At 45.6% G+C, this 72089-nt stretch overlaps 2 protein-coding genes across 2 annotated transcripts in view; both read right to left on the reverse strand.

Moving 5' to 3' along the window:
• Positions 1-347: 347 nt before the first annotated feature.
• On the reverse strand, positions 348-19042 carry LOC139201670 (EMILIN-1-A-like; the record flags this gene model as incomplete). The annotated part of the gene is made up of 10 exons (XM_070831062.1): positions 18830-19042; positions 13789-13914; positions 10301-10551; positions 6005-6255; positions 5188-5361; positions 3467-4402; positions 2492-2825; positions 1344-1571; positions 1005-1253; positions 348-539 (listed from the first exon to the last, which is right to left on the reverse strand). Coding segments are annotated over exons 1-10 (2875 nt in total), but the record flags the coding sequence as incomplete, so codon positions are not given.
• A 24583-nt stretch (positions 19043-43625) lies between these two features.
• The window catches only part of vps13c (vacuolar protein sorting 13 homolog C), an 80156-nt gene continuing 51692 nt past the window's right edge, over positions 43626-72089 (reverse strand). The window contains exons 56-84 of the mRNA XM_070835974.1: positions 71550-71814; positions 71017-71177; positions 70799-70920; positions 70054-70351; positions 67548-67937; positions 67041-67145; positions 66611-66766; positions 65960-66085; positions 65737-65870; positions 63543-63669; positions 63041-63276; positions 61204-61348; positions 60485-60625; positions 60328-60409; positions 58901-58970; positions 55789-55900; positions 55591-55704; positions 55279-55409; positions 54942-55023; positions 54375-54488; positions 53873-53948; positions 52840-53003; positions 52715-52760; positions 52494-52617; positions 50138-50252; positions 46018-46109; positions 45751-45874; positions 45229-45306; positions 43626-44545 (exon numbers count right to left, since the gene is read on the reverse strand). Of these exons, the coding sequence (XP_070692075.1) occupies positions 44447-44545; positions 45229-45306; positions 45751-45874; positions 46018-46109; positions 50138-50252; positions 52494-52617; positions 52715-52760; positions 52840-53003; positions 53873-53948; positions 54375-54488; positions 54942-55023; positions 55279-55409; positions 55591-55704; positions 55789-55900; positions 58901-58970; positions 60328-60409; positions 60485-60625; positions 61204-61348; positions 63041-63276; positions 63543-63669; positions 65737-65870; positions 65960-66085; positions 66611-66766; positions 67041-67145; positions 67548-67937; positions 70054-70351; positions 70799-70920; positions 71017-71177; positions 71550-71814 (4029 nt within the window). The 3' untranslated portion in view covers positions 43626-44446. The remainder of the gene's footprint in view (positions 44546-45228; positions 45307-45750; positions 45875-46017; positions 46110-50137; positions 50253-52493; positions 52618-52714; positions 52761-52839; positions 53004-53872; positions 53949-54374; positions 54489-54941; positions 55024-55278; positions 55410-55590; positions 55705-55788; positions 55901-58900; positions 58971-60327; positions 60410-60484; positions 60626-61203; positions 61349-63040; positions 63277-63542; positions 63670-65736; positions 65871-65959; positions 66086-66610; positions 66767-67040; positions 67146-67547; positions 67938-70053; positions 70352-70798; positions 70921-71016; positions 71178-71549; positions 71815-72089) is intronic.

Here is a 72089-nt window from a genome sequence, read left to right on the forward strand (position 1 = left end):
TACTCAATATTTCTAATTAGGACTCAAAGACAATAAACATAATAAAATCAAACATCCTCTACAGGTGACCAGACATGGGTACTTTCTCTCGTCCCTGACTAATAAGGACCACATCAACAAGTCAAACAACAAGAAATTAAAACACTGAGAATAGAGCAAAAGCAACTGAGAAAAAAATTTCAATTAAGTCAAGTAAGGAGAAGAAAATCACAGATTTGACTGGGGTTTAACCTCAGAAAAAACTATTTCTCTATATATTGCCTCTCTCTAGACAGCTGGGTTGAATCATCATAGTGAGGCTGAACAATAGAAAAGAATAGAATAAAACAGAACTGAGTCCAGCTCACCGGTTAGGTCATGCTCAGAGAAACTCTGCAGGTCTTTGAGGACCTGGTTCAGGCTCATGTTCAGGTTCTTCATCCTACTGTACACATCGTCCTGGTTCTTCTGAATGACATCCATGATCCCTCCGTGATGCACAACCGAGTCGTTCAAACCAGATACACACGTCCACAAACTTGATACATGTCGGTTCAGTCCTGAACATGTGACACATCACATCAAGGTACACATTACAACACGGTACATATCATTTGTGCTCATGTTTTCATAGATGATCAGCTGACGCTCACTCTTTATTTGAGTAGAGAAATTTACTGAGTCCCACAGAGCAATTTCTGTCGGGACTTCCCTATCAGAGAGCTTCAGACCATGGTGTCATGTGGATAATGAAGTCGTAAAGATCTTCGGATCTCAGGATAAAGTCAAGCCTCTGAATTAGTTTACTTTCAGATTTTGGACCTGTCTAGCTGCTGTGGTGCAGAGCTTACTTCCTGACCTCAATGCACTGAGCTGGTATCTTTTGTAGTTGGACAGCGTTGCTGAAATGTTAAATGCTTTTCCACTCAGATACTGTTGAGGTGCCCATGAGCCAAGGTAAAAGGTACGTTTGGGTAATATTTAAGGGAAATAAATACAGAAAGCACCATCAAAGTGAGCCCTACCTTCCTTGATCTTGAGGATGGAGTCAGAGACACCGTCCAGCCTTCCACAGATTCCCTCCAGCTTGGACAGCCTCTTCTCCAGCCCATCTCCAGACCTCTTACAGTCTCCCATCTCCACCAGCAGCGTGTTCTCAAACCGCCGGACATCACGGTCCATCCTGTCCAGTCGGTCACGGCTGTCCTCGATATGCTCCGACACTTCCTGCTGGATTTTGTCAAGCTCAGAAATGATCTTATCCTTGGTGTTTCCTGTCAGGGGTCACAGGATAAATGAGTGAATGTTAGCCAGGAAAGGTGCAGTAATGAATGCATGAGTTTGTGTTACTGAACAAGGCTCACCAAGGTCAGTGATGACGCTGCCGTGTTTCTGCACCGTGTGTTCGAGCCCCTTCAGGGTGTCGTTGATGGAGCTGAACGTGAGGATCACCTCAGACAGTTCGCCCTGCAGCGTTTTCAGCTGGTTGTTGTTGATTGAGCCTCCAATCACACTATGGCCATCTAAAGGCCTATCAGCATCCAACCCAGGTCCACGTCCGCTGGTAGCACCACTGCTACCAGAACCACCGTCTAGTGGGGTTTTAGTTTGCATAAAACTTTAAAATTGTGCTCACAAAAAAAGAATGTAAACTAACTTAACTAGCTAACTAACATTTACCAGCTAGTCCATCCCTTCAGGAGGTGTCTTTGATTAGTGGGGACCAAAGTCACAGAGTATACAACCTTTCCAGAATACTTTTCCAGAAAATGTTTTTATTACACAGTATGTTTGTTGCCTATCGAGTCAGCGCCAATGTCCATGACTTTCATTTGTTCCAGTAAATTGTGTCTTCCAAATTGCTGTATTTTTAAATGTCAACTGCCAATATTCCTTCAATAACTGAAAAATTCAGACAAAGGTAAGAAAAGTAGGTCGTGGCTGACTGGCTGATGGAGGGCTTAAACAGGAGGAGACCACAAACACAATGAGAGAAGACTGCCTGACAAGACCAGCTGAAGAAAACCCAAAGGCCCATAGACATGAACAAAGTGGGATGTCTGATTTGATTTGGCTTGCTTTGATTAGATTTAGGGCCAACAAAGTTTTGGTGGAAAAGGGCCACTGAATTGTTTTTGGTGGAATCTGTCTGTGATTGCAAGAGCCCTAATACCGGGATAGAGTTACTACAGAAAAGAATTAGAATAAAACCAAGACTAAAAAGCCTGTTAAACTGGATGAAAGTGTAAAGCACTTTTCACATTTCTAGATGAATCTGAAGTGCTCACAGATACTGCAAACACCTTAGGTCTAAAAACGTATTTTTTATCCCACAAGAAATAGATGCGAAAACAAGTTATCTGTTATCTGATAAATTATCAGTTATCTTATTCTATTATCAGTTAAGACTTTTGACAGACAGACAGTCTGTCTGTCTGTCAAAAGTATACTAACCCTAACCCTGTCAATGGGGGTGGGGTTTAGTGTACAACTTCTTGAGTGGTTAACTGACCTGTGGGCGTGTCCAGGCGGGTCTTACATTGGCTGGTGCACCTGCTGACATCGTCTCGTAGCAGGCGGACATCATCCTCCAGGTGTGAACAGATTTGGAAGCAGCCTTCTCTCCCTGAGTTCAGTCTAATCTGGAGTCTGTTGATGTGGTTCTGCATGTGTTCAAGTGCATCATTGGACTGATTCTTCAGCCTCTGCAGTTCATTCTCCACCTTCCCACATAACTCGCAGTCCTGCCCCAGCAGCTCCACCTCTGTCACAATTCGGTTAAAGTGCTCGCCGTGATCTCCAGTAAGCGCCTTGATCTTACGGACGTCATGGCTCAGGTCCACAACCTCGGCAATTATTAACATGTTAATATTCATGACAACCATATGCAACAGTGATAACATAGTTATTGTTTTTATGTAAAATAAGATAATAACTAAATAGTTATATTACCCAAGAGTAATATAACAACCATTTCATTCACATTCAAAGTTCAATCCAGGTTTCTTTTAGAGACCTGAGGTTGGTTTTATTTTAATGTCATTATAATCCCATTAAAGTCAGGTCAGCCAGTATGAGTGTTTCTATGTCATGCTTCAATATATCCTAATAAAAATATCAACTATGAAGATGAAATGCCAAATAAATCTATAGAGAGATGCCTTCCAAATGAGACTACTTGTCTAACAATAATATTAAATGCAGCTACTTGAGAACATCGACATGCTGGTTTTAATGCGTTCAAATGATCAGGTTGTTTTCAGCTTTGAGAAAAACTGATTTAGACAATAAGAGTATATATCTGTCATAGCAACATTCTCATCTAGACTTTTTCAAGTCTGTTTTAACAATGAAATATTTTTATATATTTCATTATTCTATTCTATTTTTTTATTTGTATACTTTATTTTATCTATTGTTTGCATTTCTTCAATTTTCCCTGTAACATCATGTGATTAGTTAGCATTTTAAGAAAAATGTATCTCACCTTGTCATAAAGAGAGTCTCCAGACACCGAAAAGTGTTTGAGTCGAGTGTTAAAGTGTCGAATCTGATCCTCGTTCGCGAACACTCTCCACTCCAGTGATTTCTCTGTTGTATTTTCTCTTTCTCCTCCCGTCCCAGATAATCCACCCCTTGTACCTCCTCCTGTAGAGCCACCACCATGTCCAACTGCTCCCTCATCACCTCCTCCTCCTGCTCCCCACTTTCCTCCTCCACCTCCCCGGTCGCCACCTCCCCTTCCTCCTCCTCCTTCAGACCCTCCACAGCTGCACTCCTCCAGCCTCTGATTGACAAGGGTCGTATTGTTTTCTTGCTTCAACAGCCTCTTGTCATGGTCACTCACCCTATCCTTTACAAGCCCCACGTCCAGTTCCACATCTGCGATCCTGAAGGCCTGGTCATCGAACCGGTCCAGAAACACTGTCCTCAGGTCCCCCAGTTCTCTGTGGAAGTAGTCCTTCAGGACGTTCTCTAGGTATGAGCAGCTCTGCTCGGTACACTGCACGGTGTTGTTGATCCGCCGCTCCAGGTCCTTCAACCGATTGTCTAGTCTTTCCTCTGTCAACATAACATCCCTCCTTCCACCTCCACCGTTTCCACTGCCACCACCAAACCCTCCTCCTCTGAAGCCTCCATTGTCATTGTTGCTGCTGCCACCTCCTCCGCTGAGCTCCTTGTCAAGGCGGTTCTGCAGAACGTCAAAGTTCTCTGAGGCTGAGCTGATCTTGCGCTCAGCATCAGTGATGCGGTTTTGGAGGTCATTGATGGTGTCGCAGCATCCTTGTGAACGCACCACCTCCCGTCGCAGCCCATCCAGGCCCTGCTGATTCCGAACATTCATGGCATTTAGCTGCTTCTCTAGAGCTCGAATCCTCTCTCTGTCCTCCTGCTGCTGTCTGCGCAAATCCTCCACACCGGCCTAGAAAACACACAACAGTGAATTTAATGTTACTGAGCAACACATCTTACCTCAGCTGCACTGTGGTTAGCAGTCATAACAGCAAGCAGCTGATATTGTTTCCATCTTATGAGTTGCGTGCGTGTGTCATCGTGACAAAACGTTGTCCTGGACAACTGAACTACTACAGTGGTTTGGAGTACTTTGCCAGGAGTTTAAATGTCACCACAACAGCACCAGAACCGTGCAAGATGCAGGCATGAAACTTTAAGTACTGTAGTTGAAATTACGATGATGGCCGAATTCGTAGATGTGTGTGATCCGAGCAAGGACGCCCGAAGTAAGGAAGTAGGCTTGGGGTTATTGCCCCCCATTCCCCTCCCCTATTTTACACCCCTGGCCCACATTTGTTTTAAGTGGCAGATCACCGTTTCATCCCAGTTTCTATCGATTATTCCTGCCCTATTAACCAGCACAATCTAGGTGACATTCAGCCAGAACAACTAACAACAGCAAGTATAACATGATCCGTCTACCAGATGCACAGTATCTAACTAACATGACTGATCTCACACAGTCTACAAATAACAACACATTTAACGTGAGTTGATAACAACCAATACATCCTTAATAAATCAGCCTCTACCTGGATGTCCCTATCCACGCCAGGATTTCACATTTCACATTTCTCATGTCATGTGTTTCATTAAATCAAACGCAGCAATGTGGTGTCACAGCTGGTGTGATTCCTTCACAAAATGGTCTCTATGGTCTTTATTTCTACCATCCAGAGAACAGTCTAATACCTGACAGGAGGAGCAGGACAGTGACACCCTCCTCTCCAACTCCCTCAGGATTTCCTCCTTGAGCGAGTTCAGCCTCCCGCCACTTAACCCTCCTCCAGACAGACCTCCATCCAGGTCGTTCCCTTTGCCATTCACCAGGTGGTTGTTGATGCTGACCAGAGTTTTGTCATGAGCCTGTTGAGGGAAAGACAGTTCAGCCACAGTCATCAATAAAACATTAAAACTATGTGTTCATACCTGTCTGTGTCACACCTCTTACAGTGTTCACATCTCTTACTGTGTCACACCTGTTTACAGTGTTCACACCTGCTACAGTGTCCACTGTAATGGAATGTGTAAGATACGGCAACAAAGGGATGTAAAAGTGCCATTTGGTCCACGGGATGTGTCCTGGCCAGTTTAAACCAGTTCTGCAGGTAACCCCCCACTGTCCTACAACAATAAAGGGCAACACCTGGTGAGGTTCTGGGAGCTTCTCTAACAGACTGCAGGACCACTCTGTTACAGTTTGCTCCTCTTTGCAAAGAATAAACCATACTTTACAGGTTTGGTGACTCTGTTCATTCCAAAATAGTTTTTCCAGCACACCACGCCTCTGACAGTGTCAACACCTGTTACGGTGTCACACCTATTACTGTGTCCAAACCTGCCCAAAGTAACTGCACCAAGGGGAAAAACGCAAAGTGAGCTAGAAAGTATTGGTTTAAAACATCTTACAGGACAGAACACTGTTGTGTCCATGTATGAGTCTTTGGATGGTATTGGGCCACAGGTACTCAGGTCGAATACTTACAGGTAAAGGAGGACACTGACTCACCTGTGTGCGGTTGTCCAGCTGGTCCAGTTTGGTCTGAATGCTGTGAATTGTCTCTTTAATCTCTGGCTGAGCTGCATCAGCAGGGTTTCTTCCTCCTGAAGATGTACCTCTTCCTCCTCCTCCACCTCCTCCTCCTCCACTGAAGGCTGGTTTGTTCATGGTGTTCATGGTGGACTGAAGGTCCTCAAGGTTCCTGGTCAAACTCTGGATCTTCTCCTCCAGCTGCCTCATCCTCTCAATGTCAACATGTTCTGGAAAAAAAGGAAGAAGAAGCAACTTCATAGCTCCAATCACAGTCACATGGAGGTCAAGGAAAAGCCGCACACCTGACACCTGAGGGCAAAAACAAGAGGAATTCATGCTGGTCACCAGCAGATGTCAGCACAGATCAAGAGTTGCTTCCTGTTTCTTTCATGGAGCTAGAGAAGGCCCTGTGTATTTGACACTAAAGTCTGAGACCATTTAGACAAACTCCAGGATGGTTCTGTGATCAGTGTGACTGATTTACCGTTTCAGGTTTGTACAACACCTGGTCTGCTCTCTCAATGATGATGTGTGGTTTTTTACTAACAAGCTACGTACCACAGTCCTTAAAATAGCAGTAACTAAACTTCTTCTAAAGAACCCCACTCTTGATTCAGGTGTATTAGCCAACTATAGACCTTCATCCAACCTTCCCCTTCTCTCCAAGATCCTCTAGAATGCAGCAGCCAGTCAGCTGTGTAATTTTCTAAATTCCAATGGTCTATTTGAGGATTTTCAGTCAGGTTTTAGAGTGAACCATAGCACAGAGACACTGGTGAAGGTTACAGACCTCCTTATGGCATCAGACAGAGGACTGCTCTCTGTCCTGGTCTGGTTAGACCTGAGTGCTGCTTTTGACACCATTGACCATCACATCCTGTTACAGAGACTGGAACAGTTCACTGGTATAAAAGGAACTGAATAAGCTGGTTTAAGTCCTATTGATCAGATCGATTTTAGTTTGTACACATTAACAATGAGTCCTCTGTCCACACTAAGGTTAGACATGGAGTTCCACAAGGTTCAGTGCTTGGACCAATACTCTTTATCTTATATATGCTTCCTCTGGGTAATATTATCAGGAAACACTCCATTAATTTCCACTGTTATGCAGATGATACACAATTATATTTATCAATAAAGCCTGATGAATCCAATCAGTTGAGTAAACTTCAAGTCTGCCTTAAGGACATAAAGTCCTAGATGAGCAGCAACTTTCTGCTGCTAAACTCAGATAAAACTGAAGTTATTCTGCTTGGCCCCAGACACCTTAGAGACAACTTTTCTAACAACATATATACCCTGGATGGCATCACTGTGGCCTCCAGCTCCACTGGGAGGAATCTGGGAGTCTTATTTGATCAGGATTTGTCCTTTAACTCCCACATTAAACAGATTTCTAGAACTGCCTTTTTCCATCTACTAATGTTGCTAAAACCAGGTCCATCCTGTCTGTAGAGGATGCAGAAACACTAGTCCACACATTAGTCACTTCCAGGTTGGATTATTTCTGTTCCTTATTATCAGGCTGCCCCAATAAGTCCTTAAAGACTCTCCAGCTGGTCCAGAACGCTGCTGCTCCTGTTCTGACGAGAACTAAAAGAAGAGACCACATTTCTCCTGTACTGGCTTCTCTTCACTGGCTTCCAGTAAAATCTAGAATAGAGTTTAAAATCCTTCTCCTCACCTGCAAGGCTCTTAATGGTCAGGGTCCATCATACCTTAAAGAACTCATAGTACCCTACTACCCCACTAGAGCACTGTGCTCCCAGACTGCAGGCCTACTGGTGGTTCCCAAAGTCTCCAAAAGTAGTGCAGGAGGCAGAGCCTTCAGCTATCAGGCTCCTCTCCTGTGGAACCTCCTTCCAGTTTGGGTTCAGGGGGCAGACACCCTCTCTACATTTAAGAGTAGACTAAAAACCTTCCTCTTTGACAAGGCATATAGTTAAGGGCTGGATCAGGCCTTGGACCAGCCCCTAGTTATGCTGCTATAGGCTTAGACTGCTGGGGGACTCCTATGGTGCACTGGGCTCCTCTCTGTTCTCTATCCTCCTCTTCCTCTCCATCATTATGTCTCATGTCCGCTTAATGTCTCCCACTAACTTGCTATCTTCCCCAGAGCCTTTCTGTGCTTTTCTCATCTCTCAGGTTCCTGTGGATCATGGTCCTGGTCCTGCTGATGTGGTTATCTGCTTCATGAATCACTGCTGCTAATCGTCGGCCACTCATCATGTTTTTCAATAATATCATACTGCTAATCTTTTAGTCACACTCCTATTGTTAGTGCTATAGTCACTGTTAGTACATTGGTTGCTGTTTGTGTTCTCTCTCTCTCCACCCAACGCGGACCCCTACAGAAGCCGCCCACATTGATCCTGGGTCTGTTCGAGGTTTCTTCCTGTTAAAGGGGAGTTCTTACTCCACTGTTGCTCAGTATAATATCTGATGCTTGCTCATGTGGGTATTCTTGAATCCTTAATTTTGAATTCCTGAATCATTGGTCTCTCTCTCTCTTAATTAAAAGAGTTTGGTCTAGACCTGCTCTTTATGTAAAGCATCTTGAGATAACGCTGTTGTGAATTGGCGCTATATAAATAAAGATTGATTGATTGAGATGATACCCAATTATCCTTATCAATAAAGCCAGATGAATCCAATCAGTTGACTAAACTCCAAGTCTGCCTCAAGGACATGAAGTCCTGGATGAGCAGCAGAAAGCTGCTCGTGTACTGACGAGAACTAAGAGAAGAGACCATCTTTCTCCTTTACTGGCTTCTCTTCACTGGCTTCCAGTAAAATCTAGAATAGAGTTTAAAATCCTTCTCCTCACCTACAAGGCTCTTAAGGGTCAGGCTCCATCATGTCTTAAAGCGCTCATAGTACTGTACTATCCCACTAGAGCACTGTGCTCCCAGAATGCAGGCCTACTGTCAATCAATCAATCAATTAATCAATCAATCTTTATTTATATAGCACCAATTCACAACAGCGTTATCTCAAGACGCTTTACATAAAGAGCAGGTCTAGACCAAACTCTTTAATTACAGAGAGAGACCCAACGATTCAGGAATTCAACATTAAGGATTCAAGAATTCCCACATGAGCAGCATCAGAGATTAGATTGAGCAACAGTGGAGGAAAAACTCCCCTTTAACAGGAAGAAACCTCGAACAGACCCAGGATCAATGTGGGCGGCTTCTGTAGGGGTCCATATTGGGTGGAGGTTGGACAGAGAGAGAGAGAGAGAGAGAGAGAGAGAGAACACAAACAGCAACCAATGTACTAACAGTGACTATAGCACTAACAATAGGAGTGTGACTAAAAGATTAGCAGTGTGATATTATTGAAAAACATGACAAGTGGCCGACGAGCCGCAGCAGTGATTCATGAAGCAGAGAACCACATCAGCAGGACCAGGACCAGGATCTACAGGAACCTGAGAGATGAGAAAGCACAGAAAGGCTCCGGGGAAGATAGCAAGTTAGTGGCAGTCTCTCTGGTTCCTGTGGATCCTGGTCCTGGTTCTCCTGCTGTGGTCCTCTGGTTCCTGTGGATCCTGTTCCTGGTTCTCCTGCTGTGGTTCTCAGATTCCTGTGGATCCTGGTCCTGGTTCTCCTGCCGCGGATCGTCGGCCACCGACACTTTTTACTGATATTATAATATACTGATATTGTATATTAACTATTGTCATGTTTATCAATGTTACCATATTGATCCGTATCAGTCAGATTCCTACTGTCAGTCTTTGTCTCTCTCTCTCTCTCTCTCTCCAACCCCCACCCAACACGGACCCCGAAAGAAAGCCGCCCCCCTCTGAACCTGGTTCTGTTCGAGGTTTCTTCCTGTTAAAGGGGAGTTCTCCCCGTTAAAGGGGAGTTCTTCCTCCACTGCATCCTAATCTAATATGATGCTGCTCTGTGGGGATTCTTGAATCCTTAATGTTGAATTCTTGAATCGTTGTGTTTCTTAATTAAAGAGTTTGGTCTGAGCTGCTCTTTATGGAAAGAGTCTGAGATAATGCTGTTATGAACTGGCACTATATGAATAAAGATTGATTGAGTTGGACCCCAAATAAATAAAAAAGATCAGCACTGTGCTGGTCTAACTAGGAAAGCTAAATAAAATCAAGCACCAGTTTCTGTTGGACATTCGGCCTAATGTGCTCAGTTGAGTTCACCCCACCTGTACAGTAACATTCACAGTGTTTCCCCTTTCAGGCTCAGCTATGAAGAAATAAATATAAATGAGAAATATAAATGAGAATCCACTCACCGCTGTGTCCTCCATTATGTCCAGATGCAGAACTGCCTCCTCGATAACCTCCTCCTCCCGGCCCATAGCTCGTCCCTCCTCCCTGTCCTGGTCTGGGCTGAGGCCTGGTGGTGGAAATCTGGGTCCCCGCACCTCCAACAGGACCTCCATCATTGCAGTCCTCACCACTGTAACCCTGGCAACACCTCCACTCCATCTCTGTCACCATTTTGTAGGCCACTTTGTACCGCGGCCTCATGTAGGTTCGATAGCTGCAGAGAAATGAAAGAAAACCAATGACTGTGGGAGAAAGAGATGTTTGAATTATCAGAACAGCTGGGAGTTCAACAGAAAGTCTGACTAAAGACACAGACTGAGGATTTCTCTGAGATGTCAGCATGTACCATCAGTCCTGTGTGACGTCAGCGTGTGCCATCAGTCCTGTGTGACGTCAGTGTACCATCAGTCCTGTGTGAAGTCAGCGTGTGCCATCAGTCCTGTGTGAAGTCAGTGTACCATCAGTCCTGTGTGAAGTCAGCATGTGTCATCAGTTCTGTGTGACGTCAGCGTGTACCATCGGTCCTGTGTGACGTCAGCGTGTACCATCGGTCCTGTGTGAAGTCAGCGTGTACCATCGGTCCTGTGTGAAGTCAGCGTGTGCCATCGGTCCTGTGTGACGTCAGCGTGTACCATCGGTCCTGTGTGAAGTCAGCGTGTACCATCGGTCCTGTGTGACGTCAGCGTGTACCATCGGTCCTGTGTGAAGTCAGCGTGTACCATCGGTCCTGTGTGACGTCAGCGTGTACCATCGGTCCTGTGTGAAGTCAGCGTGTGCCATCGGTCCTGTGTGACGTCAGCGTGTACCATCTAGTTGTGACGTCAGCGTGTACCATCGGTCCTGTGTGACGTCAGCGTGTACCATCGGTCCTGTGTGACGTCAGCGTGTGCCATCGGTCCTGTGTGAAGTCAGCGTGTGCCATCGGTCCTGTGTGAAGTCAGCGTGTGCCATCGGTCCTGTGTGACGTTAGCGTGTGCCATCGGTCCTGTGTGACGTCAGCGTGTACCATCAGTCCTGTGTGACGTCAGCATGTACCATCTAGTTGTGACGTCAGCGTGTACCATCAGTCCTGTGTGACGTCAGCGTGTACCATCGGTCCTGTGTGAAGTCAGCGTGTACCATCGGTCCTGTGTGACGTCAGCGTGTACCATCGGTCCTGTGTGAAGTCAGCGTGTACCATCGGTCCTGTGTGACGTCAGCGTGTACCATCGGTCCTGTGTGAAGTCAGCGTGTACCATCGGTCCTGTGTGACGTCAGCGTGTACCATCGGTCCTGTGTGAAGTCAGCGTGTGCCATCGGTCCTGTGTGACGTCAGCGTGTACCATCTAGTTGTGACGTCAGCGTGTACCATCGGTCCTGTGTGACGTCAGCGTGTACCATCGGTCCTGTGTGACGTCAGCGTGTACCATCGGTCCTGTGTGACGTCAGCGTGTGCCATCGGTCCTGTGTGAAGTCAGCGTGTGCCATCGGTCCTGTGTGAAGTCAGCGTGTGCCATCGGTCCTGTGTGACGTTAGCGTGTACCATCGGTCCTGTGTGACGTCAGCGTGTACCATCAGTCCTGTGTGACGTCAGCATGTACCATCTAGTTGTGACGTCAGCGTGTACCATCAGTCCTGTGTGACGTCAGCGTGTACCATCGGTCCTGTGTGAAGTCAGCGTGTACCATCGGTCCTGTGTGACGTCAGCGTGTACCATCGGTCCTGTGTGAAGTCAGCGTGTACCATCAGTCCTGTGTGACGTCAGCGTACCATCGGTCCTGTGTGACGTCAGAGTGTACCATCAGTCCTGTGTGACGTCAGCGTACCATCAGTCCTGTGTGACATCAAAGTGTACCATCAGTCCTGTGTGACGTCAGCGTGTACCATCAGTCCTGTGTGAAGTCAGCGTACCATTAGTCCTGTGTGAAGTCAGCGTACCATCAGTCCTGTGTGACATCAAAGTGTACCATCAGTCCTGTGTGACGTCAGCGTGTACCATCAGTCCTGTGTGAAGTCAGCGTGCCATCAGTCCTGTGTGACGTCAGCGTGTACCATCAGTCCTGTGTGACGTCAGCATGTACCATCTAGTTGTGACGTCAGCGTGTACCATCGGTCCTGTGTGACGTCAGCGTGTACCATCAGTCCTGTGTGACGTCAGCATGTACCATCTAGTTGTGACGTCAGCGTGTACCATCGGTCCTGTGTGAAGTCAGCGTACCATTAGTCCTGTGTGAAGTCAGCGTGTGCCATCGGTCCTGTGTGAAGTCAGTGTACCATTAGTCCTGTGTGACGTCAGCGTGTACCATCAGTCCTGTGTGACGTCAGCGTGTACCATCGGTCCTGTGTGACGTCAGCGTGTACCATCGGTCCTGTGTGACGTCAGCGTGTACCATCGGTCCTGTGTGACGTCAGCGTCAGCGTGTGCCATCGGTCCTGTGTGACGTCAGCATGTACCATCGGTCCTGTGTGACGTCAGCATGTACCATCGGTCCTGTGTGACGTCAGCGTGTACCATCGGTCCTGTGTGAAGTCAGCGTGTGCCATCGGTCCTGTGTGAAGTCAGCGTGTGCCATCAGTCCTGTGTGAAGTCAGCGTACCATCAGTCCTGTGTGACGTCAGAGTGTACCATCAGGCCTGTGTGTCGTCAGCGTGTACCATCAGTCCTGTGTGAAGTCAGCGTACCATCAGTCCTGTGTGAAGTCAGTGTACCATCAGTCCTGTGTGACGTCAGCGTGTACCATCTAGTTGTGACGTCAGCGTGTACCATCAGTCCTGTGTGATGTCAGCGTGTACCATCTAGTTGTGACGTCAGCGTACCATCAGTCCTGTGTGACGTCAGAGTGTACCATCAGTCCTGTGTGACGTCAGCGTACCATCAGTCCTGTGTGACATCAAAGTGTACCATCAGTCCTGTGTGACGTCAGCGTGTACCATCAGTCCTGTGTGAAGTCAGCGTACCATTAGTCCTGTGTGAAGTCAGTGTACCATCAGTCCTGTGTGACGTCAGCGTGTACCATCTAGTTGTGACGTCAGCGTGTACCATCAGTCCTGTGTGATGTCAGCGTGTACCATCTAGTTGTGACGTCAGCGTACCATCAGTCCTGTGTGACGTCAGAGTGTACCATCAGTCCTGTGTGACGTCAGCGTACCATCAGTCCTGTGTGACGTCAGCGTGTACCATCAGTCCTGTGTGACGTCAGCGTGTACCATCAGTCCTGTGTGAAGTCAGCGTACCATTAGTCCTGTGTGAAGTCAGCGTACCATCAGTCCTGTGTGACATCAGAGTGTACCATCAGTCCTGTGTGAAGTCAGCGTACCATCAGTCCTGCGTGACGTCAGCGTACCATCAGTCCTGTGTGAAGTCAGCGTACCATCAGTCCTGGTGTGAAGTCAGCGTACCATCAGTCCTGGTGTGAAGTCAGCGTACCATCAGTCCTGGTGTGTGTGTGTGTGTGTACGTGGATGCACTCACACCACCACCCTGCTGCACTGTCCGCTCCCCCAGCTGCAAGGATGATAATCAGGCTTCACATAGGTTTCCACTCCGTCCTCGACCACACAGCTCACCGTCTTTGTAACCACAAATGCACACCAGTTCCTAAACACACACACACACACACACACACACACACACACACACACACACAGGTGTCAGTCACATGATCTTTACTGCTGGCAGCATAAACACAAAAACACAAGAATATTAAGTTAGTTGGTGTTCAGAGTGATAATTGACCAATCAATAAAAGCCTATTGATTATCAGAGGCTTGTATCTGTGAGGAGAGGACGGCCATTAAACAGAAGATCTAAATCTCCAACATGTTACAGGTGCTACAGGTAACCTACAGCTGTGAGCGAGTTCACCTAAACGTTAGCTTGTTCTGTCTGCTTCAACAAAAAGTTGGAATTTAACTTCCAAAAACCAACCAATCAGCAAGTAGGTCGAGACTTACCTGAATGCCGATCTGAACAGAATCCAAGACTTGTTTCTATTAAAAACATTTAACCTCCCCTGAAAATACAGTTCACACATCAAAAGTGAACTTCATCTCCACGGACACAGTTTCCACTTCCTGTCTTCAGACTGTCATCAGTCAAATCTTTGGAGTTCATGTTCAGCCTCAAAGAGATCATCACACCACATTCAAAATCTCTGACAACAGAAACGCAAGAGTGAAAACATCATAACTGAGGACGAACTTTTCATTACAATCATATTCGATACTGAGGGCTGATAAATATATTTCTGATGTATTCATGAGTTTCTCTGTTGTCAGATGCAGCTCCACAGTTAAATGACAAACATCTGTTTGGGTGGAGCGAGTTCAGAACTGAGCATGTGCAGATGTCTTTGGGTGGTTGATGCTACAGGGCACTGGCAGAATATCTGTAAACTGTCTTTAAACAAAAAGTGTCTGTAGACACAGCTCATCTGAAGAGACACAGAGAAAAAGATCACATTTTCCTGACAGAGTCTCTGTTTCCATGTTTGTGTTCAGTTCATACAAACATCCTGCAAATCAACTCACTAATGCACACTCACACTCTTAATTAATGACACAGTCATTGTCGGCGTGTGTGTGTGTGTGTGCGCGCGCGCGCTGTTGTAAATAAAATCTCAGGAAATGTTCAGCGCATGGTACTGGTGTCATGTGCTTATGTCATCATTGTGTGATGAGGATGAATGTGTGTCTGTGTCAGCCATGTTGGATCAGCAGCAGACGAACTGCGTCTTTGTGTTTAAATCAAATTATGTTGATTTTTTCTGGAATCCACAACAACAAGCAGGAATTTAACCTCACAATATATAGAATATATTTTTGTATATATTTCTTTATTCCTCCAATGTAAATACCCCTACCCCCCGTGAACTGAATTAGTCTATTTAATTTCTTTTTGCACTATTTCATCTTTGCACATTCTGTCTTTTTGCACCTTTTCGTTGTTTTTGCACTGCCCATGAGAGCTGCTGTTTTTATTTCAATTTCATTGTGCTTCGTGCACAATGACAATAAAATAATTCTGATTCTGACAAGCAGATCCAGATGTTAAAAATGTTTAATGCCCAGATGTTAAAATGTTTAACGTCCAGATGTTTGAATTTCTAATGTCCAGATGTTTGAATTTTTTGCGTCCAGATGTTTAAATGTTTAATGTCCAGATGCGTTAGGGTTGATCACAGGAAAGGAACAAATATCAAAAACCAGAGTATAAATGTAAACAAACTCAGACAACCTCAAAGAAAGAAGACTCAACATAATGACATCACTTCCTGTCTATAACTTAACAGCCATTTAACTGCTCGTTTATCTCTGTCAGTGTGTGAGCATACAACAGCCAATCAGAGAGCAGGATGATGCATGATGTTTTTCATGTTTTCTAATAGGTTTTAAACTTCACGGTGCAGGGAAATGAAACTTCAACCTTGAACCATCAACCAGAGTCCATAGAGAAAACTAGAGCTTCTACAGAAACACACACACACAAATTCAAACTGAAAAACACACACAGACACAAATACACACAACCATGCATCTCTATCTGGCAGCAAAGCAGCTGTGATGTCATCAGCAGCAAAGTAAAACAAACGCCCCAATGATTCATTTCCTGCAAAGAGAGTGACATCACTGTCTTAGTGTGTGTGTATAAATGCGTGTGTATGAGTGTGAGAGTTTCTGTTTGTGTGTATATGTGTGTATGTCCTTTGACGTAAAGGTTTCTCTGTGGAGTTTCGTGCTGTCGATTTGTTTTTCCAGTGACTGGGTCCACCCCAGTGACTCCTTTGGTCATCAGGAGGAAGTAATGCACCAAGAAAAGTAGTGAAGAAAAACACAGTCAGCTTGTTAACGTGTGTGTGAACTACGGCAGGTTAAATTACTGCAAGTCCTTAATGCAGAATTGTAAATGGTCTGTATCTGTATAGAACCTTTCTAGTCATGTCAACTACTCAAAGCGCTTTTATATCAAATCCTCATTCACACATCATTCATTCGTTCACACAAGAGGAATCTAAGATGGAGGAGACTTTTCTTTCACACACATTTACACACTGAAGCTGCTTCAGGAGCAGGTTGGGGTTCCGTGTCTTGCCCTAGGACACTTCGACATGCTAACCCATAGGAGCTGGGGATTGGCCCACTCTACCTCTGAGCCACAGCCACAGAAGGAAACATGCTCGACATGTTTGCCTGGTCTTCACACGGGCAATTCTGATTCTCAAAACACAACTTCTGTTACATCTAAAGATGAACATGAGCTGGGTCCACATTTCACCCAGCTTTAGTTTTATAACATTCATTTGTCAGGCACCAGAACAAAAACACAGAAACATTATTAGTCTCATACAAAGAAAACAGATTTGAATTCTTCCAGCTCCGTCCTCCTGCACACACAAACACTAACTCACAAAATGTGTGTTCACACAGGAAGTCGATGTTTACCTAACATCGTTCATGTGAATGCTGATATGTTTGAGCTGATTCTTCCCAAAGAGCCATAGAACCGACGGTATAGGCGTGGCCCCTAGCCACTTAAAAAAAGAATATCTCATTCCATTTAATTATTCGACACTTTATCCAGAGCAGCTCACAAGGAGTCCAATCAATCACACCACCATCAGGACCCAACAACCATCAGGAATCAACAACCATCAGGACCCAACAACCATCAGGAATCAACAACCATCAGGAATCAACAACCATCAGGAACCAACAACCATCAGGACCCAACAACCATCAGGACCCTACAAACATCAGGACCCAACAACCATCAGGACCCAACAACCATCAGGACCCTACAACCATCAGGACCCAACAACCATCAGGACCCTACAAACATCAGGACCCAACAACCATCAGGAATCAACAACCATCAGGAACCAACAACCATCAGGAACCAACAACCATCAGGAACCAACAACCATCAGGACCCAACAAACATCAGGACCCAACAACCATCAGGACCCAACAACCATCAGGACCCTACAAACATCAGGACCCAACAACCATCAGGAATCAACAACCATCAGGAACCAACAACCATCAGGAACATCAACAAACCGGGGGGGGTTGGGCTCTGGAAGCAGGTGGTTGGAGGTCGGGGGCAGGTGGTCTGGCAATGGGAAGTGACCAACCTCAGTGAAAAGGAAGTGTTTTAGAAACAGACATGAGATGAGGAGCTGCTGAGATGCAGACCTGTTTGATGTCTCTGAAGCTGAACAGAGTTCAGTTTGTCAGACAGATGAGGTCCATCAGCATCTATCTGTCATGCAACAGGTTGACCTCCACATCATTCTTTCATCTGTTCAAATGTTGAACCTTTGAGAAAAAAACTTCCTGTTTTAGCCTCCAGAGACAAACATTTGATGAAACCTGAGATCCTGAACCGTGACCCTGAGGGGTCCACCCCAACTGTAATAATAATAATAATAATAATAATAATAATGATAACTGTGAACCCACATAGGAGGCAACACTTGAGGGACCAGTGAGTGATCTGTTAGCTGTCGTTGAATCCACACTGACTCTGTCTGCCGTCATCAGCGTCCTGTGTCTGTTAGCTGATTGGATGGCGGCCGCTGACCTTCACCAGCTGACTGAACCAGAACATCCAGCGTTTTCAGTGGCTTTGCTATAAAACCAAAGCATGCACCCTCATGACGTCAATAGTGACATCATCACTGACATTGCTTTATACCAGAGGTGATGTTTCATATCATGACCCACCTGTCACATGACCCTCCGACCGGCATTCACCCAGGTCACATGACACTCTCCCACAGACCTTCTCCAAGTCTACAAAGCACGTTAACTGGGTCCCATGACCCCTCCAACAACCCCGCAAGGGTAGAGGCCTGGTCCACTGTTCCACAACCAGGACGGAATCCACATTGTTCCTCTTGAATCCGAGGTTCCACAATTGGGCAAAGCCTCTATTCCAGCACCCTGGAGTAGGCTTTCCCAGGGAGCCTGAACAGTGTGATACCCTGATAACTGGAGCAAAGATCATTTAATTGTTTCTGAGTCCATATGAGACCAGCAGGACATGTCTGAGTGTTAATGTGATAAAGGTCACAGCCTCCTCATCATCACCTCATCAACTGTGTTGTTTGTTACAATAAAAGTCTGTTCAGTTGATCATGTCGAGGAGTGTGTGAGTGTGTGTGTGTGTGTGTGTTTGTGTAGCTAAAGGCCTGGTCCACTGTGTTCAGCACTTGGTCTCAGACCCCAGCACACCTGAACCAGGTCAGACCAGGACAGTGACTCCGTTACCGTGGAAACACAGCAGAATCAGACCAGCAGCCTTCTGATACTTCCTGTCCACCCTTTCACAATAAAACATCTGCTACACAGGTGCACGCACACACACACACACACACACACACACACACACACACACACACTCTTCTGTGGTGAGGTCATCAAACCCTGACGTCACCTCCTCCTCCTCAGTCTCCACCCTCACCATCATCACCATCACCATCATCAAGCTTTATGTGCACGTGTCAACCTACTTGTGTCTACTGGCAGCGCGAGCTCCATGCGCGTGCCCGTCGGCGTACAGGCTGTAGGAGTGTCGCTGCGGGAACGCGCTTTTGGCGTGTTCGCAAGTCCAGAGCGCAAGTAGCAGCAGGAGGAGCGCGGCCATCCCGCCGATCAATACACGATCAATACAGGGTATCGAAACGGGTCCGGGTCCGACCAGGTCCTCAGCTGGCAAGAAAGCCTCCCATCCCCATGGAGACCGAAAAAAGGTTTCCTCTGAGTCCGTCCGTCCTACCAACCCATGATCCGAACTCTGATCCAAGCACCCCAAAACCCTCCTATCTGCTCCGGGTCCGGGTCCTGCCCCGGGTTCTGCTCCGGGTCCTGCTGCTCCCCCGCCTTTAATCCACGTTAATTCCGGTTTTGGTCCGGTGTGATCCGATTACAGTTTGTCCATCAGAACTTTTCATGTGAACAAAGAAAAGAAGAAAACGTTGCGACAGACTGAACCGAGACCAGCTGCTCCTCCTCTTCATCACCGCCCCCCCCCCGAACTGTCCCCGCCCCTCCCGGAGGAGAGAAACCAGACACGTGCAGATCCGCACCCACACCTGCAGCCCGCCAGAGTCCAGAAACGGGCGGACTCATCAGCGTGGAGTCCGGTTCCAGACTCCGAGAGGCAAAACCGGATCCGAGTTAAAGGAGCAGTCCGCCATTTATCGAAGCGCGTTGAACAGGCTGAAGTCCGTTCAGTGAGCTTCTGTGGAAGCAGGAGAAGTTTTATCGGTGGAAACCGAGAGCCTTAAATCTCGGAGCAACATTTGAGTTTTTACTTGAATCTGTTTGAGCAGCAGAAAACACTTTGGGAACGAAATCCTGGAAATTAAATTAAGAATAAAACTGATGCAGTTAAGGACTTTTAAGTGTGAGTGATGACAGATTCCAGCAGTTTAAAGTCACCATATATCAAATAAACCTGATCAGACCGTTTGTCATCAGATCTGCTCACATCTGTTTTTCCTCGGTTTCAGACTGAAGAACTGAAAACAGGGAAATTAACTTGATTCTGTTTACTTCAAACAGTCTGGTGGCACACAAAACTCAGTACTGGTCTGTTTAGCAGTGGCCAGGTTCAGGTGAGCGGTTAGCTGGAGCAGGCTGGAACGTATTAACCTCTTGTAGATTTTCTCCCCCATGTCTCTTAGTGTCTCTTCACATACACAGGTGAGCGTTAAAAACACAGGAACATGTTTAAAACATGTGAACCTGTCCGTTAACAAAGAGAAACGTGCCGCTTTTAATGTGACGTTAAAGACGAACCTTTAAATGACCCAGTGGAGAAAACATCCTGCACACTGCAGCGTTAACGGATGCTTCATATCTGCTGCTCCCTAAAATAAACCAGCTGACCTCTAACACACACACACACACACACACACACACACTGTAACAGACACATGGACATAGATAACAGTGGATGGGGGGGGGGCAGCCTCTCTGACGATAACAACAGTCTCTGTTTGATTTGGGCCACTGAGTGTCTCAGCGGGTGAAGCTTTAAAATCTGTCATTCACCAAAGTGCCTCAGACCTGTCTGCCCCCCTCAGACCTGTTAGGCCCCCTTCAGACCTGTCTGCCCCCCTCAGACCTGTTAGGCCCCCTTCAGACCTGTCTGCCCCCCTCAGACCTGTTAGGCCCCCTTCAGACCTGTCTGGCCCCCTCAGACCTGTTAGGCCCCCTTCAGACCTGTCTGCCCCCCTTCAGACCTGTCTGCCCCCCTCAGACCTGTTAGGCCCCCTTCAGACCTGTCTGCCCCCCCAGACCTGTCTGGCCCCCCTCAGAGACACAGTGGGCTGATTCTGATTCTGACTCTGTGTTAGATGACGAGCAGAAGGTTATGGTGAGCAGCTCGGTCCGCTGGGACCACGGACACTGGACACCACTGGACAACAACCGACTCAGTCAGACACAGGATGGACTGTTTCAGAGATAAAGGGTTAGTAGCAGGAGACGCAAAGGCTTTATCCTGCTGTTCAAATGTGCAGTAGAGCTGGCCGCCGCCGACTCAGTTGGCGTCACTACTCACACAAATAATAATTATTCACTCAGGTTTGATAAAAACATCTGTTTTGTTCAAACATGATAATTTCAGTTCTGTCTGACTTAAAAGTCCAAACAGCAGACGGTCGACACCTGACCAAACTCTGATAAAAACTCTCATGTTTTTATGCCAGTCAGAACAGCAGAGTGAGACAGTAACAACAGGACTGTACAGTGGAAATGTTCTTTATCAGATCTCATAAATCAATGGTCCCCCCCCGGCCCCACCCCCGGATGAGGAGGCAGACCACCCAGACTCCGTCACTCACTCGAACCACTGCTTTGTTTTATGAGGCTGCTTTTAAATGGAGCTTTTGTATTAAACGCAGAGTCACATTCCAGAGTCGGAGCCTCAGGTGAGACACAGAGAGAAAAATGCATCAACAGTTTATCATGAGCTGCCGTCGCCCTCAGCACTGAGTCACCGCCATGTCCCTGGAAAACCTCACTTCTCCAAACAGCACGGGAACCGCTGGAAACATTATTTCCTTTATGTGTTCATTTATAATAATGATAATAATAATCATCATCCTGCTGGGCCATCATCTGTTCTGTAAAGACAGCATCTGCTACATGAAGCCTGAGCTCTCATCCATTTCATCTGCGCCTCACTGTAAAATTTTGTTTATGCACAGTCTCTGCACTTCCGCACCAGGCACATGGACGAGGTCTATTGATTTCTATTTTTTTAAGGTGGAGTGAAAATACTGCAGCCCACTGATTGGTCAGAGAGAATCGTCACTTGAATCGTCACCATCACGACGAGGACATAGTTCACTAACCCGCCGTTCTAAGCAGCCGAGGATCCTTCAATCGTGACCTCGGTTTCTTATTCACTCGACCCAGATTCTAAAAAATGGCTGCCCTCAAAACAGCGACGGGGTCAACTGATGGCGTCCCTCCGCTTGGTTGCCGATGATCAGTTGCCAGTCCTGTGCGTTTTTCTCGCACTGATGATGTCACTTACTTGGTATTGCTATGGCGACCAGCTAAGAAAACCTTGATCCAAAGATCATGTGCAGTGGAAAATGAAATCAAGAAAAGTACCTAGTATTAGAACCAAGTTGAGAACGCAGAGATCAGATAGAACTCAGAGAACAGAGAGAACAGATAGAACACAGAGAACAGATAGAACAAAGAGAACAGATAAACCTCTCCTGAAAAAGCCCACTCCTGATTCAGGTGTATTAGCTAACTATAGACCTTCATCCAACCTTCCCTTTCTCTCCAAGATCCTGGAGTAAGTCGTAGCTAATCAGCTGTGTAATTTTCTAAACTCTAATAGTCTATTAGAGGATCTTCAGTCAGGTTTTAGAGCGAACCACAGCACAGAGACACTGGTGAAGGTTACAGACCTCCTTATGGCATCAGACAGAGGACTTCTCTCTGTCCTGGTCTGGTTAGACCTGAGTGCATCAGACAGAGGACTTCTCTCTGTCCTGGTCTGGTTAGACCTGAGTGCATCAGACAGAGGACTTCTCTCTGTCCTGGTCTTGTTAGACCTGAGTGCTGCTTTTGACACCATTGACCATCACATCCTGTTACAGAGACTGGAACAGTTCATCGGTATAAAAGGAACCACATTAAGCTGGTTTAAGTCCTATTGATCAGATCGATTTCAGTTTGTACACATTAACAATGAGGCCTCTGTCCACACTAAGGTTAGACATGGAGTTCCACAAGGTTCCGTGCTTTGACCGATACTATTTACCTTATATATGCTTCCTCTGGGCAATATTATCAGGAAGATCACCATTAATTTCCACTGTTATGCAGATGATACCCAATTATATTTATCAATAAAGCCTGATGAATCCAATCAGTTGGCTAAACTCCAAATCTGCCTTAAGGACATAAAGTCCTGGATGAGCAGCAACTTTCTGCTGCTAAACTCAGACTAAACTGAAGTTATTCTGCTCGGCCCCAGACACCTCAGAGACACCTTTTCCACCAACATAACTGCTCTGGATGGCATCACTCTGGCCTCCAGCTCCACTGGGAGGAATCTGGGAGTCTTATTTGATCAGGATTTGTCCTTTAACTGCCCTGTGCTCCCAGACTGGAGGCCTACTGGTGGTTCCTAAAGTCCTCTAAAGTAGTGATGGAGCCAGAGCTTTCAGCTATCAGGCTCCTCTCCTGTGGAACCCCCTTCCAGTTTGAGTTCAGGGGGCAGACACCCTCTCTACATTTCAGAGTAGACTAAAAACCATCCTTTTTGACAAGGCATATAGTTTAGGGCTGAATCAGGTCTTGGACCAGCCCCTAGTTATGCTGCTATAGGCTCAGACTGCCGGGGGACTCCCATGATGCACTGGGCTTCTCTCTCCTCCTCTTCCTCTCCATCATTATGTCTCATGTCAGCCAAATGTCTGCCCCTAACTTGCTATCTTCCTCGGAGCCTTTCTGTGCTTTTCTCATCTCTCAGGTTCCTGTAGATCCTGGTCCTGGTCCTGCTGATGTGGTTCTCTGCTTCATGAATCACTGATGCGGATCGTCAGCCACTCGTAATGTTTTTCAATAATATCATACTGCTAATCTGTTAGTCACATTCCTATTGTTAGTGCTATAGTCACTGTTAGTACATTGGTTGCCGTTTGTTCTCTCTCTCTCTCTCTCTCTCTCTCTGTCCAACCTCCACCCAATATGGACCCCTACAGAAGCCACCCACATTGATCCTGGGTCTGTTTGAGGTTTCTTCCTGTTAAAGGGGAGTTCTTCCTCCACTGTTGCTCAATATAATATCTGATGCTGCTCATGTGGGGATTCTTGAATCCTTAATGTTGAATTCCTGAATCGTTGGTCTCTCTCTAATTAAGAGTTTGGTCTAGACCTGCTCTTTATGGAAAGAGTCTTGAGATAACGCTGTTGTGAATTGGCGACAACAGAGAGAACAGATAGAACACAGGGAACAGATAGAACAGAGAGCAGATAGAACAAAGACAACAGAGAGAACAGAGAGAACAGATAGAACACAGGGAACAGATAGAACTCAGAGAACAGATAGACCACAGAGAACAGATAGAACAGAGAGCAGATAGAACACAGAGAACAAAGAACAGAGAACAGATAGAACACAGAACAGAGAGAACAGACATAACAGAGAACAGATAGAACAGAGAACACAGAACAGAGAGAACAGATAGATCACAGAACAGAGAGCAGATAGAACACAGAGAACAGATAGAACAGAGAGCAGATAGAACACAGAGAACAAAGAACAGATAGAACACAGAACAGAGAGAACAGACATAACAGAGAACAGATAGAACAGAGAACACAGAACAGAGAGAACAGATAGATCACAGAACAGAGAGCAGATAGAACACAGAGAACAAAGAACAGAGAACACAGAGAACAGATAGAACAGAGAGAACACAGAACAGAGAGAACAGATATAACACAGAGAACAGATAGAAAACAGAGAATAGATAGAACACAGAGAACAAAGAGCAGAGGTGTGTTTGTATCAATACGCTGTAGAAGTGAACAGAGATGGAAAAACTGTGAGAAGCCAGAGTGGAAAACTGCGCACACACACACACACACACACACACACACACACACACACACACACACACACACACACACACACACACACACACACACACACACACACACACACACACACACACACACACACACACACACACACACACACACACACACACACACACACACACACACAGGTTATTGTTATAGGTGTCTGAGTTGTGTTCAAGTGTCTCCAGCTTGCTGGGAATTGCCACTGCTGTTTTAGAGGATTAGTTTTCTTACACACGGAGGAAGCAACAGAACAGACGGGGTTTCCCCATCAAGACGGATAGAGGATAATATCTCAATTCATTTGATAAGTCTCATTTGAATGACAGTCGCTGTGGCGCACATTCAATCCGAGCAGCAAGTGAGGGCACGATGGTCGCATCACATAACATAACATCAAACAGTCTATCCACACTGAGTATGTCAACTATACACTGCTGTCACCATGGAACTCCGTAGCGATCAGCTGATCAGACTGGAGACGTCTTACTCTCTGATCCTTTAAGGTTATCTGATCTGGTCCTTTAAGGTTATCTGATCTGGTCCTTTAAGATTAGCTGATCTGGTCCTTTGAGGTTAGCTGATCTGGTCCTCTGAGGTTAGCTGATTTCAGATCAGTTTCATCTTTGTCACCACAGCAGCTCTGAGAGATTATAATAATAAAACTGACGGTGTGTTTAGGGTCTGTTGTTTACATTAACATCAGTAATGTTAACTGTCATCTCATCCATCTCCCACTTCATTCTCTGTGAAGACAAACAGCCTGAATCAATGTCCACTGAACAGCTGTAAACCCTTATCCTTACCACCACAGTGCCCATCAACAACACCTGCCCACAACAGAGTTCCTCAGAGAAGAAGAGATGAAGATGTACGGACAAAGTAAATACTGCAAAAACAATACTGTGCTGTACAAATATTGTACGAGAACATCAGTTACTGTGGTTACTAAACAGGGAGTCATGTGAGCCACTTGAACCAGCGAGGCTGATCAAAATAAGCCAGGCTTTTCCTTAACCCCCCCGACCTGCGCCAGAAGAGCTAATGTTCAGGGTTTCAGATTTTTTTTTTTCTGGGAGCTGCCAGTAACCGGATCACATCAGTTACCACCTCAGATCGCCTCCAATACCGCCTCCAAAACCTTGATTGTTAGAGAGTAGAATGAGAATGCATCCAGTTTATAGTATCAGAGCTCTGAATGTGTCACCCTAAGCCTAACCCTAAACCAACCAACCAGTCCTCCTGACTGAGAGTAACCAAAATAAACAGATCCACTGATGGTGCAGTAGGCCTCTCTCATCATATTTCTACCTTTAACACCTGTTAGATTGTTCAGAGCTCTCCATCAGGACAGGCCGGTCCTCCTGACTGAGGGAGGTTGCAGATATCGATCCATTTTGAGGGAAAACACATTAGTATGAAGCGAATAGCATTAAAGTCATTCCCTTTTCTCTCATATACTCTTCATGGATTCCTCATCATGTCTATACTTTTACAGTCTGATACGGCCAGTTCCTTCTCTGCAGCTCGGAATTACAAGAGGAGACTTTGTGATGATAATCAGAAATGATCATCTTTTATTATTTCAAAAATGCACAAACTGTCAGTTAGCCTTCAGGATGATAAACACAACAGGGTGGTCAGATAGACACGATCAGACAGGAACTACTTTTCTTCTTCTCCCTCCTGAAACAGTCTGATGTTTCTTTACATGTTTCTGTCTCATAAACACGCTCAGAGTTAACCGAGTCAACAGTAAATAACCAGCTTTTAGTCAGAATCACAGATTTTAGACTGAGCGTAGCAGGTGATCCAAAGACCCCAGACTCTAACCAAACCCTCAGGTCCTCAAACCAGAAATATATCAGAGATACACTGAACAAAAATATAAATGCAACACTTTTGTTTTTGCTCCCATTTTTCATGAGCTGAACTCAAAGATCTAAAACATTTTCTATATACAAAAAACAACCATTTCTCTCAAATATTGTTCACAAATCTGTCTAAATCTGTGTTAGTGATTACTTCTCTTTTGCCAAGATGATCCATCCCACCTCACAGGTGTGGCATATCAAGATGCTGATTAGACAGCATGATTATTGCACAGGTGTTCCTTAGGCTGGTCACAATAAAAGGCCACTCTGAAATGTTCAGTTTTATCACACAGCACAAAGCCACAGATGTCACATGTTTTGAGGGAGCGTGCAATTGGCATGCTGACTGCAGGAATGTCCACCAGAGCTGTTGCCCGTGAATTGAATGTTCATTTCTCTACCATAAGCCGTCTCCAAAGGCGTTTCAGACAATTTGGCAGCACATCCAACCGGCCTCACAACCGCAGACCACGTGTAACCACACCAGCCCAGGACCTCCACATCCAGCATGTTCACCTCCAAGATCGTCTGAGACCAGCCACCCGGACAGCTGCTGCAACAATCGGATTGCATAACCAAAGAATTTCTGCACAAACTGTCAGAAACCGTCTCAGGGAAGCTCATCTGCATGCTCGTCGTCCTCATCGGGGTCTTGACCGGACTGCAGTTCGCCGTCGTAACCGACTTGAGTGGGCAAATGCTCACATTCGATGGCATCTGGCACGTTGGAGAGATGTTTTCTTCACGGATGAATCCCGGTTTTCACTGTTCAGGGCAGATGGCAGACAGCGTGTGTGGCGTCGTGTGGGTGAGCGGTTTGCTGATGTCAACGTTGTGGATGGAGTGGCCCATGGTGGTAGTGGGGTTATGGTATGGCCAGGCGTATGTTATGGACAACAAACACAGGTGCATTTTATTGATGGCATTTTGAATGCACAGAGATACCGTGACGAGATCCTGAGGCCCATTGTTGTGCCATTCATCCACGACCATCACCTCATGATGCAGCGTGATAATGCACGGCCCCATGTTGCAAGGATCTGTACACAGTTCCTGGAAGCTGAAAACATCCCAGTTCTTGCATGGCCAGATTACTCACCGGACATGTCACCCATTGAGCATGTTTGGGAAGCTCTGGATCGGCGTATACGACAGGGTGTTCCAGTTCCTGCCAATATCCAGCAACTTGGCACAGCCATTGAAGAGGACCAACATTCCACAGGCCATAATCAACAACCTGATCGACTCTATGAAGGAGATGTGTCGCACTATGTGAGGCAAATGGTGGTCACACCAGATACTGACTGGTTTTCTGACCCCCCCAATGAAGCAAAACTGCACATTTCAGAATGGCCTTTTATTGTGACCAGCCTAAGGAACACCTGTGCAATAACCATGCTGTCTAATCAGCATCTTGATATGCCACACCTGTGAGGTGGGATGGATTATCTCGGCAAAGGAGAAGTGCTCACTAACACAGATTTAGACAGATTTGTGAACAATATTTGTGAAATGGTTGTTTTTTTGTATATAGAAAATGTTTTAGATCTTTGAGTTCAGCTCATGAAAAATGGGAGCAAAAACAAAAGTGTTGCGTTTTATATTTTTGTTCAGTGTATAAAGATGACCAAACCACTCAGATGTAAACCTGATCCAAAAAGCACAGCTGTAGCTCTATGAACTACAGACTGGGACCCGAACCAGCTGATAATAAAATAAGTGACATCATTCACTAATTGTCCAGCTCCTCTTTATATTAAGTTCTTTATGAAGACACCTCAGATTTGTCTTTAGTGCCTCTGACCAGGAGGCAGGTTGTTTAACTTCAGGCTGTTGGACAGACCGGGCACAGAAGCCCCCTCCGCTGTCAAATGTCGGGCCCGCAGGTGATCACCTGGCAGTCAGAGCTCAGGTGTCAACCATAAACTAGCTCGTTATAAAGTCATAAAGAAAAGTCCTGCAGACAGAACTCTGGGCACAGATATCTCATTTTGATCCTGAAACTTCTGCAGGTGCTGCAGTTCATGCAAGAAACATCCGTCAAAAATATAATTTAATTCTGTATGAACATCTCAACACGTTTCAATAAAGGTTTATAAACCTTGCAGCAGCTGAAATTTCCATGCAGGCATTAGTAAAGTTTTTAAGAGCAGTTGTAAAACCACAGAAGAAGTCCTGAGGGTCTCCTCCTGTTGATTTGTTTGTGATGTCTTCCATCAGGGGGGTCAAAGGTCACAGGGTAAAGAATGTAAGCTGCAGTTTAATGGAGTATCTTGTATGGCAGTGCTCTGTCTGATCAGATCCACGCTGTTTCATTCTTACTGTCAGTCTTCTGAACAAAGACAGAGGACATCGTTTAATGCTGTTTAATAAACGCTTTGTGTTTGATGAGACTGAATCACAGCTTCCTTTCAAAGCTGCTCAAGTGTGTCAATCACCAAAACATTAAAGCATCCACCTCCTGTATGAGGACACAGGACAGACAGATGGAGGTCTGAAGTCTAAATAAACCCGTCAGACTGAGTCAGCAATTCAGGACAGATACGACAGTGAAGACGTCTGATTGTTGAATAAAAGTATGTTTGATCAGCTCTGATGACCAGACTTTTGTAGAAGCACCAACAGTGACTCTGTGAACAGATCAGGTATCATCCAGATGTGACTGATCCACATTAAAACTGTTTTTCTGTCCTGTTCTTTTTCTGTGGAGAGTTCAGGTTGATGTGTTATGCTGCTGTTACTCATTACTTCCTATAAACGTACTTTAATTTCCCCCCGGGGATCAATAAAGTATTTCTATCTATCTAATGTGATGGCAGCGTGGGCCTTTACTGTGAAACAGGAAGTGGTGACAGTGACATTAACTGACATCAGCTAAAACTTACTACATTTGTTTGTACATTTAGATTCAGATGTTTGGAAATGCCTTTGAAACTTTGATTGAAAAAGTCTGGTGAAGAAGAACGACTCAAAAAATATCTGATTAATCTTCAGTCCTTACCTTTAGTTAAAAAAGCCACTGAAGGAGAAGAGGGAGTTTCTAGGAGCGTTTCCTTTCCTGCAGTGTGCTTCCTCCACCTTTTGGTTCTTTTCCAGCAGCCCAGCTCCTGGTGTTTTCTGGGTCCTGGTTTTCTCTGGCTCTTGGTGTTTTCAGACCAGACCTTATGTTCTACATGAGAGCAGACTGTGAATGAGAACAGACGTTGGAATTTGGTTTGTATCAGTGGAACTTCAGTGCGCAGCATGAATCCATAACACACTCCTTTGGTTCTGATTGATCTCTGACTGATATCAAATGTGGTTTTCGGGAATGGTGGGAATGTGTAGTGGTGCAAAGTGGGAATTCTGGGCTTTGCTGCTTTACCAGAAACACAACCACCACTAATTAACCAAATTTCAACAGCGAAGGTGGAAACATTTCTGCCGGACTGACAGGCATATTTCAGCAGGAAGGAGGAGGAGTAAAAAACTGTGACGGAGGAAGTATTCAGATCATTTACTTATTTCAACAATACCACACTGTAACAAGTACAAGTCCTGCACTGAAAATATTACTTCAGGAAAAGTGTTAGTAACCAAAGTACTGAAAGTAACAACTAATGTTGTTACTGATGCATTCATGTCTGTATAGCATCATTATTTTAACTATTTTACATACGAGAAGGTGTTTAATCTGTGACCATGTATCAGCTCATATGTTCTATGTGAAAAACAATTAATTTAAATGACTGTGACTGAAGCTGCTAAATAAATGTAGTGAAGCAGAAATATTAAGTGGCATCACTTAGATCACTTAGAACACTAAACTGTGCACACATGAACACATGATAAATATGGTATATACGTTTACTGGTTTGGATGCTGCAGCATCTGTAAAATATAAAACACAAGGAAAAGTGACCTAATCATAACTCATAGATTTGTGCATTCAGTGACAAAGCCCCCCCCCCATCAGTAAACATGTCAGTTTCTCTTCATCAATGAGGTGAGGGGTCATTGAACAGGTTAGCCCTAACAAAGGTAGTCTCGCAGTCATCAGTCCATTCAGGAGATCAGCTGTCTCTAACAGGGTCCAACATGTGGACGTGGAGCTGCAGGACTGATGGGGTCTCTGCTGTGTCTAGGTATCAGTCTGGGGTATTTACGTGTATCAGTCTGGGGTATTTACGTGTATCAGTCTGGGGTATTTACGTGCATCAGTCTGGGGTATTTACGTGCATCAGTCTGGGGTATTTACGTGCATCAGTCTGGGGTATTTACGTGTATCAGTCGGGGGTATTCATGGAGTTCCCAGGCAGCTGGCAGTTCATGTGAATGTGTTGATCCAGTTCAAGCTGATCGTCTTTAAACAGAAACAGCTTCATATTTAGTCTAAGTCTGCTGCAGGGCGGCTAATCTAAACTGAGCTAACAGTCATTGGGGGTGGAGAGCATACCTGGGGGCCAACTTAACACTCACTCTGATTTTTCCACTCAGCTGTGTAACCTCCCCCACCCTGCTGCTCCCTCTCTTTGTTTATTTTACTTCCTTCAGGATCTTTTCTTTCCACACAGAGAAAGAGCTGCTGTTGATGGGGTTCAAACCTGACTGCAGAAACAGACTGAAACAGAGACAGAGGCTCTGAACCAAGCACGAGATCACCATGATCACCATCAACATCATCATCACCATTGACATCAACTTCACCATCAACATCGACATCATCATCATCGACATCATCATAAACATCAACTTCATCATCACCACCATCATCATCATCAACTTCATCACCATCATCATAAACATCAACTTCATCATCACCATCGACATCATCATAAACATCAACTTCATCATCACCACCATCATCATCATCAACTTCATCACCATCATCATAAACATCAACTTCATCATCACCATCGACATCATCATAAACATCAACTTCATCATCACCATCATCACCATCATCAACTTCATCACCATCATCGACATCATCATAAACATCAACTTCATCATCACCATCAACATCAACTTCATCACCATCAACATCGACATCATCATCATCAACTTCATCATCACCATCGACATCATCATCATCATCCTCGCCATCACCATCATCATCATCTGCATCACCACCATCACCATCATCATCACCCTCGCCATCATCATCATCATCATCATCATCATCATCATCATCACCCTCGCCATCACCATCATGATCATCACCATCATCATTAACCCTTTCATGCATGAATTATGATAACCTCAGTCAGGATTTTTGTGTGTTCTTTAGGCAGGAAAAACAAGAACTTTATTTTTTTTCAACCCAAATTTTATAAAGATATATTTACATGTCCAGTAGTTGAAATATAGCTAGTGATGCATGATGTACACTTCAGTGGACATGTGATTAATCATAATTTCCTCCCAATATAAAATCAATACTTGAAGATGTATCAATTGCATGACTGATGTTACTTGGTGTCACCATATTTTTCTACCTGTAAGGGTTTCTTTTTATAGAACAGAAAGAAATGAGCAACTTGGTGTTTCTGGCTGTCTGTCGACCATCTTGGTTTCAGTCTTTCTTTTTTTTTTCCACTTGCACTATCTTCCCCCTGGGTAGCAGTCAGTGTATGAGATGATGCAGCAGCTTCCACTGTAGTGGCTGATGTGCAACTATGCCATCAAAACTCTTGCATATACAAGAAAACAGCTTTTGAAGAGCTGTACACTGTAGTGACCTCTATGCATGAAAGGGTTAACATTACCATCATCATCATTCTCGCCATCACCATCATCATCATCATCATCATCAACTTCATCATCACCGTCATCATTAACATCATCATCATCACCATCATCATTAACATCATCATCATCACCATCATCATTAACATCATCATCACCATCACCATCATCATCATCATCAACTTCATCATCACCGTCATCATTAACATCATCATCATCACCATCATCATTAACATCATCATCATCATCATCATCATCATCACCAGAGCAGCTCCAGAAACAAAACGGCTTCAGTTCCTTTTTTCATTGAGAAAATATCAAGGTTTCATGATCTGCTTGTGAAATTTGTATCAGATCCCCCATCCCCCTCACCGCCAAACCACCTAACCTCGTCACCTACACCCCAGTCTGATCACCAAATCACACCTAACCTCGTCACCAACCCACCAAAGTAACGTTTCCCATGTTACTGAGAAGTAAACTATGAGTTGAAACTTAAGATGCCGTCTGACTGTAACAGTAAAACAGTACTGCAGTACAACAGTGCAGAATAATAATCGCCTAAACTCAACAGTCACTTACTGATTTTTTCTGAAAACATCAACATTTATCATTTTGAATTCAGCAGGTCACACTTTGTTTTCTGACTGTGTAGAAATCAAACGTCTTCCTCAGCTTGGCCTCAGGCAGCTGGAAGTCATTACACCCCTCCCCCCTACATCTCCTCCCCTTACTGCACCCCCCGCCCGCCCGCCCGCACACACACACACACACACACACACACACACACACACACACACACACACACACACACACACACACACACACACACACACACACACACACACACACACACACACACACACACACACACACACACACACACACACACACACAGCCTCACTGTGTTTTCACCACGCTATAAATCCATTCAGCCTGCAGACTCCTCTGTCGACTTTAACAGCACATTTACTGGTAGGTAGGAGAACCCAAACACTCCCAACAGAACGCTCCGAATCTGCTGAGAGAACACTGGGAGACCACTGAGAGAACACTGAGAGAACACTGGGAGACCACTGAGAGACCACTGGGAGAACACAGAGAGAATGCTGGGAGAACACAGAAGACTGAGAGTACACTGAGAACACTGAGAGAATGCTGAGAGACCACTGGGAGAACGCTGAAAGAACACTGAAAGAACACTGAGAGAACACTAAGAACGCTGAGAGACCACTGGGAGAACACAGAAAACACAGAGAACACTGAGAGAATGCTGGGAGAACACAGAAGACTGAGAGTACACTGAGAGAACGCTGAGAGAACGCTGAGAGAACGCTGAGAGAACGCTGAGAACACTGAGAGACCACTGAGAAAACACTGAGAGACCACTGAGAGACCACTGAGAACGCTGAGAGACCACTGGGAGAACACAGAAAACACAGAGAACACAGAGAATGCTGGGAGAACACAGAAGACTGAGGGTACACTGAGAGAACGCTGAGAGAACACAGAGAACACTGAGAAGCCATTGGGAGAACATAGAAAACACAGAGAACACTGAGAGAATATTAGGAGAACACAGACCACTGAGAGACCACTGCGAGAACACAAAGAACGCTGAGAGAACACAGAGAACACAAACCACTGACAGAATGTTCTCTCAGCATTCTCGTAGTCTTCTCTGATAGATCTGAGACAATACAAAGAACACTATGAGAACACTGAGACAACACAGTGTTTACAGTGTTCTCTGACAGACCCATGAGAGAACCCTGAGACAACACAGACAGAATGAGGAGGGGAGAGAACGTTCTGTATGTATATGAAGCAGCACACTGTCCCTCTGACAGATTCTGTGAAGCTGTGGCTCAGCGGCTGTGAAACAGAAACGAGTGAAAATGATTTCCAGGTTTGTTTCAGATGCAGAACGTGAGTCAGGATGAGATTTTCCCTCCCACGGTTCTGATTTAATGAGTTAAACCTCCAGCAGAGAACAAACAGTGAGTCATTGCTGCTGTTTAGTCGCCTGTTAAACTCTCTTTTACAAAGCAATAAAACCTGGAACACGAATAACAGCAGCAACATTAAAAAGAAAGCTGCAGCCAGACAATCTGCAGGGATGAAACGCCTCTGTTACACCCCTCACACTCTGGTTTAAGACCAGTTTAAAACCCCAATGAAACCAGTAAGACTGAACCAAGGCCCCTGACAGACTTGAAACAAATAAGGAAGATAAAGAAAAACACTCAGAGATGAGCTTTATTTCTGGTCTTTTTATCATCACTTCCTGAACAAATATGAGAATCAAGCTTTAATATCGGGAGCGTAGAGTGACAGAAGAGCCAGACGTATTGGGACAAAGAGGGCGAGAATGAGAGATGTAGTGTTAGTGTTTTAGTCATAATAAATTAATGATGTAACTGCAGCATAATAATATTACATTACTTTATATTAGCAGCATCATCATTACATAATATAATAGTGACCATTATCATCATTAACATTACTTTTGTACCACAGTGAGTGACAGTGAAGACATGGATTTGGTGTCCACATGGACGTGGGCGCAAACAGTGGTCTCATTTGGTCCAGTCCACTTTGCCCTGGTTGGACATGACGCAGCAGCCAGCCGGTGTCCAGCCAGCGTCCAGAGGTAGCTGAGCTCTGACCTACTGATGTCCAGCTTGGCAATCTGCAAAATTCGTGGCCATTGATCTTTTTTCGAGACTGATGAGTGTATTTGTGTCAGGTACGTATTATGTATTTTAGCAATAAAGTTTGAGGAAGGTACAGCTGCCGCATCAGTCAGCATGACGGGTCGTGGTGCCACGACTCTGTTCCTGTTTCCCTGCACACCTTCTGACACCTCACGCAACTCGGATTGTGTAACCGAACATTTTGAGACAAAGATTGATTAGCAGATTGACTAACCCTTCTTAAAGAAGAAATAAGGTCAGTTAAAGTAGGGTAGCACTGTACTGAGGAAACTGGAAAAGTGTCTGTGTGGAGGACAAAGATACTGACTGCAGGCTCTTTAACAAACTGAGTGCTTATGAACTAACGGTTGTTAAGATTAAATCATCTGCATGATAACAAGCATCATTCATGTGTCAGGTTTGATATTTTCTGTCCCACAGTGAGGAACAAAGAGAGTTCCAATCAGGAGCTGATGGGGAGGGCCTAAGGAGGCTGAGCGAGTCCAAGTGAGGGCCAATGGCGTTGAGGGAGGGGCCAAGGGAGGCGGAAGGGTGCTGAGTGAGGGGCCCACGTTAACAGTTTTGAACATAACAGAGTGAATGAAATAGCATAAAGGATGAAAACATGCTGGTGGTGGACTCTCAGTTCAGGTACTGTGGTGTTACCTTCACTGACACCACACTAATCAGAAATGTGAAGATGCTGGAGTTGAAACTGCTGGAGAGGAAAATGTGAGTCAGAATGAAACCTGAGGAGCAGAAGAAGAGATGTCAAAGTGCTGCAAATGTTTGAGTTAAATGAAGGTTAAAGTAAACAGGACACCCCCCGTCACTAACTAACGCTGAACATTTGATTACAGTGAACACAGCCCTGCTGTAAATACACAGAGGCCTCAGCAGGTCAGCGAACGCCTCGCTGTCTGCTGCTGCATTAACAAAAACTCTCCTGTGATCATGGATAAGTATACATAGCTCTTTGTGGGGAAAATCAAACTGATGCAATTAATTACATTTGGTACTGTTTATAGTGTATATTACACTTTGTACTTATTTACCTGCTACACACATTTGTACATTTTTATTTTGCTTATTTATTGTTTGAATTCATGGTGGTGGTCACTTTTTCTATATACTACTGTAACACCAGAAATTTCCCCCCTGGGATCAATAAAGTATTTCTATCTATCTATCTAATTGTTGAAAGAACCTGTGTCCTCTTCCAAAATCAGATTCATATCAGCACTCTTAAATAAATCTAAGAAAGCCATTTCTATTGGGAATGAGTGTTTGTGGTTCTCAGAAAAATAATATGAAAATATGGTCTGACTGTGAATAAGATGTATTTTAGCAAGTTTAGGTTTAAGGACTTACATATGGATTTTAAATCAGATTTGAAGAACAAAAGATTTCGAATCATCAAATCACAAGCGTTATAACCTGATAAATTAGTTATCACTGCGCAAGAAACAAGGAAATGGAAGGAGTTTTTATCAGATTTAGTCCTCAGTGTGGACAAAGTGATTATAGTAGGTGACTTTAATATTCATGTGGATAATGATAATGATAGTCTCAGCACTGCTTTTGTCTCACTACTGGACTCAATTGGCTTCTCCCAGAGTGTAAATGAACCAACTCACTGTTTTAACCACACTCTTGACCTTGTTCTGGCTGATGGTGTTGAAACTGAACAGTTAACAGTCTTTCCACATAACTCTATTTTATCAGACCATTACCTGATAACATTTGATTTCCTGTTCCTGGACTCTGCTCTATATGACAGAGAGGTCCTCACTAGATCCTTATCTGATAGTGCTGTTGCCAAATTTAAGGAGTTGATTCCTTCAGTATTTCAGCCAGTGTGTCCCTGTGCTGTGGACGACCCCCATGTTAATCTCAGCCCCTCCCAAATTGATTATCTGGTTGATAGTGCTGCAGGTTCACTGCGAATGACACTAGACTCTATTGCCCCTCTAAAAAAGAAGAGAATTAAAGAAAAGAGACAAGCTCCCTGGTATAACTCCCAGACACGTGAGCTTAAGCAACACTCACGAAGGCTAGAAAGGACATGGCGGGCCACCAAAGTGGAAGAATCCAAGGGAATGAATCCAATCAGTTGGTTAAACTCCAAATCTGCCTTAAGGACATAAAGTCCTGGATGAGCAGCAACTTTCTGCTGCTAAACTCAGACTAAACTGAAGTTATTCTGCTCGGCCCCAGACACCTCAGAGACACATTTTCTACCAACATAACTGCTCTGGACAGCATCACTGTGGCCTCCAGCTCCACTGGGAGGAATCTGGGAGTCTTATTGATCAGGATTTGTCCTTTAACTCCACATTAAACAGATTTCTAGAACTGCCTTTTTCCATCTACTAATGTTGTTAAAACCAGGTCCATCCTGTCTATAGATGATGCAGAAACACTAGTCCACACATTAGTCACTTCCAGGTTGGATTATTTCTGTTCCTTATTATCAGGCTGCCCCAGTAAGTCCTTAAAGACTCTCCAGCTGGTCCAGAACGCTGCTGCTCCTGTTCTGACCAGAACTAAGAGAAGAGACCATCTTTCTCCTGTACTGGCTTCTCTTCACTGGCTTCCAGTAAAATCTAGAATAGAGTTTAAAATCCTTCTCCTCACCTCCAAAGCTCTTAATGGTCAGGGTCCATCATCTTTTAAAGAGCTCATAGTACCGTACTACCCCACTAGAGCACTGTGCTCCCAGACTGGAGGTCTACTGGTGGTTCCTAAAGTCCTCTACAGCAGCGGTCCCTAACCTTTTTGGCGCCACGGACAATATTTTCACGGACCGGCCTTCAAGGTGTGGGGGATAAATACGACAAAATAAAACGATACGACCGGCATAAAAACAAAAATAAGTGCATAAAAATACAACTCACCATTCCGCTGAATTAGCGGGAGCCCTGAGCTTGTTTCTCCGCAGCGAGCCGGTCCCACCTGGGGGTGAAGGGAGACAAGGACCCCCGGAGTGTTCCCCATGTCCCTGTCACTGCCTGGAGAGGGAAGCAGGTCTGAAGGCTTCACTGCCTCGTTTGCTAGCTTGTCGCCATATCACGCAGAGCGGGTTGGCGCGTGAGAATCACCTGTGGCGATAACTCCGTATTTTAAGTCGGACTCCTGATATTGTCTTTTAAATGCAGCTTTCTTCTTCTTGGAAGTCGTAGGCTCTTCTTCTTCTGTCTCCTCATTGGGCCTTTTCCCCTTTCCAAAGATGTTTGTTTTTTTACTAATTTTTGCTAGCTAACTGGGGTAACATATCACGTGACCGAGACGAGCGTCTTGACCCGTCTTCACCTGTCAAGAGGCACAGACAGATGTAATTGGGATTTTTCAAAATAAAACACCTTTCAGACTCTGATCATCAATAAAATATTTATTTATTTATTTTTCTGTGCCAAATGACCCAAAACCCAAATGACCCACGAACCGGTACCGGTCCACGGCCTAGTGGTTGGGGACCGCTGCTCTAAAGTAGCGATCTGTACATTTCTAGATTTTCTAGACATTTCTAGACAAATATACATTTCAGAGTGGGCTAAAAACCATCCTTAGTGATGAAGCCTATAGTTCAGGACTGGATCAGGTCTTGGACCAGCCCCTAGTTATGCTGCTATAGGCTCAGACTGCCGGGGGACTCCCATGATGCACTGGGCTCCTCTCTCCTCCTCTTCCTCTCCATCCTGATGCTTCATGTCTCTTTAATGTCTGTTACTAACTTGGTATCTTCCCCGGAGCCTTTCTGTGCTTTTCTCATCCCTCTGGTTCCTGTGGATCCTGGTCCTGGTCCTGGTTCTCCTGCTGTGGTTCTCTGGTTCCTGTGGATCCTGGTCCTGGTTCTCCTGCTGTGGATCGTCAGCCACTGACACTTTTTACTGATATCAGTCCTGTTATTATTATTCACATGTTAACTGTTGTCATGTTTTTACCTGCTACCATATTGATCAGTATCAGTCACATTGATCAGTATCAGTCAGATTCCTGCTGTCAGTACTATAGTTGCTGTTAGTATTTTAACCCTAACCCCTCCCCTCTCTGTTCCCCCCACTCACCCAACACAGAGCCCATCAGAAAGGTGTGTGTTGTGTGCTGTGCTGATATCCTGTAAACACGCTTGTGGTGCTGATATTACCACGTGTTGCTAATCAGTGAGTGGACGCCACAGTTGATGTGTCTTAACGTGTATCCTCACACATATGGAATATGTTCATCGGATTCAGGGAGATTCCAGGTGTGTTTCATTCTCCAGGTGTGTGTTCTTTTAAGTGGTGTTTTCAGACAGGTGATGATTATTTCCTCCCTCTGACGTCCTGCAGTACCAGCAGGTTTTGCATTTTATACAGACGTCTTCCTCTATCATTAATGTCTCAGGATGCTCACATGGTTTTTATATGATGCCATGTTTTAACCTGCAGCTGTGATAAACTAACATATTCTTACAAACACTCATACAGATCTCCGATTAGATACATTATCATTACTAATCCACCCAAAACTTATCAGGAAATATCAGTTGAGTAAATTATCATTAACACTCCTCATGTCTTTAAAGACTGATTAAATTCTTTAAAGCAAAAACAAATCAAAAACATTTTAAACATTAACATTTTAACATCAGGAGATTAACTAAAATGGAAGGAGGCTCTGTCCGTCTGTCCTTTGATTTTCGCAACAATCATCCATACAATCGACTTCACACTTGGCGGTTGTGTTGCTGAGGAAGCGCAGCGTAACCCCAGGCAGGACTGTGACGTTGGTGCTGCCTTCACTGGCCTCAATCACTTGGTCTGCCTCAGGAAGGAAAGGACCTCGGAGATGACTGGGACAATGCTGCAACACGTCCTGATAACAGACTGGTCAGAGACCAATTCGTTGTTAATTGCGTTGAATTTTATCTGGCACTGGTAGTGGTTATACCACCAAAACCAAACGATTATCTCATCATGCATTTGACAATAAATCACCTTGATCACTCTTCAAGCCTCTGGTGAAATAGGTCTCTCCTGGTTGGGTTGGGCAGGATTTCTGAATTCTGCTTTTGTGCAAGAGCCCTCAGGTTTAAATTTAATGTGGACATGTTGTCATAGCAACAAGTCTTGATCTGTTTATCACAATTAGATTTTCATTAATAAAAATCTATGATGGGTTAAGGGGGAGGCTGAGGACAAACCAGCAGAACAGGAGAGACTGAAGGGGACAGGTCAAAGGTGAGCACAGGCTGGGGGGGGATTCATGGTGACTCCAGCAGAGAGGGAGGTGACCAAGCCGGGGTCCGCCTACTACACCATTAGCCATCAACAAAGTGATGCAGGGTTCTCCTTCATAATCAGCCCCATCAAAGTTTCTCCAAACTTCTGTGTTTCCTGTTGCATTGGTGGGGTTTGTCTCCAGGTTTGAGGTTTTCGGAGTGGTGATGTTTTTAAACGTATATTTACATGTTTACTGGAGCTGCCATTTTGGCCACATTCAACAACAAAACTGTTTGCACTTTGATGATACAATTCAAGATACTTTAGATACTGGTTTTAATAGGACAAGATGGACAATGGTAATGCATCATACATGTCACCAGAAAAGGCATCTGTTCAACCATTTCTTAACCCTCCAGTTCAAGCTACAGGCACATCTCATCATTTGTCCAGGCAGGATTAATTCAGTCCACCTTCTGCCATGAACTTCAGAACTAGATTCAAGCTGACTGAAGTAAGATATTAGATGTAGCTTACCTTGATTCTCAGAAGTTTCTGATCTTCTGTCACTTCAGTCACAGAGACAGGTGATCACACAATGTGAACAAACTCAACACCAAGTGTAGATAGTTGACCTGTGGAGACACCAGAGCGATCACTGCCGATATGACACACCTGTTCTACAGAGAAGGACGTGTGATGACCTGAATGTTGCTCTGCAGCCCATCATCAGCTCTGCAGAAGCCTGATAACAAGCCAGTCATTTGAATGTGGTCCAACTCCTCCCAAAACCATTTCAGTTGGGTTTAGGTCAGGTGATTGTGGAGGCCAGGTCATGTGACGCAGCGCTCCATCACTCTCCTTCTTGGTCAAATAGCCCTCACACAGCCTGGAGGAGTGTTTGTGGTCATTGTCCTGTTGGAAAACTAATGATGGTCCCAATTAAGCACAAACCTTTGACAGGTACTGTATTTAAGTAAGAGAAATTATACAACTGCCAGAGCAACATGTTACATCATCGTAAGGTGATACCAAGTATTCCAAATCTCTATCGATCATCTGTGACAGCTAAAAAAGGCACTTCGTTGTACAGGAAGAAACTCCTGTAAATGGGATTTTATACATTGGCCTCATCACTGACTTCATTAAAAACACCAGGACCAGGACAACAGGAAGATTTTATGAAATAGCCTTCTGAATAACGTCATGTAGGATCCACAAACCTCAAACTGCTTCAAAGAACTGGACCAGCTGGAGGGTTGTGTGAGCCCGATAACAGCCTGTTAGTCTGGATCAGCTAAACCCGGTCTGACGAACTGGACCCGGTACACCGGGTGCTTTTTGAGTTTGGCTGCTGCTTCCAGGTTGTCCACTGGCTCATTTGGAAGAAAAGCGTGCAGGACTGCTGGTCGATGGAGCTGTTCATTCAGTCACTGTGTGCTTTGGTTTGTTTTAACGTCAGACTTCTGCTGTTTTACACCCCGGAAGTATTTCAGTGGAAAGTTTCTTATGGAGGATTTTATGGTTCTTAAATGTTTGTTTTCTATTTTTCCTCTTTTCTCATTCGTAGTATTTTGACCAGATTTAGATTTTTTGCTCTCGTCTCTTTCCTCTTGGGTTCTTTCTCTTCTTTCTTGCCCCATATGTTCACACTCCTCTGTACATTGGTTCAATGTGCTTTTCTTCTTTTCTTTTTGCCTGCCATGTTCTATTTTCATCTTCTTCTCTTCTTTCCTCTTCTTTTCTTGTGTTTCTCTGCTGTTACCTTGTGCGTTCGTGTCTACCCTTCTGGATAAATATGTCTCCTCCTTGTTCAGACCGACCTTCACTCATCAGAAGGAGATAAAGCTTGAGCACATGACAGTGACCTACAGAGAGGTGATGACTCTTCACTTCCTTACTTCCTGTCTCAGCTGTGCAGGAACAGGAAGCCGTCAAACTGATGTCAAGGAAGCCGTAAATCAGAGGGTGTGTTTCCGTGGAGACAGGATGAGCAGCGGTTTATCAGCTGACAGGCGCCCTGAAGTGAAGTTTATTAATATGAGAAAGGAAGCTGAACCTTCATTGCCCCTGACTTGGATTTGCCCAGAGCAAAACTGACCATGTTGGCTTTTACCTCCCTATTAGCCCGACGAGCTATCTTACTTAGATGGAAGGATCCAGCCCCCCCCCCCCCCCCCCCCCCCCCCCATTCACACTGGCTTAGAGACATCATGTCTTGTATGAATTTAGAGGAGATCCGTTTTACTATCAGGGGGAAAGCGAGTAAATTCTATAAAGTGCGGCGCCCCTTCTTGAAATTTTTTAAAAAACTCACTACAATAATTTCTGAGTAGCTCTGCCCCCCCCTCCACCATGTTTTATTTTTTGTTTTGTTTTTTTGTTTGTTTTTTTATTTATTAATTCTTTATGTATGTGTATACGTGTATATTTATTTTTTAAAAACGGTAGTATTTGTTGTTTATTTTATTTATCTATTTTTGACATATCCATTTTTCTTTCCTATTACTACAGCCATATACAGTTATCTCTCTTGTATTGATCATTTTAAATTCTATGCCTGAGAATTGACTGTCAGTTATGTTTGGTGTTGTAAGTGAAGTTGTCACTTGTTGAATTTGGGTGAATGTTGTTTTGCAAAACAAAACTTTTCTTTCCCTGTATAGTTACTGTTTTGTTCATTATTGATAAGCAATAAAAAAGACCTTTGAAAGAAATCAGATGACATTTCATCCCTCTGCCGAAGCTGCAGGATCTGATCTGTAGGAGGATCTGGTCTGTGTTATAAAATTATTTTACTATAAAGCTGGGAATAAGAGTGAAAATTCCTCCTCCTTACTGTGTGAACCATGACCACACAGACATGGAGGTCATGTTGAATCCTTCAGAGTAACTGAGGACGTCATCATCTGTGACGTCCCTCCAGAATAAAGCTCCAGAAATCAGCTCAGAAACCAGAGAAAGCAGAGGCTGCAGAACCTCATAGAGAACCTGTCTGTTTTTAAGGTTCCTTCAGTCTCTCGCTGATCCACTGATAGCTGTCTGAACATTCAGGGGTTCGTCCTCTGCAGACAGGAGCTGCTGTCTGAACATTCAGGGGTTCATCCTCTGCAGACAGGAGCTGCTGTCTGAACATTCAGGGGTTCATCCTCTGCAGACAGGAGCTGCTGTCTGAACATCCAGGGGTTCGTCCTCTGCAGACAGGAGCTGCTGTCTGAACATCCAGGGGTTCGTCCTCTGCAGACAGGAGCTGCTGTCTGCTGGTTCATCTATTTCTCTCCAGGGAGATGGGAGAACAGCAGCTTGCTCCTGCTCCTGCTCCTGCCGAGTCCTCCCACTGTTTGATTTCCACCACTGGTTTAAGAACAAAACTATTATTTTAGTTGATTTCCACAAAAATTCACTTTTTGTTGAAGATGAAATAATTTTGAAAATCTAACCCTGTCACAACCAATTAAAGAAGCCCAACATGTCAGCCATTACCTGAGTGGACTTATTAAGATGAGACAATGAATGTAGACCTGGGAGGGTGATCCTCTGAGATCAGCTGGTTCAATCCACATCCAGGAGTGAGTCTCTGCTGCCCCCTGCTGGTCTGAAAGCTTCATACATGCTGCTGCTGAGGTCTCACTGATACCAGAGTCCACCTTAAAATCACAGTCCACCAGACTTCATTCCACCTTTACAGACATTTATTTCTTTGTGTCACATGAAGACAAAAACAGACGTTTGGTTACAGCAAAGATTCTTAGAATAAAAGTGAAAACATTTCTTCCCCAATCCATAAATTTGTTCACCAAAGAAGGAAAAAAGAACATTTTACTTTTCAGACTGTTAAAACGTGATGAACTCCAGATGAGTCAAAGTGAATCTGTTAGATTGTCTGAGTAGGACGACTTTGGTCTCAGTAGTTTTGACTCTTGACTGAGTTAATAAGTTATCAAACTTGTTGATCATTATTTTCAGATCTTCAAACATTCATGATCATCATCACACTGATTAATGTTAATATTCATTTAGTGCAACATGTTGTTTTTATGGCTTCATCTTCCAACATGTGAAGGTGCTGAAAACAAACAGCAGGGACGGAAAAAAACCCAAACCTCAAACCGAGACCATCAAAATAAAAGACACACTTCTGTTCGCTAGCAGGTATTTAGACAGACGGAGTAAAAGGACGACATTCAAAATAAGAGCCTCCAGCACCCCCCAGACTAGAAGACTGGCTGAGTCAGCTCTCTGGATGGATTCACCTGAGCAGGTGTTTGTGTCACCAGAAGTTATTTTAATCTTTTAATTTAATCTTCACTCAACAAAATCATTTGTCCTCAAAGACGTTTAACTGGTCTCTAAACCTGGACGTGGACTTCAGTGATCAACCAATAAACACCAACAGCATGAACGGACTTTTGAGATATTCAATATACATCAGCAGTGGACAGGAAGTGATGTGTTGACAGGAAGTGATGTGCTGACAGGAAGTGATGTGCTGACAGGAAGTGACCTCACTGTTTGTTCAGTTTGAGAAAGCGCTGTGACTTCTGTCTCGCCATGCGGTGCTGCTTCTGCGCCATCTGAGCGTCTGATATAGCCGCATGTAGCCTCTGTAGGTAACCAAGGTAACCAGGTGAGGGAGGAGCCACACAGAGATACATAAAAACATGCACGTTCACACTGTCACACACACACACACACACACACACACACTCACACACACTCTCACACACACACACACACACTCTCACACACACACACACACACACACACACACACACACACACAGACACACACACACTCACACTCTCTCTCACACACACACACACACACACGCTCACACGTTCACACGCTCACACACACACACTCACACACACACTCACACACACACACACACACATACACACACACGCTCACACGCTCACACACTCACACACACACACTCACACACACACTCACACACACACACACACACACACACACACACACACACACACACACACTCTCACGCACACACACACACACACACACACACTCTCACACACACACACACACACACGCTCACACACACAGACACACACACACACTCACACACACAAACACACACACTCACACTCACACACACACACTCACACACGCTCACACACTCACTCACACACTCACACACACACACTCACACACACTCTCACACACACACACACTCTCACACACACACACACACACACACACACACACACTCTCACACACACACACACACACTCTCACACACACACACACACACACCCTCTGGTACCTGTGCAGTGTTTGGGTCTCTGAGCTGAACGCTCCTCACCGACTCCTGACTCTTTGGCAGCTTCAACTTCTGCTGTTCCTGAAGCAGAGAGACAGACAGGCAGAGAGGTAGACAGGGAGAGAGGCAGAGAGGTAGACAGGCAGAGAGGTAGAGAGGCAGACAGGTAAAGAGGCAGACAGGCAGACAGGCAGACAGGCAGACAGGCAGTGAGCCAGGCAGGCAGAGAGGCAGTAAGGCAGAGAGGCGGACAGGTAGAGAGGCAGACAGGCAGAGAGACAGACAGGCAGACAGGTAGAGAGGCAGAGAGATAGACAGGCAGAGAGACAGACAGGCAGACAGACAGGTAGAGAGGCAGAGAGACAGACAGGCAGACAGGTAGAGAGGCAGAGAGATAGACAGGCAGAGAGACAGACAGGCAGACAGGTAGAGAGGCAGAGAGATAGACAGGCAGAGAGGTAGACAGGCAAAGAAGCAGAGAGGCAGACTGAACTTCATGTCTGCTGGTTCTGGGGGTTTCGATACCTTGCAGTAGATCTTCAGCTCAGATCCCGTCACAGCTGGAGGCTGGTGGAAGTTTTCAAACAAACACTCCCACTCTTTACTGAAATGACTGACGAAGTCGATCTCCTTCACACACAAGACCCTCCTACACACCAACAAACCATAAAAACAGTGTTAAACAGCAGTGAGAACAATAACACGGCTTCTGACGGGGTCTTTTGGGTTCTGATGAGGTCTGATGGTTCTTTGGGGTTCTGAGGAGGTCTAAAGGGTTGTGAGGGTCTGTACCTGTTGGTGATGATGATGTTAGTCTTGCGGTGTCCAGGATACTGACAGTGATCCCTGAACACTTCTCCTTCCATCTGTTTGATCTCTGAACGCTGCAAAGACAAACACATTTGGTTCATGTTTCATGTTTGGAAGGTTTTCAGCTGCAGCATCAGTCATCTGTGACCAGCCTTCAGTTTACTGAGAGACAGGCATACCGCCTGTCTGTCTGTCTGTCTGTCTGCCTGCCTGCCTCTATCTGTCTGTCTGTCTGTCTGTATCTATCTGTCTGTCTGTCTGTCTGTCTGTATCTATCTGTCTGTCTGTCTGTATCTATCTGTCTGTCTGTCTGTCTGTATCTGTCTGTCTGTCTGCCTCTATCTGTCTGTCTGTATCTATCTGTCTGTCTGTATCTAACTGTCTGTATCTATCTGTCTGTCTGTCTGTCTGTCTGTCTGTCTCTCTGTCTTTATCTACCTGTCTGTCTTTATCTGTCTCTCTGTCTTCATCTGCCTGTCTGTCTTTACCTGTCTCTCTGTCTTTATCTGCCTGTCTGTCTTTATCTGTCTCTCTGTCTTTACCTGCCTGTCTGTCTTCATCTGTCTCTCTGTCTTCATCTGTCTGTCTGTCTTTACCTGTCTCTCTGTCTTTATCTGCCTGTCTGTCTTTACCTGCCTGTCTGTCTTCATCTGTCTCTCTGTCTTTATCTACCTGTCTGTCTTTACCTGCCTGTCTGTCTTTATCTGTCTCTCTCGGCCCTTCTGTCCTTTTCATTGTGTGTCATGAGGCCTGCAGCAGTCAGGACGTCTCCATGTTTCACAGTGTAAGTTACAATCAGAGCAGTCAATCAATCAATCAATCCATCAATCAATCAATCAACATTTAGAAGTGATTGTCATTCAAACGCAGCCTGGTTGTGCTTATGTGAACAGATGGAAGTTAGAGGAAGGACACTTTTCGATATCTGTATTTTCTACTTAACTAAACACTGCGGTTGTAGTCCTTCCCAAACCCCACTCCCTATCTGGAAATCCAGTGCATTGACTGAAACAGCTGGTCTGTTGAATCCACGCTGACTACGACTTTCTGCTGTCAGAACCAGCGGTCTGAGATTACACGTCATTTGATGAGCCAGAGGAAATAAAGTAAACCCTGACAGTAAAAAGACACAGAGGATTCCAGAGTGACAGACGTCTAACATGTCTGAGGAGTGTTTTTATTCTGTGACACAGAAATGCTCTGGATCAGAAACCAGAATAAACTGTCTGACTCGACATTAAACAATACTGAAAATAATTAAGATTGAGACTTAAACTGCACAAGCATCTCCAGCCCACGTTTGTCTGCTGGTGGACTGAAGTTACTTTATAGAACCGAAGGGTTGAATCCACCAGCTGTGGTCTAACATGCAACTTGATCCCATGATGGATTTTCTCTCTATTCCTTTACACTTTTACTCCCTCCGTAGATTCAGCCCCTGTTTGTGGCTGAAATTACAAAAACAAAAGCAGTTTGCAGACCTATGAAAGGACAGGTGTGCATAAGGAGTGTAGTTTTATTAAACATCAGCTTTGAACGTTTCAGACGTCACACACTCTGTTACTGTTCACACACACAGTTAAAGCTCAACAGAGAGGTCATGCTCAAACACTGACGCTTAGCTCTGAACATACAAAGAATACGTCATCACAAAGACAAACAGTAAATATCTTATATTCATATACAAGTTTAGAATGAAATCAAAGATGATGCTACAGTCTTTTACAAAAATATTGCCAACATCTACGGGAGAAAACTTTATAGTAAAATAATTTTATACTGCCTGTTCTCATTTTGGATAGTTCAATTATAATAATTATAAACAAACTATTATACAAACTATTGTTTATAAATGGTTTTAAACAGAAATAAAAAAAACTACTTCTGTACTTCAGAAATAAAAAGCAGAAATGTTTCTTCTAAGTAATAAAACTGAGAGCTGAGTGTAAACTTGTTTGAGGTATGAGAGAAATATTAGATTCAGCATGCTTAGAAACCTGAATTATCTCACCACAATATTCATAGATTATCATGTATGTATATTACAATGTTCATAGATGAAAGGATAGTTAACAATATTTACAGGATGAGAAAATGAATCATTCAACACCAAACTTGTCTGATAAAGAACGACTTTAGTTTATAGTCTTTAAAAGCACTTGAATGTTGATCCACCCAAACCCTGTTTAGTCCTCGTCAGGCTGCATGTGACACAAACAAAAGCAGAAGAGGAAGAAGAGGAGGAAGAAGAACTGGTTAGAAGCAGAAAAGGTAAGAACTCAGAGACAGTCCATAGAGACCAACTTCAGCTTATCATGAAAACATACTGGTCTTAAAGGGCAACAAATTCCGGCTTTGCCTCGGACTAGTTTATTCTCACTACTGTACCCCCACCCAACTATACTTATTCATCTCTGTACCTCACTTCACAATGTGCAATACTTTGTAATATCTCCCCCTTATTTTTTATATTCCCCCTATGTATATTATATTGTTTCGATTTTGATACTTCCTCTATCTTCACTGCACACAACATCTCCTCTTGTCTGCTGTAACGTTGTAAAGTCATGGCACGAATAAAGGAATATTTTATCTTATCTTTTTGTACCCCAAACCAACAAAAACCTTTACTCCAACTCCTGTACCCAAACCCGGCTCCTGTACCCAAACCTGACTCCTGTACCCAAACCCGACTCCTGTACCCAAACCCGACTCCTGTACCCAAACCCGACTCCTGTACCCAAACCCGACAACTGTACCCAAACCCGACTCCTGTACCCAAACCCGACTCCTGTAGCCAAACCCGACTCCTATACCCAAACCCAACAACTGTACCCAAACCCGACTCCTGTACCCAAACCCGACTCCTGTACCCAACCCGACTCCTGTACCCAAACCCGACTCCTGTACCCAAACCCGACTCCTGTACCCAAACCCGACAACTGTACCCAAACCCGACAACTGTACCCAAACCCGACTCCTGTACCCAACCCGACTCCTGTACCCAAACCAGACTCCTGTACCCAAACCCGACTCCTGTACCCAAACCAGACTAATGTACCCAAACCAGACAACTGTACCCAAACCCGACAACTGTACCCAAACCAGACTCCTGTACCCAAACCCGACTCCTGTACCCAAACCAGACTAATGTACCCAAACCAGACTCCTGTACCCAACCCAACTCCTGCACCCAAACCCAACAACTGTACCCAAACCCGACTCCTGTACCCAAACCCGGCTCCTGTACCCAAACCCGACTCCTGTACCCAAACCCGACAACTGTACCCAAACCCGACAACTGTACCCAAACCCGACTCCTGTACCCAACTCGACTCCTGTACCCAAACCAGACTCCTGTACCCAAACCCGACTCCTGTACCCAAACCAGACTAATGTACCCAAACCAGACTCCTGTACCCAACCCGACTCCTGTACCCAAACCCGGCTCCTGTACCCAAACCTGACTCCTGTACCCAAACCAGACTCCTGTACCCAAACCAGACTAATGTACCCAAACCAGACTCCTGTACCCAACCCGACTCCTGTACCCAACCCGACTCCTGTACCCAAACCAGACTCCTGTACCCAAACCCGACTCCTGTACCCAAACCAGACTAATGTACCCAAACCAGACTCCTGAGGCTCCAACCTCCTTAGCCGAACATGATTATTGTGCCTTGTACTATACTCAACACCTGGACCTTGATGACGCTGTCAGTGTGTCTTGCTCTTAAGAATCAAAATAATATTTTAACCACTTGAGTTCTGAGTTGTGGAGTGTTGATGAATGCAGAAACTAATGATTACAAAGGTAAACTAAATATTCGGTTTTCCAACAGCAGAACAGTGATGCTGTTACATTTACTTTTTTATTTTACAGATGTTTCCCTGTTCAGTGTCGGCTTACGTTTGTTTGACCGTTGTTTCTGATTGGTCAGTTAAACTGTGTATGGGAAGACTGAGGAGTGATGAAGAGTGAGGAGTGATGAAGAATGAGGAGTGAACCAGGGAAATGTGGACAGTCTGTAGATGGACAGAGTTTTGTCTCAGGAAGTGACAAAATGTTTTAGGAACAGTAAAAGAGTCAAAGCGATCGAACCTGGAAAAGGTCGAAACCCTGAGACTCCGTCAGGTCGTACGGTCGGATGATCCCGTCCTCCCTGATCAGGCGCACCGGCCGCAGTTTGGTCACTTCCTCTGTCGACTCCGCGGCTCTGACATCACACACACACACACACACACACACACACACACACACACACAGATTACACCTCCAGTTGAGTGATGTTATTTGCTCCTGCTGTGAACCCAAACATCATATCAGAGTCCAAACATGTTAAATTAACGTGTGTCCTGCCAGTGACTTACTGAGTCTCATTAACGTTCACATGAAGCCACTAACAGTGAAATAAAACAGGAAGAATCTGATTAGAAAGGTTTGTATCTTTGTCTGAGTAACATACTTCATTTCAACTCCTGATGAGCTGATTTAATTAGAATAATAATAAGCGTGTGTGCGTGTGTGGCCAGAGCTGAAGCTCATTCACAGTGAAGCAGCTTTAGTACACGATGCTGTTAGATGCTTCTGTCACGTGGGATATCTCACCTTTCATGACCTCTACAGTGACAGCGTGAAACAGTAACGTTCAACAGGTTATCATGAACAACTGATGTGTCACATGACAGATGGATCCTCCACAAAGAGGAGGAAGAGGAGGAGGATGAAGATCACTGAGGCAGCAGAAATGTTTCAGGAACAGAAGCAGGCTGTCGAGGCCACGACAGACTTACTAAAATATGATTGAATGTGTTGTCTGTTCGATTCGCTCATGAAGCGGCCCATGAGATAAAGACTGATAATATCGAAGTTGAAATATTCTAAAATTTGAATGGTTTTGAAAGTCTTCATAAATCTTCACCAGTAAAACTGTATGTGGAGGCTTTTACAGTACTAATATTTACTAGTATTAACCAATTAGAAGTTATTTCTAACTAATTCCAGCTATTTACTAATATCTACACAAATTGAAATATATGTATTATATGTAAGTACTTAAATGTATTGTACTAGTGCTTACAATATTCTAATGTCCTATTTACATGTACCTACAAGTATTTACTAATTTACAGGTCCTTTCAATTATTTACATGAATTTTCAGATACGTATTAGTATTTCTAATACAGACTATGTAGATGTTCTGCAGATGTAATATGGCAGTATTGACTAGTATTAACATGTAGTTACAGTATTTGTTATTTTATTCTTTATTACAAATACTTGCAACAATTTACATGCCCATACTAGTATATACTAGAAATTACATTTGCACATAGAGTATTTTTTTGAATTCACATATATTTTCAGATATTTACATGCATTTCAAAGTATTTATACTTAGTTATACATACTTTGTAGTATTTTTGGATATTTAGAAGTAGTAATGTTTTCACTCTGATAATGTTTTCACCAAATCCCCAAAAACAAATAGAGAAATACAGGCCTGGCAGAGCCATGTGACAATTCAGTCAGCCAATCGCTGACGAGACAGTAGGTGATGCTGGAATCATGAAGCTTCACGAAGCTTCTTGTAAATGTCTGTGTGGATCTGCACTGAGCACAGGATTATGGGTAGCACACCACAACAACGCATGTGGTTGGTAAAGTTTATCCAGACTCACGGCAGAGATGGAGGGATGGACAGGAAGAAGAAAAGCCACCATGAGGGGGTCAAACTGTTTGGGAACTTGGTTGGTTGTCACAGAAAGTAAAGTGGACGTTTTGTTTGAATACTCAGGTCACATCAGTGAAAGGCTCCAAATACATCATGTGACCGCTGCCCCATCCATCTGCAGGGCTGGTGACTCTCCTCAGGGGCGTGGCCTCGTCGCCATCAATGCTGCAGCAAGCTCAGGGGGCGGGGCTACTAGCAGTGTTAGAGTAATGGCCGATGTGAATATGAATCAGTTGAGAGAACGATGAATGAAGCAACACGATGCAGTGACTTACCATCCGTCTGCTGCAACTCGACAACAACATGCAAAAACAGGGGAGTGCTGCACGCTGAAGCTCAACTCCTTCATCGCACCTGGACTAAAGCTTTCATCTCTTGCCGTAATTCTACTGAGCAGCAACGTATCCCTGAACCCCTGCCATACGCTAACAGACTCCACGAGCAGTGATGAAGGAGCTCAGCTTCAACATGTTCAAAGTGAAATACTCACACACACACACGACAAGAAAAGAAAGAACAAAACTCCACGAAATAACACGAGACAGAAAACAAAAGCAGAAAATGTAAAAATTAGTGAGCAGACAAGAAGTAGAACAGAGGAGAAGCACACAGACGACACAGGAAGTCCTTCACTGAGCAAAATACTGGAAACAAACTACAAGTAAGAAAACTACCAGAAAGTCCAAACACACACTGGAGTGAAGTAAGGTGACAGCAGCTACCTCTGGATGCCCTGGAAGGTGCTACTGGCCATGTCCACGATGCCGCCTGTCGGCCGGGCGACCACGCCCACCAGACCCTTCCCAATGCCCTTAAAGAAACCTGCTGCACCCTCCTTCTTTGCACCTGAAGGTCAGACCGTTTAAACACATATCAGATCTGTAGAAACACTGAGGCGACACCAACATCATGTTTAACCCGTGAGTTTCAGAACAACACTTACCCTCTACAGGTTTGGTAACGATGCCAGTAACTCCTCCCACGACTCCCTGCAGGAACACAAACTATTACTTGACCTCACATCAGCTGATGAAGTCGTCGGCTGGACATGAACGAGTCTTTCTGTACCTTCAGCAGTCCCTTTCCTCCTTTTGCCAGACTCTCCCCGAAGTCTTTGGGCGTCCGGTTCATCTCCTCCCGGCGTTTCTGTTGGTACTCTTTATCCATGGTGATGGCTGCCAGGCCTTTACCCACCGACCCCGTGATCCTGGAGACCATACCTGCAGCGCCACCTTCAGGACACCGGGAGGAGGACACAGTCAGCTGGTGACACCGAGCACTCTAGTAGTCAGATATTAAAGGAGCCCTCCACAGATTTACCATCACAATCCACCAACTGTGTAAGACTCAGATGGACACTTAAAACTACAGATAGCATCTCTTTATTTCACACATTCTGCTTATGTTTCAGAACCTGGCACCCACATTACCCATAATACAGTTCTCAGACTGAAAATAGACTGGTGGGTGATCTGCTCACATCACTTCTTTCTAACTTTTTACTGAGCCTTTTACCCTGAAAAACTTGTAGTCTTCAACCATTGCTGACTCAGGTGAGGACATCTATCAGACTTCACAGAGCTGGAGACACTGAAGGCCTCATAATACCTTTAAATACCGTCAGTAGCTACTTTTTGTAGATTTGCACTATTCACCTGTGTACATTTTGTATATCTGCACTTTATTTTATTCTTGTACATTTTTTAATTTTGTATTTTTTGTACATTTGCATTATATTTTGTATATTTGCATTTATTTTATTTTTTAACTTAATTTCTAATTTCCTTTACTTTGACTGGGTTTTCTCACTGTAAATTTTTCTGAAAGTAGCTGTTGTGTATATGTGTATTTCCCCTTTGGGGGATGAATAAAGGTGCATCATAATCATTTTATTCTTAATCTTAAAACGTGGAGAGAAGAGTTCCCACAACTCAAAGCAATGATTTAAAATCCAAACTGGCCTTAAAATATCTAAGTCCTAAAAATATTAAAAGAAGGAAATAAACCAACTCTCTGGTCATCATGAACATTTTTATGTAAAAGAAATGATTGTGTAAACAGAGCGGTAAAAGCAGCAGCTCTGTTTGGATCCTGGTCTTACCAACAGTGTGACCCAGCAGGCTGCGGACTCCGATTACAAAACCTTCAGCAAACTCCTCCGGACCCTGAACAGCCCCCTGGTGGACACACAGCAGTCAGCGTTATTACAACAGGGCTCTACCCCTGACTCTAACCCTAACCCTAACTTAAACCTGGCCATTCCAGTCAGTCCAGGTAAAAACTGTCTACTTATCAAACGACACAGGGCTCACGTGTCTGGTCGGTCGGTCGATCTGATTTCCATCCCTGACTTGTAGTTGTTTGTATTTTGTGTTCAAACGAGCACAGTTGTCAGTAAACGTCCCAGTTTGACTTCCCAATAACCTGCATGTTCTCTTCTACAATCAAAAATGCATCAACAGTTTTTCATCATGTCTGCTGATCATCTGCACTGGAGCACTTAAAACCTGGCGCCACAAAGACCGGATGGTGAAACACAGCTAATGAGCTACCAAAGTCTTTGTGGTGAGTTTAGGTCTCTGTGTGTGTGTGTGCTGTGTTACCTGGAAAGGTTCATAGAAGAAGGCCTCAACTCCCTCAGACAGACCTCGGATCAGTCCAAATGGGTTTCCCAGGACGTCCAAACCAAGAACCAGAACATACATCTGCTTCAAGAACTGCAGGCAGAAACAACATGGCCACCTTACATCAGAGAGAAACTACAGAAAAGTCCAAAATGGGCCTGCTATAGAAGAGAAATGAAATAAGAGATTTATCTGAACATTGGAACTTGTACATGGATGGAAACTCTCAGTTGTTTATTCCAGTAAACATTAAAGCGACAGATCCACAGACATCAGACAAGTTGGGAGGAGGAGGATCATTTGATCACAAACACATTCTGTGGAAATACCAGAAAGTGACAATAATGAGAGCTACATCATTTCTGAGAAGAGTGTGAGACCACAGATGTTTGGTTAAAATCCTGCTCATGTTACCATATGAAGAGACCACACACCCGAACATGAGCAGACCTGAAGGACTGAGTCTATAAACGTGGTGAGGACCAAAGGTGTAGGCTGGTGCAGCCCCCCCGCTGTGTTCAGTGTTTCTGTGGGAAACAACGTTACCTGTTCACTATAGTGTCGCACCACGGCCCACATCAGCATCTCTCTGCGGTAAAACTGGTACTTCACCTCAAAGAAGGCCAGTCTGACAGAGATAGAGGAACACAGAAGACATCACAGCAGACAAGGAGGACTTTTACTTTGAAGGGTCAAAATATATATAAATAGGTAAAATGTTTCCTCTTCCTGTGGCTGCAGAACCTTAAAATGAAGTTTGATTAATTCACAGAGTGATCTCGGATGCTGTGTTAAACTGATGAACTGATGACTGAGCAGAACCGCAGGGCCTTTACGGCCCAGAATGCATCTCTCTACAACAGAACAACAGGAAGTGTCTCACTTGAAGATGAGGTCGTCCACGTCAGTCAGCGTGGCTCCAATACTTTTCAGCAACAGGTTGAAAGACTGTATGGCCGCAGTCTCCGGAGCCGAGTCCTCGCTGCTGGAGCCCAGAGACAGACTGAGATGGAGCTGAGACACAAAATATGAAATATTAAATATGAAACTAAACTGACGTCCTCCCGTTGACCTGAAAGATGGACTTTTGTCACATGACCTGACCCTGAGTTCAGGTCTGACATCAGTATTTGGGGCATTAATGAAAATAGCAGTTTTAAGGTTTAAAGGACGACTAGTTTGACCTTTGTCTCACCTTGATGGGCGAGATGTGGAAATGTTCGAAGAAGCTGAGTCCGGATGCGTCGGTGAGCGACGCCTCCATCAGTTCAGCCTGCAGCAGCTGCAGATCTCTGTCGATGAGCCGCGACTGAAATACAAAGACCATGTGACCATGTGACCTCTGACATCAACCCTGGGAGCTGAACAGTCAGTCTGCTGTCTGTCGCTCTACCTTCTGTCTGTCGGCCTGGGGGTCAGCAGCAGGAGTGAACAGGGCCAAGATGGCTCCCAAGAAACCCTGGTCGACCTTCACTGCCATCTCCTGAACCAGAGCCATGAAATACCTGAAGGACACACAAATGATGATAGCACTGAGTCCCTCAGTCAGCCAACATCAGATATTCACAAGGATGTCCCGTCCTTAGATTCTCAGGTAGAGAAAACAGCTGCTGCTGAACATCAGGTGCCTGATTTACCTGGAGACCCTTCATGTGGTCTGAGACTTAACCACCAACGTATGAAAACAGACTGAAACCGGCTCAAATGGTCTCAGGAGACATCAGCCATCATCACCTCCTTCAGGGGCTGGGGGGCTGCTGGACAGAACACATCTGGTGACGCTGACCTGTAAACATCTGTCTGAGGACCTGTTACCTCCAAAGTCTCAAAGTGTTCAGGTGTCTGACATGGTGGATGGCCATAAGGCTGAAGGTCTGGTGTGGTTGGTGAGGAGACTCCTGGAGCAGCAGGAGGACTGAAGGACTGCAGCCTCTGTGGCTGCTGAAGGAAAAACTCCACTCTTTTGAAGTCAGGGACGTTGTGACAAACTCTCAGAGGATTCAGGACTGAGTCCAGACTGCTGACCAGGATGGTGGAGGGTGGACTGACAGGTCCTCCTTACAGGAGACAGAGCTGGAGGGCTTGGCCATCTCTCAAGTGGACATCCCTGGGGGCTTAAAACGCTCTCTGGTGTTAGCTGCTGGGATCAGATTCATCCTGAGACGCTGAGGCTCTGAACTCTGACAGATTGCTTTGTTTGATGCATCCTCAGTATCTCATGGAGGTTGGGGGCTGTAGCTGTGGACCAACAGGTCTCAGGGTGGAAGGCAGTCTTTGACTGTATGACTGAAGGGCGCAGTGGTGCCCAGGTTTACCACTGACGACCGGAGAGTGAGCTCAGCCCTCAGAGCGGCCCTCTGCTCAGCTGAACCTCACATTCAGAAGGACTGATGGAGGGCTGACGGAGAAGGCTCAGAAGAGAGGAGCAGGACCAGCAGACTGAGGAGCAGCTTCCTTCCAGAAGGTGTTAGACTGTTGAACTCTGGTGGTGCTCTGTTTGCTCTGTTGTGTGACATTAAAGATCCTTGAATCTTTGAATAAACCAGTGAACTGATCCCAGTCTGAGGCCATAAACCAGTGAACTGATCTTAGTCTGAGGCCATAAACCAGTGAACTGATCTTAGTCTGAGACTATATACCAGTGGACTGATCCCGGTCTAACCCCATAAACCAGTGAACTGATCCCGGTCTGAGGCCATAAACCAGTGAACTGATCCCAGTCTGAGGCCATAAACCAGTGGACTGATCTCAGTCTGAGACTATATACCAGTGGACTGATCCCAGTCTGAGGCCATAAACCAGTGAAGATCCCAGTCTGAGGCCATAAATCAGTGAACTGATCCCAGTCTGAGACTATATACCAGAGGACTGATCCCAGTCTGAGGCCATAAACCAGAGGACTGATCCCAGTCTGAGGCCATAAACCAGTGGACTGATCCCAGTCTGAGGCCGTAAACCAGAGGACTGATCCCAGTCTGAGGCCATAAACCAGAGGACTGATCTCAGTCTGAGACTATATACCAGTGGACTGATCTCAGTCTGAGACTATATACCAGTGGACTGATCTCAATCTGAGACTATATACCAGTGAACTGATCCCAGTCTGAGGCCATAAATCAGTGAACTGATCCCAGTCTGAGACTATATACCAGAGGACTGATCCCAGTCTGAGGCCATAAACCAGAGGACTGATCCCAGTCTGAGGCCATAAACCAGTGGACTGATCCCAGTCTGAGGCCGTAAACCAGAGGACTGATCCCAGTCTGAGGCCATAAACCAGAGGACTGATCTCAGTCTGAGACTATATACCAGTGGACTGATCTCAGTCTGAGACTATATACCAGTGGACTGATCTCAGTCTGAGACTATATACCAGTGGACTGATCATAGTCTGAGACTGTATACCAGTGGACTGATCCCAGTCTGAGACTATATACCAGTGGACTGATCATAGTCTGAGACTATATACCAGTGGACTGATCTCAGTCTGAGACTATATACCAGTGGACTGATCTCAGTCTGAGACTATATACCAGTGGACTGATCATAGTCTGAGACTATATACCAGTGGACTGATCCCGGTCCAACCCCATAAACCAGTGAACTGATCTCAGTCTGAGACTATATACCAGTGGACTGATCTCAGTCTGAGGCCATAAACCAGTGGACTGATCCCGGTCTAACCCCATAAACCAGTGGACTGATCTCAGTATGAGACTAAATACCAGTGGACTGATCTCAGTCTGAGACTATATACCAGTGGACTGATCTCAGTCTGAGACTATATACCAGTGGACTGATCTCAGTATGAGACTAAATACCAGTGGACTGATCTCAGTCTGAGACTATATACCAGTGGACTGATCTCAGTCTGAGACTATATACCAGTGGACTGATCTCAGTTTGAGACTATATACCAGTGGACTGATCCCAGTCTAACCCCATAAACCAGTGAACTGATCCCAGTCTGACCTCGTAAACCAGTGAACTGATCCCAGTCTGACCTCGTAAACCAGTGGACTGATGCCAATCTGACTTCATAAACCAGTGGACTGGCTGCAAGCATCTCCTAGCAACCAAAGTCATCACTGGCTTAAGCCAGTGAATCTTACAGTGGTTCCCATTCATGTTAACCTGGTTTACCTTCACATTAAACAGGTTTACCCTTGTGATAAACTGGTTTACCTTCATGTTAAACTGATTTACCTTCATGATAAACTGGTTTACCCTCATGTTAAACTGATTTACCTTCATGATAAATTGGTTTACCCTCATGTTAAACTGGTTTACCTTCATGATAAATTGGTTTACCCTCATGTTAAACTGATTTACCTTCATGATAAATTGGTTTACCCTCATGTTAAACTGGTTTACCTTCATGATAAATTGGTTTACCCTCATGTTAAACTGGTTTACCTTCATGATAAATTGGTTTACCCTCATGTTAAACTGGTTAACTTCATGATAAATTGGTTTACCCTCATGATAAACTGGTTGTTACTTACTTGAATTGCATGACACTGCTGTGCTGGTTGAACCTGGTGATGATGGACAAGTCAATGAACGGCTTCGGCTCTGTAGAGACAAAACACACAGTTAATAACACAGTGTTAATGACTCGGAGTTAATGATGCTTATGGTGTGTTTCCATCAAATGCGAGGCACATTTTTCATAAGCAAAAAAAAAGAAGTGAATAGACACGAGAAGACGCAAAATCGCAAGACAGTGCCGGCTTGAGTAAAAATTTCTCCTGTCAGAGAGCTCCGGTTTCCCACAGAGACGGCTTCAGTGAACACATCCTGGAGGTGAATCTCAGCACCGACGACTGTCCTGTCAGTGAATCAAACATGGACCGACCCCAGATGGAGTCTGAAGGCTACAGTGAGACGGGCAGGAGAGGAGAGAGCTGGAGAAAAGCCAGCGAGAAAGTCGAACTTCCTCTTAAACTCTGAAAATGTGTCTGTTACTGATTCTAGCTTTCGGTTGTACTTTCCTGTAAAGCTAGTTAGCATAAACACTAGCCCCAGTGATCAAACTTGTTTGAGTAAAGTAAGGCGAGTAGTGGCTTTGCGTTTGGTGGAAACACACCTTTCGAGTTAATGACTGTAAGAGTTTATCTGGTGCTACCTGGTGCTTACCTGGTGTTTATCTGGTGCTACCTAGTGTTACCTAGTGTTTACCTGGTATAACCTGCTGTTACCCGGTGCTACCTAGTGTTACATAATGTTTACCTGGCGTTACCTGTTGTTTACCTGGTATAACCTGCTGTTACCTGGTGCTACCTAGTGTTACATAGTGTTTACCTGGCGTTACCTGGTGTTTACCTGGTATAACCTGCTGTTACCTGGTGCTACCTAGTGTTTACCTGGCGTTACCTGGCGTTACCTGGTGTTTACCTGGTATAACCTGCTGTTTACCTGGCGTTACCTGGTGTTTACCTGGTATAACCTGCTGTTACCTGGTGCTACCTAGTGTTTACCTGGTGTTTCCCGGTGTTTACCTGGTTTAACCTGGTGTTACCTAGTGTTTACCTGGTGTTACCCGGTGTTTACCTGGTATAACCTGGTGTTACCCAGTGTTTACTTGGTTACCCGGTGTTTACCTGGTGCTATCTGGTGCTACCTGGTGTTTACCTGCTGTTACCTGTTGCTACCTGCTGTTTCCTGGTGTTGTCTGATTCTACCTGGTATTGTTTGTATACCAGTTAATTTTAAAAACCTTTCCTGTAGTCTGTAGGTTTTGTTGATATGTTGACAGAGTGACAGTGAGTTTTCTGACGATTAGCGAGGCTTGGTACAGGTGAGTAAAAGCACTGGAGAGCAGCTTGCTCAGGTTAGTTTAGGAGGTTGCTGTGGTTTGTGAGGAAGAGGAAGATCCAGAGGTGACCAGGTAGGAATAAAGATGGAGAAGCAAGTAAAGAAGATGACCCACCTGAGTCCAGAGCGATGGACTTTGGAGGAGGAACAGGATGGAAGACTATGGGGAAGATGGCACCTGGCAGCTGGTTATCAACCTGCAGACGGAACCCATGTCAGTGTACAGGTGAGTCACACAGGTGAGTCATAATGGTAGTGTGTGTGTGTGTTACCTGCAGCCAGTGCAGCTGTGCCCTCAAGCTGCGCTGGTGCAGCGACTGTTTGAACTCCACCTGGATCCCAGACAGGAAGTTCCTCCTCACCGGGCAAGAAAACGGCTGATGCATCATCATGGTGGCTCCGCTCAGGTTCACCTGGCGACCAGTGACATCACACAGGGCACTCATCTCATTGGATGACCAACATCTGTTATCGGGGTCTCGGTGTCTATATCCCGTCACTATGGGGGGTCTGTGTGTCTGTCAGTAAGGGGGGGTCTGTGTGTCTGTCAGTAAGGGGGGGACTGTGTGTCCGTCAATAAGGGGGGGACTGTGTGTCCGTCAGTAAGGGGGGGTCTGTGTGTCCGTCAATAAGGGGGGGACTGTGTGTCCGTCAGTAAGGGGGGGTCTGTGTGTCCGTCAGTAAGGGGGGAACCTGTGTGTCCGTCAGTAAGGGGGGGTCTGTGTGTCCGTCAGTAAGGGAGGGTCTGTGTGTCCGTCAGTAAGGGAGGGACTGTGTGTCCGCCAGTAAGGGGGGAACCTGTGTGTCCGTCAGTAAGGGGGGGACTGTGTGTCCGTCAGTAAGGGGGGGACTGTGTGTCCGTCAGTAAGGGGGGGTCTGTGTGTCAGTCAGTAAGGGGGGGTCTGTGTGTCAGTAAGTAAGGGGGGGTCTGTGTGTCAGTAAGTAAGGGGGGGACTGTGTGTCAGTCAGTATGTCAGTGTGGACTTCTGACCTCAAGGCCCGTCTCTAGTCTGGTCCAGCCCCCCTCGGTCTTCCTGCCCTGCTGACTCTGGTAGGTTTTCTCCAGCAGGGTGATGTTCTTCTGACTGAACGGCTTCCAGCGACTCTTTGGCCTCATCTCCCAAACCACACCTGAACTGGAACACAGAACCACACCTGAACTGGAACACAGAACCACACCTGAACTACAAACACTTACCTCATTTTACTTTATCTGTGCTATGTTCACTTGGTGGTGTGCTGGTGTTACCTGGTGGTGTGCTAATGTTATCTGGTGGTGTGCTAGTGTTACCTGGTGGTGTGCTAATGTTACCTGGTGGTGTGTTAATGTTACCTGGTGGTGTGCTAATGTTACCTGGTGGTGTGCTGGTGTTACCTGGTGGTGTGCTAATGTTACCTGGTGGTGTGTTAATGTTACCTGGTGGTGTGCTAATGTTACCTGGTGGTGTGTTAATGTTACCTGGTGGTGTGCTAATGTTACCTGGTGGTGTGCTGGTGTTACCTGGTGGTGTGCTAATGTTACCTGGTGGTGTGCTAATGTTACCTGGTGGTGTGCTGGTGTTACCTGGTGGTGTGCTGGTGTTACCTGGTGGTGTGCTAATGTTACCTGGTGGTGTGCTGGTGTTACCTGGTGGTGTGGTGTGCTAATGTTACCTGGTGGTGTGCTAATGTTACCTGGTGGTGTGCTAATGTTACCTGGTGGTGTGCTGGTGTTACCTGGTGGTGTGCTAATGTTACCTGGTGGTGTGCTGGTGTTACCTGGTGGTGTGCTAATGTTACCTGGTGGTGTGCTGGTGTTACCTGGTGGTGTGCTGGTGTTACCTGGTGGTGTGCTAATGTTACCTGGTGGTGTGCTGGTGTTACCTGGTGGTGTGCTGGTGTTACCTGGTGGTGTGCTAATGTTACCTGGTGGTCAGTGTTGGTCAAGTTACTTGGAAATAGTAATAAGTTACTGATTACTGATTACTTCTCCAAGAAAGTAATCCAGTTACTTTACTGATTACTTACTTTTAAAAGTAATTAGGTACTTTAATTATTTTACTTAGTTACTTTTCAAAAACATGATGCACAACCTGAATACACTATAAAACAATAGACCTTTCAGCCTAATTCTATTCTTTCTGCATATTCCATTATATAAAATTGAATCAAATGAAACTGTCTTTTTTAAAACTTGTTTTATCAGTTTCAGTCTTTTAACTTTATGCACATAAACTTATGCACATTGCATCACTAAGTCCTGTCGCTCTCAAGTCTATTTTCACCTGTTTAGCAGGAGAGGGGAACTGGATGTGGTAGCCGCAGCGGGCATGTCGGTGGGGGGAACCGGGGGTTTCTCAGCGAGTTTGACATTCCCGTGCCGGCTAGCTAGGTGCTTAGTTAAATTTGAGGTGGAATTTTTTGATGTGGATAAAAGTTTTCTTCCCACTTCCCAATATTTTTGTCACCTTTTAACGAGTCAAACTCAAAGTAATGCTGGTACTTCCAACCATTAAACGCTGTATGTTCCTGCTCTCTCCCGCGCTCCATGTTGTCTCTTGTTCTTCACTTCACTTGTCTGTTGTTTACCACTGACGTCGCGCCGCTAATATGTTATTGTCACGACGTTATTGTCTCACAAAACAAAATCACGATTTAGTAACGCAGTAGCGCAGTAACGCAGCCTGAAAGTAACAGTAATCTAATTACTGTTTTTGCAATTGTAATCCCTTACTTTACTCGTTACTTGAAAAAAGTAATTAGATTACAGTAACGCGTTACTTCTAACGCGTTACTGCCCATCAGTGCTGGTGGTGTACTAATGTTACCTGGTGGTGTGCTGGTGTTACCTGGTGATGCCAATGTAAGCGATCTCATGCCGGCTGATGTTGTTGATCAGGGACAGGCCGAGGTTTTGCAGCGACACTTTAACTTCTTGCTGGAACTGCTCAAGCTCTTCAGCTTGCCGAGCCTTTGTCACCACAGCGACATCCTCAGTGAACAGCAGCACACGCTGGCGTCCGTCCAGGAAGGAAACCCAGTGGACCTGAGACAAGCTGTCGTAGGAGAACTGACCAACGTCGTCCTGGACCAAAGAGCAGAGGCAGACTAGCAGTCAGAGGAGGACCGTGGGACTCTCAGCTTGTTTTACTTGTTCGTGGGGACCGAACACCAGGGGCGCTGTGCTGGTCCCCATAAACCATCTAAATGAGTTCCAGAGAGCGCCTGATGTGTTGATGTGTGGTACTGTGCTTAATATGATGATATGACTCTAACTGGTCCAACACTGAGATGTTTAAATTAAAACCAAAGAATAAGAAATCAGAAAACAGATGTTGGATGGTTTCTGACCTTCAGCAGGTCCAGTTCTCCACAATACTCCATGCAGCTCCAGCTGAGTATTCGAATGCCAGACGGGTCATCCCACGCAAACCGCCGCGCCTCGCCAGGTTTCAGCTGGTGGACCGCCACCGAGCCACTGAGCAGGAAAAAGAGAGAGAGACTGAATTTCCAGAGGATCAACCAAAAAAGTAAAAGCATGTCTGTCAATTAACAAGTGAACCAGCGCTTGTTTCTCAGCATGTGATAGAGTGTGTGAGCAGCTAATGACAACAGTGGTAACTGTGTACATACCTTAAAGTCATATAACTCATTATGTTAATCTGCTGATCTTTGTTAAAACAGCTTCTTAGAGCAGTTATTCAATCTTTTTTAAGTGTGTTTGAAAAATGGGTGTGTTTGCTAGAAGGGGTTTGTGTTATTTGCACCTTGTGAAACCAAAATTATTGTGTTATATGTAATAGGCAATCCCAGTTGGAGCACTTGTTACTACTTCAATGCGTCTGTATGCACAGCTGAATGGAGCACAGCCTGAAAGGAAAGTCTGAGCAGCATTTGGCTGACTGCCTGATACTTAGTGCAGTCACTTCAGGCACACTGTGCCTACTACCGAATGCTATTAGTACGATTTCTGCAGGTGAACCCAATTAGTGGAGGGCTTCTATACGATGTTGTGCACCCCAAGCGAATCTGACTGGGGAATGTGGATAGACTCGCTGGTACCCTTATCTGCCAACCACCTCCAGAGCCGAGAAATCAATGGATGGCTTATGTATAAAAGAGGGAGGCACAAATGTTTAGTGTGATTCCAGAATCGACTCGGGTTTATTGGTGCTGCTGCTGGAGAGAACACAATAAGCTCTTTTCCACCAGAGCCTGGTCAAGGTAAGAGGAGGCACTGTGTCACTGACTGTCCTCACAAAGACAGAAACACAACAATGTGTGTGTACCTCTGGCTGTAGCTGATGGTGACCCAGGATGTATGTGTGTGTGTGTGTGTGTGTGTGTGTGTGTGTGTGTGTGTGTGTGTGTGTGTGTGTGTGTGTGTGTGTGTGTGTGTGTGTGTGTGTACCTCTGGCTGTAGCTGATGGTGACCCAGGATGTATGTGTGTGTGTGTGTGTGTGTGTGTGTGTGTGTACCTCTGGCTGTAGCTGATGGTGACCCAGGATGTATGTGTGTGTGTGTGTGTGTGTGTGTGTGTGTACCTCTGGCTGTAGCTGATGGTGACCCAGGATGTGTGTGTGTGTGTGTGTGTGTGTGTGTACCTCTGGCTGTAGCTGATGGTGACCCAGGATGTGTGTGTGTGTGTGTGTGTACCTCTGGCTGTAGCTGATGGTGACCCAGGATGTGTGTGTGTGTGTGTACCTCTGGCTGTAGCTGATGGTGACCCAGGATGTGTGTGTGTGTGTGTGTGTGTGTGTGTGTGTGTGTGTGTGTGTGTGTGTGTGTGTACCTCTGGCTGTAGCTGATGGTGACCCAGGATGTGTGTGTGTGTGTGTACCTCTGGCTGTAGCTGATGGTGACCCAGGATGTGTGTGTGTGTGTGTGTGTGTACCTCTGGCTGTAGCTGATGGTGACCCAGGATGTATGTGTGTGTGTGTGTGTGTGTGTGTGTGTGTACCTCTGGCTGTAGCTGATGGTGACCCAGGGTGTATGTGTGTGTGTGTGTGTGTACCTCTGGCTGTAGCTGATGGTGACCCAGGGTGTATGTGTGTGTGTGTGTGTGTGTGTGTGTACCTCTGGCTGTAGCTGATGGTGACCCAGGATGTGTGTGTGTGTGTGTGTGTACCTCTGGCTGTAGCTGATGGTGACCCAGGATGTGTGTGTGTGTGTGTACCTCTGGCTGTAGCTGATGGTGACCCAGGATGTGTGTGTGTGTGTGTACCTCTGGCTGTAGCTGATGGTGACCCAGGATGTGTGTGTGTGTGTGTGTGTGTGTACCTCTGGCTGTAGCTGATGGTGACCCAGGATGTATGTGTGTGTGTGTGTGTGTGTGTGTGTGTACCTCTGGCTGTAGCTGATGGTGACCCAGGATGTGTGTGTGTGTGTGTGTGTGTACCTCTGGCTGTAGCTGATGGTGACCCAGGGTGTATGTGTGTGTGTGTGTGTGTGTGTGTGTACCTCTGGCTGTAGCTGATGGTGACCCAGGATGTATGTGTGTGTGTGTGTGTGTGTGTGTGTGTGTGTGTGTGTGTGTGTGTGTACCTCTGGCTGTAGCTGATGGTGACCCAGGGTGTGTGGTTGAGCAGCAGAGCAGGAGCTGCTCCATCATAATAATCATTGAAGCTGATGACGGTGGAAACATCAGAGATGTTGACGTCCACGATGATCCCACCGCACTGAAAACACACACACACACACACCTGTAATAATGTACCAGGCTCTCAGAGTCAGATCAGTCATGTGATTGGTCAGCTGAGATACTGACCATGTCGAGGCTCAGCAGGGTGCCGTTGTCCTGCCGGTTAAAGAAGAAGAACTTGGAGGTGGACTCAGATCCGACCACACGGACACACAACTTCCCGGCACTGTTCTCCGGCCACAGAGGGAGGCACTGCAACGCAACAACAACATGCCGACAAGAAAGCAACAATATTTCTGGTGGCCATAAAACAACACAACAACTATATAACAGTGATAAAACAGGACTCCTGGAATGACTCTCCTCCTCTGGACATTATCGGCCCTCAGCCTGAACCTGATCACATACCCCCAATGTGGCTCCACCTGGTGGTTGGAGGAGTGAATAGAAACAGAAACATGGAGGAGGACGAGGCTCCTTCACAGCAGCCCATTGGAGTTTCTGATCAGTAAACCAGTCCTGTCAGCTCATCAGAACCATCTTTGGAAAACTGCAGTACCCATGAGCCTCAGTGGCTGTTACTATGGTGATGCATCATATTCACAAACTTGACTATGCACCAAAAGAAAATGAGCTGATTTAAGTGTCTGAATTTATCAAAGATCAGTTTCTAATGTCATCGCTGACTGGACAGTTCTCACAGCAATGCCCTCTGGGAGTTGTAGTTGGCTGTTCTAGTTATTGCGGACTGGCTGGATGAGCGGGAGTCACACTGACCTCGGTGGAGGAGATGTAGTGCCACCTGGTGGAGGTCTGGCTGGTGACCTCGCCCACCTCCAGCTCATAGGACGACTTGTTGACCAGCGTGTAGAACGGACTCATGGTGACGATCCTGGTCAGGTTAAAGCTGCTCATCTGGATGCTGACACCCACCTGGACACAAACACAAAGCTCAACACTGAAGAGTCTGATTGAGACTGAAGTATCCTGTGTTCATCAATCAGTCTGACCTTTATTTTCTAACTAATCAATCCCTGATTTGGTCTGTAAAAGAACATCTATCACAATGAAAAGTGACCCATCTTATTCTGTATATTCACCTCAGTACCACTGGAGTCTAAAACCGGCAAACATTCATCTGAAAAGCTAAAATAAACGACCAAACTATGAATCTTTCATTTAAAACTGCTGTCTTTGCTTTACTCACGAGGAAGTCCATGCTGTTGGCGGGACAGCGAACGCAGCCGTAACTTCCCACAGTGTCAAGAGAGAAACCATCAGACCAGGAGCTGGTGGAGACACACAGCTGGAGCTGCAACCGACAAACAGCAACACACGCTGGTCAGAACGGGTAACACACTGAAACCATGTGATCAGAGTAGAGGGGGGGCTTTAGTCTTCACGTACAAACACTTTGATCAAACACACGAATACCAAACTTTGGTGAGACCTAATATAAAGTCTGCGGTACAAACATGATAAAAACCAGAGAAAGCAGTTCTCGTCTAATTTGGATTTCTATGAAATGAATGTTCTTTGTCTTAAAGTATCTGTTCAGCGTAGAAAACTAATGAAGTCCAAACCAAAAAGGACTTCACGTGGAAAGTGTGGATAAAGTGTCGATGTGACCGAGTTTGTGCTGATGGGGCACAAGAGGGTGGGACACAGAACATGGCCGTCCTCAGACACACACCTGCCCAGGCGGCATCCTCACCTTGCTTTTGCTGAAGAGGTTCTTCTTCCTGAAGGAGAACAAGACGATGTCTCGGAGGTCCGCCGGGTGTTTGACGCTGACGTCCTCGGCTCGGTACTGCAGCACCCGGGACGTCTTGTTGATGATCCAGTACGGGCTGAAGAGCGACAGCAGTAGGCGGCTCGCCATTCTCGTCACGTGGACGCTCACATCCACCGTCATGTTGGTGTCCGAGTCACAGATCAAACCCACCGTCAGGAACTCCGGCATCTCCTGCTGGACACTGACGTGTCCGTGCCAGTTGCGGCCCTGATACCTCACCAGCACCAGAGACACAACCTCACCAGAGACTCTGGCGTTCAGCAGCTCTGATGTGCCGCCTTCCTCGAGCTCATAAGAGTCTGCTGAGCTCTGTGGAGAAAGACCACGTTATCAGTCAATCAATCATCAATCAATCTTTATCTCTACAGCGCCAGTTCATAGCAGCGTTCTGAGATTAGTTCAGAGATTAGATTAGGACACAGTGGAGAAAGAACTCCCCTTTAATGGGGGAAACTCCCCTTTAACGGGAAGAAACCTGGAACAGAACCAGGCTCAGATGTGGGTGGCTTTCTGTCAGGGAGAGAGAGAGAGAGAGACAGAGAGAGGGAGAGAGAGAGAGACAGAGAGACAGAGAGAGGGAGAGAGAGAGGGACAGAGAGAGAGACAGAGAGAGAGAGAGAGAGAGACAGAGAGAGAGACAGAGAGAGAGAGAGACAGAGAGACAGAGAGAGGGAGAGAGAGAGACAGAGGGACAGAGAGAGAGACAGAGAGAGAGAGACAGAGAGAGAGGGAGAGAGAGAGAGAGAGAGAGACAGAGAGACAGAGAGAGAGACAGAGAGAGAGACAGAGAGAGAGAGACAGAGAGAGAGGGAGAGAGAGAGAGAGACAGAGGGACAGAGAGAGAGAGACAGAGAGAGAGAGAGAGAGAGAGACAGAGAGAGAGAGAGACAGAGAGAGAGAGAGAGAGAGACAGAGAGAGAGAGAGAGGGACAGAGAGAGAGACAGAGAGAGGGACAGAGAGAGAGACAGAGAGAGGGACAGAGAGAGAGACGGAGAGAGACAGAGAGAGAGAGAGACAGAGAGAGAGAGAGACAGAGAGGGAGAGAGACAGAGAGAGAGAGAGAGAGAGACAGAGAGAGAGAGAGAGGGACAGAGAGAGCGACAGAGAGAGAGAGAGAGAGAGAGACAGAGAGAGACAGAGAGAGAGAGAGAGAGAGACAGAGAGAGAGAGAGAGGGACAGAGAGAGAGAGAGAGAGAGAGAGAGAGAGACAGACAGAGGGACAGAGAGAGAGACGGAGAGAGACAGAGAGAGAGAGAGAGAGACAGAGAGAGAGAGAGACAGAGAGGGAGAGAGACAGAGAGAGCGACAGAGAGAGACAGAGAGAGAGAGAGAGAGAGAGAGGGACAGAGAGAGAGAGAGAGAGAGGGAGAGAGACAGAGAGAGAGAGAGAGGGGGAGAGAGAGGGAGAGAGAGAGAGGGAGAGAGACAGAGAGAGAGAGAGAGAGAGAGAGGGACAGAGAGAGAGAGAGACAGACAGAGAGAGAGACAGAGAGAGAGACAGACAGAGACAGAGAGAGAGACAGACAGAGGGACAGAGAGAGAGACGGAGAGAGACAGAGAGAGAGAGAGAGGGACAGAGAGAGAGACAGAGAGAGGGACAGAGAGAGACAGACAGAGAGAGAGAGAGAGGGACAGAGAGAGAGACAGAGAGAGAGAGAGAGACAGACAGAGAGAGAGACAGAGAGAGAGAGAGAGACAGACAGAGAGAGAGACAGAGAGAGAGACAGACAGAGAGAGAGAGAGAGGGACAGAGAGAGAGAGACAGAGAGAGAGAGAGAGACAGACAGAGAGAGAGACAGAGAGAGAGACAGACAGAGAGAGAGACAGAGAGAGAGAGAGACAGACAGAGAGAGAGACAGAGAGAGAGACAGACAGAGACAGAGAGAGAGACAGACAGAGAGAGAGAGACAGACAGAGAGAGAGAGAGACAACACTAACAGCAGCTATAACACTGACAATAGGAATGTGACTAATAAATTAGTAGTATGGTGAAAAACATGATGGCTGACGATCCACAACAGGAGAACCAGGACCAGGATCCACAGGATTAGACCACATCAAACCACGTTAGTCCACATCAGATCCCATCAGACCACGTAAGACCACATCAGACATCGTTAGACCACATCAGACCACATCAAACCACGTTACTCCACATCAGACCACGTCAGACCACGTTACTCCACATCAGACCACGTCAGACCACGTTAGACCATGTAAGACCACATCAGACCAGTAGCCTGAATGAGGTGTCATGGCTCAGGTCAGATGTGTCCAGATGACTTTCTGTCAACACTTCAGAGAAATTAGATCTTTTTTATCACCAAATGATCTATAATCTGATTGGTTTGACTCAGAGTCACATGACCTGATCATTAGTCGTCCTGCCTGATTGGACCTGCCGTTGTTAGCTTGTGTCGTACCTCCATCATGTAGCGGACTCTGTAGGGTAGCAGGTTGCGTAACGTGGCCACCGGGTGGAGGTGGATGATATAGGCTGGATCCCAGTCCTCCTCTCCGTGGTTGGCGATGTGTCGCAGGTCGTCGGGGACGGCCAGCGTGCTGACCATCAGCGGCAGCAGGCTGCTGTCCGTCGCTGGACACTGAAGAACCGAACGCACCTCGGAGCTGTGGTGCACCTGCTCCTTCCATGCCACACAGGTGGAGGACGAACCGTACTGACCATCCAGACCCCCTGCCGGACGCACAAACAGCTGACACCTGGGGGGAGGAGACAAAACTACAGTCACCATCCCCTGTTGGTTGGACTGCCTGTCATGTGACTGAAAAGGAGGGAGTTTCAGAAAGCTCAGTCAGAACACGGGTTCAGCTACTGAGTTCTCCACAGGTTCATGGTTATTCAGGGGAAACAGCATTTTATGACCAGAAAACAGAGCTGGCTTCATAAGCTCACAGATGAGAAACATTTCTGCCTCATGCAGTCGTGCTGAAATATTGAAGCTTTTTCTTTTATTCCCTCGTGTGTAAAAACAAACAGACTCGATGTTCAGAGCAGAGAGGACATCAGATTAAAGGCTCATCGCCTGCAGGACAAGCATCTACCTGTGACACACATGAAGTATTGACCAGAGAAGGACACTGACAGCACATCCACGGCGCTACATGCTATCTAAAGCCGATGCCCCTCCCAAGGCGGCGTCAGGCTACCTGTATGCTTCTAAGGCGATGTGAAACTCAGCCTCAGGCTCGGCCTGTCCGACGCTCTGCAGGCTCCTGGATGTTGGGCAGTACCTCAGGATGGTGAACGGCATCGAGAAGTGATTCTTTATCTGGAAACACAAACATCAAAAGTTGAAGCTGCTTCCTCAACAACGTGTTTGGGCTTCGGAGAACTACGTGGCGAGGTTGTCTGTTTGGGCTCAGACCTGCAGTGGTGAGCGGACAGTGATGACCTTGTTGCCCTCGGCGGCGTCAATCTGCAGCAGCACTGAAACTGCCTCCTGCAGCATCGGACCTCGGATGTTGTAGAGACGGCGACCCGGCTTGTCTACAGCGATGTTGGAGATCTCGCTGTATCCGGAGGGAACTACGAGTTCAAAGACACATCAGACATTGTCATTCACACATCACCATCACCATTATCATCGTTGTTGTTTTTACTCAGAGGTGGATGCTTCCTGTTTCTATAACCTGACATCAGACTGATGTTCAGAACATCTCCAGTGCTTTCCCTCTAGCTGAATGTCTGTTATCGACCAGTGATGCATGCTAAAGCGTTAGCGAGCACCCTGCTGCGAGACAACACTACGTACAGTTAGCTAACGGAGCCTCCACCCGCACAGGTGTGTAGAATCTGAAACATGGTGGAGCAGCGGCTGTTAGGACTTTGTGTTGCCGCCTGTTTCAGACACAGAGGGCAAACCCAGAATGAGGTGTGGTGACAGCGAGGCACTCTGACCAATGGTGAGGTTGAACAGGCAGCTCTCTTGGCGCTGCAGGGCCGACAGCTTCCCCCGGGACGACGGCTCAAACACAGAGTGCTCCAGGTCCATGCTCTGACCCACGGCCAGCTCGTGGAGCTTCCCCTGCGCTGGCGGACCCACTGGCCTCAGGTTGGTGCTGTGCTGCACGATGAGAGGAACCCCAAGAGCGTTTCTGATGGTGAAGGGTGCCTTCTCCTTCAGAGAGTAGCCAAAGGTAGAGGCCGCGCCCTCTGAGAAGGCCTGAAATCACAGATTCATTAGTGCCGCTGGTCTGCAAAACATTGTGGAAACAACACACAAACTGGACAGGTTCTCAAAGGTTGTCACAGGTTGTCTTTTAAGTTCTTACATGTTCTAACAAGTTATAAAACGTTGTCCCTGGTTCTTACATGGTCTTACATGTTAAGACAAGACAGTGCAAAGATAAGTTAAACAACAGGTGCCTATATAAGTAGAATATGATATAAATAGAGTAAAAAAAGATATGCAGTATATTTTTTGCACTGTTGTACCTC

The sequence above is a fragment of the Pempheris klunzingeri genome, chromosome 1, assembly GCF_042242105.1.
Source record: "Pempheris klunzingeri isolate RE-2024b chromosome 1, fPemKlu1.hap1, whole genome shotgun sequence".
NCBI lineage: Eukaryota > Metazoa > Chordata > Actinopteri > Acropomatiformes > Pempheridae > Pempheris > Pempheris klunzingeri.